At 48.3% G+C, this 72,089-nt stretch overlaps 2 protein-coding genes and 1 pseudogene across 2 annotated transcripts; 2 read left to right on the forward strand and 1 right to left on the reverse strand.

The window, feature by feature from the left end:
• Positions 1–12,410: 12,410 nt before the first annotated feature.
• On the forward strand, positions 12,411–36,069 carry LOC135539288 (uncharacterized; the record flags this gene model as incomplete). The annotated part of the gene is made up of 6 exons (XM_064965115.1): positions 12,411–12,739; positions 17,525–17,662; positions 18,010–18,152; positions 30,446–30,621; positions 30,801–30,901; positions 34,186–36,069. Coding segments are annotated over 6 exons (1,979 nt in total), but the record flags the coding sequence as incomplete, so codon positions are not given.
• A 1,521-nt stretch (positions 36,070–37,590) lies between these two features.
• On the reverse strand, positions 37,591–39,573 carry LOC135539291 (transmembrane protein 60-like). Its single transcript, XM_064965118.1, has 2 exons — positions 39,429–39,573; positions 37,591–39,029 (listed from the first exon to the last, which is right to left on the reverse strand). The coding sequence occupies exon 2, from the start codon at positions 38,969–38,971 to the stop codon at positions 38,570–38,572; it is 402 nt and encodes a 133-aa protein (XP_064821190.1). The 5' UTR covers positions 38,972–39,029; positions 39,429–39,573; the 3' UTR covers positions 37,591–38,569.
• An 11,002-nt stretch (positions 39,574–50,575) lies between these two features.
• LOC135539292 (protein PHTF2-like) overlaps positions 50,576–72,089 on the forward strand; it is a 131,259-nt pseudogene continuing 109,745 nt past the window's right edge.

The following is a 72,089-nucleotide window of genomic DNA, read 5'->3' on the forward strand; positions in this document are numbered from 1 at the left end:
AGGGGTACAGTAGTGTGTTTTGATGACTCGGGGCCTCACACGGGGAGAGAGGTACAGTAGTGTGTTTAGATGACTGGGGGCCTCACAGGGGGAGAGGGGTACAGTAGTGTGTTTAGATGACTGGGGGCCTCACAGGGGGTGGGGTACAGTAGTGTGTTTAGATGACTGGGGGCCTCACAGGGGAGAGAGGTACAGTGGTGTGTTTAGATGACTGGGGGCCTCACAGGGGAGAGAGGTACAGTAGTGTGTTTAGATGACAGGGGGCCTCACACGGGGAGAGAGGTACAGTAGTGTGTTTAGATGACTGGGGGCCTCACAGGGGGAGAGGGGTACAGTAGTGTGTTTAGATGACTGGGGGCCTCACAGGGGGGTGGGGTACAGTAGTGTGTTTAGATGACTGGGGGCCTCACAGGGGAGAGAGGTACAGTAGTGTGTTTAGATGACTGGGGGCCTCACACGGGGAGAGAGGTACAGTAGTGTGTTTAGATGACTGGGGGCCTCACACGGGGGAGAGGTACAGTAGTGTGTTTAGATGACTGGGGGCCTCACAGGGGAGAGAGGTACAGTAGTGTGTTTAGATCACTGGGGGCCTCACAGGGGGAGAGGGGTACAGTAGTGTGTTTAGATGACTGGGGGCCTCACAGGGGAGAGAGGTACAGTAGTGTGTTTAGATGACTGGGGGCCTCACAGGGAGAGAGGTACAGTAGTGTGTTTAGATGACTGGGGGCCTCACACGGGGAGAGAGGTACAGTAGTGTGTTTAGATGACTGGGGGCCTCACGTGGGGAGAGAGGTACAGTAGTGTGTTTAGATGACTGGGGGCCTCACGTGGGGATAGAGGTACAGTAGTGTGTTTAGATGACTGGGGGCCTCACGTGGGGATAGAGGTACAGTAGTGTGTTTAGATGACTGGGGGCCTCACGTGGGGATTGAGGTACAGTAGTGTGTTTAGATGACTGGGGGCCTCACGTGGGGATAGAGGTACAGTAGTGTGTTTAGATGACTGGGGGCCTCACGTGGGGATAGAGGTACAGTAGTGTGTTTAGATGACTGGGGGCCTCACAGGGGGAGAGGGGTACAGTGGTGTGTTTAGATGACTGGGGGCCTCACATGGGGAGAGAGGTACAGTAGTGTGTTTAGATGACTGACTGCCTGGGGGCCTCACAGGGGGAGAGAGGTACAGTAGTGTGTTTAGATGACTGGGGGCCTCACAGGGGGATAGAGGTACAGTAGTGTGTTTAGATGACTGGGGGCCTCACAGGGGGAGAGGGGTACAGTAGTGTGTTTTAATGTCTCGGGGCCTCACATGGGGTGAGAGGTACAGTAGTGTGTTTAGATGACTGAGGGCCTCGCATGGGGATAGATGTACAGTAGTGTGTTTTGATGACTGGGGGCCTCACAGGGTGAGAGGGGTACAGTAGTGTGTTTTGATGACTGGGGGCCTCACAGGGGGAGAGGGGTACAGTAGTGTGTTTAGATGACTGGGGGCCTCACAGGGGATGAGGGGTACAGTAGTGTGTTTAGATGACTGGGGGCCTCACAGGGGATGAGGGGTACAGTAGTGTGTTTAGATGACTGGGGGCCTCACGTGGGGATACAGGTACAGTAGTGTGTTTAGATGACTGGGGGCCTCACAGGGGGAGAGGGGTACAGTAGTGTGTTTAGATGACTGGGGGCCTCACATGGGGAGAGAGGTACAGTAGTGTGTTTAGATGACTGGGGGCCTCACAGGGGGAGAGAGGTACAGTAGTGTGTTTTGATGACTCGGGGCCTCACACTGGGAGAGAGGTACAGTAGTGTGTTTAGATGACTGGGGGCCTCACGTGGGGAGAGGGGTACAGTAGTGTGTTTTGATGACTCGGGGCCTCACACGGGGAGAGAGGTACAGTAGTGTGTTTAGATGACTGGGGGCCTCACAGGGGTAGAGAAGTACAGTAGTGTGTTTAGATGACTGGGGGCCTCACAGGGGTAGAGAGGTACAGTAGTGTGTTTAGATGACAGACTGCCTGGTGGCCTCACAGGGGGAGAGGGGTGCAGTAGTGTGTTTAGATGACTGGGGGCCTCACAGGGGGAGAGGGGTACAGTAGTGTGTTTAGATGACTGGGGGCCTCACGTGGGGAGAGAGGTACAGTAGTGTGTTTTGATGACTGGGGGCCTCACACGGGGAGAGAGGTACAGTAGTGTGTTTAGATGACTGGGGGCCTCACAGGGGGAGAGGGGTACAGTAGTGTGTTTAGATGACTGGGGGCCTCACAGGGGGGTGGGGTACAGTAGTGTGTTTAGATGACTGGGGGCCTCACAGGGGAGAGAGGTACAGTGGTGTGTTTAGATGACTGGGGGCCTCACAGGGGGAGAGAGGTACAGTAGTGTGTTTAGATGACAGGGGGCCTCACACGGGGAGAGAGGTACAGTAGTGTGTTTAGATGACTGGGGGCCTCACAGGGGGAGAGGGGTACAGTAGTGTGTTTAGATGACTGGGGGCCTCACAGGGGGGTGGGGTACAGTAGTGTGTTTAGATGACTGGGGGCCTCACAGGGGAGAGAGGTACAGTAGTGTGTTTAGATGACTGGGGGCCTCACACGGGGAGAGAGGTACAGTAGTGTGTTTAGATGACTGGGGGCCTCACACGGGGAGAGAGGTACAGTAGTGTGTTTAGATGACTGGGGGCCTCACAGGGGAGAGAGGTACAGTAGTGTGTTTAGATCACTGGGGGCCTCACAGGGGGAGAGGGGTACAGTAGTGTGTTTAGATGACTGGGGGCCTCACAGGGGAGAGAGGTACAGTAGTGTGTTTAGATGACTGGGGGCCTCACAGGGAGAGAGGTACAGTAGTGTGTTTAGATGACTGGGGGCCTCACACGGGGAGAGAGGTACAGTAGTGTGTTTAGATGACTGGGGGCCTCACGTGGGGGAGAGAGGTACAGTAGTGTGTTTAGATGACTGGGGGCCTCACGTGGGGATAGAGGTACAGTAGTGTGTTTAGATGACTGGGGGCCTCACGTGGGGATAGAGGTACAGTAGTGTGTTTAGACTGGGGGCCTCACAGTAGTGTGTTTAGATGACTGGGGGCCTCACAGTGGGGATTGAGGTACAGTAGTGTGTTTAGATGACTGGGGGCCTCACGTGGGGATAGAGGTACAGTAGTGTGTTTAGATGACTGGGGGCCTCACGTGGGGATAGAGGTACAGTAGTGTGTTTAGATGACTGGGGGCCTCACAGGGGGAGAGGGGTACAGTGGTGTGTTTAGATGACTGGGGGCCTCACATGGGGAGAGAGGTACAGTAGTGTGTTTATGATGACTGCCTGGGGGCCTCACAGGGGGAGAGAGGTACAGTAGTGTGTTTAGATGACTGGGGGCCTCACAGGGGGATAGAGGTACAGTAGTGTGTTTAGATGACTGGGGGCCTCACAGGGGGAGAGGGGTACAGTAGTGTGTTTTAATGTCTCGGGGCCTCACATGGGGTGAGAGGTACAGTAGTGTGTTTAGATGACTGAGGGCCTCATGGGGATAGATGTACAGTAGTGTGTTTTGATGACTGGGGGCCTCACAGGGTGAGAGGGGTACAGTAGTGTGTTTTGATGACTGGGGGCCTCACAGGGGGAGAGGGGTACAGTAGTGTGTTTAGATGACTGGGGGCCTCACAGGGGATGAGGGGTACAGTAGTGTGTTTAGATGACTGGGGGCCTCACAGGGGATGAGGGGTACAGTAGTGTGTTTAGATGACTGGGGGCCTCACGTGGGGATACAGGTACAGTAGTGTGTTTAGATGACTGGGGGCCTCACAGGGGGAGAGGGGTACAGTAGTGTGTTTAGATGACTGGGGGCCTCACATGGGGAGAGAGGTACAGTAGTGTGTTTTGATGACTGGGGGCCTCACGTGGGGATAGAGGTACAGTAGTGTGTTTAGATGACTGGGGGCCTCACAGGGGGATAGAGGTACAGTAGTGTGTTTAGATGACTGGGGGCCTCACAGGGGGAGAGGTACAGTAGTGTGTTTAGATGACTGAGGGCCTCACGTGGGGATAGAGGTACAGTAGTGTGTTTTGATGACTGGGGGCCTCACGTGGGGAGACGGGTACATTAGTGTGTTTAGATGACTGGGGGCCTCACAGGGGGAGACGGGTACATTAGTGTGTTTAGATGACTGGGGGCCTCACAGGGGGAGAGAGGTACAGTAGTGTGTTTAGATGACTGGGGGCCTCACAGGGGGAGACGGGTACATTAGTGTGTTTAGATGACTGGGGCCTCACAGGGGGAGAGAGGTACAGTAGTGTGTTTAGATGACTGAGGGCCTCACGTGGGGATAGAGGTACAGTAGTGTGTTTTGATGACTGGGGGCCTCACGTGGGGATAGAGGTACAGTAGTGTGTTTAGATGACTGGGGGCCTCACAGGGGGAGACGGGTACATTAGTGTGTTTAGATGACTGGGGGCCTCACAGGGGGAGAGAGGTACAGTAGTGTGTTTAGATGACTGGGGGCCTCACAGGGGGAGAGAGGTACAGTAGTGTGTTTAGATGACTGGGGGCCTCACGTGGGGATAGAGGTACAGTAGTGTGTTTAGATGACTGGGGGCCTCACGTGGGGATAGAGGTACAGTAGTGTGTTTAGATGACTGGGGGCCTCACAGGGGGAGAGGGGTACAGTGGTGTGTTTAGATGACTGGGGGCCTCACATGGGGAGAGAGGTACAGTAGTGTGTTTAGATGACTGACTGCCTGGGGGCCTCACAGGGGGAGAGAGGTACAGTAGTGTGTTTAGATGACTGGGGGCCTCACAGGGGGAGAGAGGTACAGTAGTGTGTTTAGATTACTGGGGGCCTCACAGGGGGAGAGGGGTACAGTAGTGTGTTTTAATGTCTCGGGGCCTCGCATGGGGATAGATGTACAGTAGTGTGTTTTGATGACTGGGGGCCTCACAGGGTGAGAGGGGTACAGTAGTGTGTTTTGATGACTGGGGGCCTCACAGGGGGAGAGGGGTACAGTAGTGTGTTTAGATGACTGGGGGCCTCACAGGGGATGAGGGGTACAGTAGTGTGTTTAGATGACTGGGGGCCTCACGTGGGGATACAGGTACAGTAGTGTGTTTAGATGACTGGGGGCCTCACAGGGGGAGAGGGGTACAGTAGTGTGTTTAGATGACTGGGGGCCTCACGTGGGGAGAGAGGTACAGTAGTGTGTTTTGATGACTGGGGGCCTCACGTGGGGATAGAGGTACAGTAGTGTGTTTAGATGACTGGGGGCCTCACAGGGGGATAGAGGTACAGTAGTGTGTTTAGATGACTGGGGGCCTCACAGGGGGAGAGGTGTACAGTAGTGTGTTTAGATGACTGAGGGCCTCACGTGGGGATAGAGGTACAGTAGTGTGTTTTGATGACTGGGGGCCTCACGAGGGGATAGAGGTACAGTAGTGTGTTTAGATGACTGGGGGCCTCACAGGGGGAGACGGGTACATTAGTGTGTTTAGATGACTGGGGGCCTCACGTGGGGAGAGGGGTACAGTAGTGTGTTTAGATGACAGGGGACCTCACAGGGGGAGAGAAGTACAGTAGTGTGTTTAGATGACAGGGGGCCTCACGTGGGGAGAGGGGTACAGTAGTGTGTTTAGATGACTGGGGGCCTCACAGGGGGAGAGGGGTACAGTAGTGTGTTTAGATGACTGGGGGCCTCACAGTGGGAGAGAGGTACAGTAGTGTGTTTAGATGACTGGGGGCCTCACGTACAGGGGAGAGAGGTACAGTAGTGTGTTTAGATGACTGGGGGCCTCACTGGGGGAGAGAGGTACAGTAGTGTGTTTAGATGACTGGGGGCCTCACAGGGGGAGAGAGGTACAGTAGTGTGTTTAGATGACTGCCTGGGGGCCTCACAGGGGGAGAGAGGTACAGTAGTGTGTTTAGATGACTGGGGGCCTCACAGGGGGAGAGAGGTACAGTAGTGTGTTTAGATGACTGGGGGCCTCACAGGGGGAGAGAGGTATAGTAGTGTGTTTAGATGACTGGGGGCCTCACAGGGGGAGAGGGGTACAGTAGTGTGTTTAGATGACTGGGGGCCTCACAGGGGGAGAGGGGTACAGTAGAAGGTACAGTAGTGTGTTTAGATGACTGGGGGCCTCACAGGGGGAGAGAGGTACAGTAGTGTGTTTAGATGACTGGGGGCCTCACAGGGGAGAGGGGTACAGTAGTGTGTTTAGATGACTGGGGGCCTCACAGGGGAGAGAGGTACAGTAGTGTGTTTAGATGACTGGGGGCCTCACAGGGGGAGAGGTACAGTAGTGTGTTTAGATGACTGGGGGCCTCACAGGGGGAGAGAGGTACAGTAGTGTGTTTAGATGACTGGGGGCCTCACAGGGGGAGAGAGGTACAGTAGTGTGTTTAGATGACTGGGGGCCTCACAGGGGGAGAGGGGTACAGTAGTGTGTTTAGATGACTGGGGGCCTCACAGGGGAGAGGGTACAGTAGTGTGTTTAGATGACTGGGGCCTCACATTAGTGTGTTTAGATGACTGGGGGGGGAGAGAGGTACAGTAGTGTGTTTAGATGACTGGGGGCCTCACAGGGGGAGAGGTACAGGTACAGTAGTGTGTTTAGATGACTGGGGGCCTCACAGGGGGTACAGTAGGGGATGACTGGGGGCCTCACAGAGGGGTACAGTAGTGTGTTTAGATGACTGGGGGCCTCACAGGGGGAGAGGGGTACAGTAGTGTGTTTAGATGACTGGGGGCCTCACAGGGGGAGAGGGGTACAGTAGTGTGTTTAGATGACTGGGGGCCTCACAGGGGGAGAGGGGTACAGTAGTGTGTTTAGATGACTGGGGGCCTCACAGGGGGAGAGAGGTACAGTAGTGTGTTTAGATGACTGGGGGCCTCACAGGGGGAGAGGGGTACAGTAGTGTGTTTAGATGACTGGGGGCCTCACAGGGGAGAGAGGTACAGTAGTGTGTTTAGATGACTGGGGGCCTCACAGGGGAGAGAGGTACAGTAGTGTGTTTAGATGACTGGGGGCCTCACAGGGGATGAGGGGTACAGTAGTGTGTTTAGATGACTGGGGGCCTCACAGGGGAGAGGGGTACAGTAGTGTGTTTAGATGACTGGGGGCCTCACAGGGGGAGAGGTACAGTAGTGTGTTTAGATGACTGGGGGCCTCACAGGGGAGAGAGGTACAGTAGTGTGTTTAGATGACTGGGGGCCTCACAGGGGGAGAGGGTACAGTAGTGTGTTTAGATGACTGGGGGCCTCACGTGGGGATAGAGGTACAGTAGTGTGTTTAGATGACTGGGGGCCTCACGTGGGGATAGAGGTACAGTAGTGTGTTTAGATGACTGGGGGCCTCACAGGGGGATAGAGGTACAGTAGTGTGTTTAGATGACTGGGGGCCTCACAGGGGGAGAGGTACAGTAGTGTGTTTAGATGACTGAGGGCCTCACGTGGGGATAGAGGTACAGTAGTGTGTTTTGATGACTGGGGGCCTCACGTGGGGAGGGGTACATTAGTGTGTTTAGATGACTGGGGGCCTCACAGGGGAGAGGGTACAGTAGTGTGTTTAGATGACTGGGGGCCTCACAGGGGGGAGAGAGGTACAGTAGTGTGTTTAGATGACTGGGGGCCTCACAGGGGAGAGAGGTACAGTAGTGTGTTTAGATGACTGGGGGCCTCACAGGGGGAGAGGTACAGTAGTGTGTTTAGATGACTGGGGGCCTCACGTGGGGAGAGGTACAGTAGTGTGTTTAGATGACTGGGGGCCTCACAGGGGAGAGAGGTACAGTAGTGTGTTTAGATGACTGGGGGCCTCACAGGGGAGAGGGGTACAGTAGTGTGTTTAGATGACTGGGGGCCTCACAGGGGTTTAGATGACTGGGGACCTCACAGGGGGAGAGGTACAGTAGTGTGTTTAGATGACTGGGGGCCTCACAGGGGGAGGGAGAGGGGTACAGTAGTGTGTTTAGAGTGTGTTTAGATGACTGGGGGCCTCACAGGGGGAGAGGGTACAGTAGTGTGTTTAGATGACTGGGGGCCTCACAGTGTGGGACTGGGGGCCTCACAGGGGAGAGAGGTACAGTAGTGTGTTTAGATGACTGGGGGCCTCACAGTAGGGTTTAGATGACTGGGGGTACAGTAGTGTGTTTAGATGACTGGGGGCCTCACAGTAGGGGATGAGGGGCCTACAGTAGTGTGTTTAGATGACTGGGGGCCTCACAGGGGGAGAGGGGTACAGTAGTGTGTTTAGATGACTGGGGGCCTCACACAGGTACAGTAGGTGTTTAGATGACTGGGGGCCTACAGTACAGTAGTGTGTTTAGATGACTGGGGGCCTCACAGGGGGAGAGGGGTACAGTAGTGTGTTTAGATGACATGGGGTTTAGAGTAGTACAGTGTGTTTAGATGACTGGGGGCCTCACAGGGGGAGAGGGGTACAGTAGTGTGTTTAGATGACTGGGGGCCTCACAGGGGGAGAGGGGTACAGTAGTGTGTTTAGATGACTGGGGGCCTCACAGGGGATGACTGGGGGTACAGTAGTGTGTTTAGATGACTGGGGGCCTCACAGGGGGAGAGAGGTACAGTAGTGTGTTTAGATGACTGGGGGCCTCAGGGGGGGGGAGAGTGTGGTACAGTAGTGTGTTTAGATGACTGGGGGCCTCACAGTAGTGTGGATGAGCCTCACAGGGGGAGAGAGGTACAGTAGTGTGTTTAGATGACTGGGGGCCTCACAGGGGAGAGGTACAGTAGTGTGTTTAGATGACTGGGGGCCTCACAGGGGGAGAGAGGTACAGTAGTGTGTTTAGATGACTGGGGGCCTCACAGGGGGAGAGGGGTACAGTAGTGTGTTTAGATGACTGGGGGCCTCACAGGGAGAGGGGTGGGGAGACTGGGGGTACAGTAGTGGTTTAGATGACTGGGGGCCTCACAGGGGAGAGAGGTACAGTAGTGTGTTTAGATGACTGGGGGCCTCACAGGGGGATAGAGGTACATTAGTGTGTTTAGATGACTGGGGGCCTCACATGGGGAGAAGGGTACAGTAGTGTGTTTTGATGACTGGGGGCCTCACAGGGGGAGAGGGGTACAGTAGTGTGTTTAGATGACTGGGGGCCTCACAGGGGGAGAGGGGTACAGTAGTGTTTGTTTAGAGGTACAGTAGTGTGTTTAGATGACTGGGGGCCTCACAGGGGAGAGGGGTACAGTAGTGTGTTTAGATGACTGGGGGCCTCACAGGGGGGAGAGTTTAGATGACTGGGGGTACAGTAGTGTGTTTAGATGACTGGGGGCCTCACAGGGGGAGAGGGGTACAGTAGTGTGTTTAGATGACTGGGGGCCTCACAGGGGGAGAGAGGTACAGTAGTGTGTTTAGATGACTGGGGGCCTCACAGGGGAGAGGGTACAGTAGTGTGTTTAGATGACTGGGGGCCTCACAGGGGGAGAGAGGTACAGTAGTGTGTTTAGATGACTGGGGGCCTCACAGGGGGAGAGAGGTACAGTAGTGTGTTTAGATGACTATCAGACATTATGGGAATGTGGCTGGTTGGCTGCTCAGCTCTGCTCTCTCTCGGTGAGGAGGAAGTAGGTTGTTTTGGATGTATCCATGTATTAGACTGTGCTTGGCTGTCTTCTCACGGTGTTGACGGCTCCACGCCACTCCACGTCTTGGTGGGTTTCCTTGTCTGTCTGCAGTCTGCGGCAGGGAAGAAATCCCAGAGGAAAGACCCTTTATCGTCCATCCATTCCCTTTAACTAACACACACACACACACACACACACACACACACACACACACACACACACACACACACACACACACACACACACACACCCGCAGGGCGCAGTGGGCATCCAGATGCAATCTGTGTCTGTCTCTGCTTGCATCTCTCACCTGTGAGTGAGTCCATTACCCTAAAACAGAGTGTGCCCAGAGCAAGCCGCCCAGGAGGAGAGAACAGACAGGAGGGATGGCTACTACTCAGAGGTGTGTGTCCTCATGGATAATGAAGCTCATCTCATTCTCGTTAGGAGGAAGATCATATCTGGTCCATATTATGTGTTGTGTTCATGGAAACACGTTGAGCCTGGAAACAACAAGGGAGGCACCCATGCTTAATGTACACACAGTTTGGACTGGGCCATTCATTGGTTGGCCTTATTTAAATAGGATTAATCCTGTACAGTATTCAAGCCCTGCTCAGATACTTCTGTCCCACACACATCAATTCACTATTTGCAACCACATAATTAATTGAAATTATGTAACAATATTCATCGAATATTAAATATTATTTTCCTCCCAGGTTGACTTCCTTTCAGTCTGAGGGAATACGAGTCCAGGCCCAGTGACCCTGTGTGACCTCGTGTCTGAACACATGTTCTCCCCAGTGATAGATGATGGTGTGTGTTGTAGACAGGGAGCCTGTGGGGCCTGTGAGAGGTCAATTCCCCAAACAGTCAGTTGTTGTACAGAGTCTGGCTCTACACTGGTTTCTCTCTCTCTGACAGATTCACTCGGCTGACACCCAAGGACACTCTACTTCTCCTCATCCTCTCTCCCCGTTGTCCTTTTACTTCCTGGCCACTACAGTAAACTCCCTCACCTTACCCCTTGACTCACCCTTCGCTGGCCCCTCCATTGTGACTTGTTGCCATAAATGGAACAGAGAGGACTAGGATCCACACACACACACACACACACTGGTGGCTTGCTCCCTCAGGGCAGGAAAACAGCACCAGACACACACACACACACACACACACACACCCTCTCGTCTCGAAGACGTCCTCTGTGAAGTCTCCAAACATGATTAAACGCTGCAGCCCTCTGAGGACCTCCACCGCTGGCTTCAATTTAGGGTAACTGATCTTAACAGCCTGCAGTAAGGATAGGATAGGGAGGGGGGTTGGCACAATTACCATATAACCCACGATTACGGATGAAGAAAATAAAATAACCGTCATAACGGTCTATATGTTTATTTTGGCAGGAGGGCGGAGGGAAGGATGGAGGGAACACGTCTCACATCTGCTCAACAGACTCCTGTCAGACAGGAATTGCCCACTTCCAGCTCCACGCATCACCACCTGAAGCACAAGTGCAGCACGCATGATGTGATTGGCATATGACTGTCCCCTACTAAAAACAAAGATTTGTCGACCGAAAGTAGTCTGTTCTTTCGACCAATCGATTGGTTGAAATGGTTAAACGTGTATTTTTCCATATATAGAGACAGCCTATGCGTTTTAATAAATCATTGAGCTTGTCTGATGCTTTAAGCTTACGGTTTGATGCCTCAAGAGGGCGCCAGAGATCTAGATAACCAGAAAGAAATAAACACTTAACCTGACATAACTCCTCCCTCTCCTGCTGGCTTTCTCAGATTCTGCCATTACTCTCCTGAAATTGCCTGTAATTGGATACATGAGGAGTTGGCACCCTTTCTCATGTTGAATGCCAATCTATCTTATCAGTTCCACCGATCTGCGTGTTCGTTATGGTTCAGATGCACTTTTTCGTAAAAGTTTCATTTAATTTATAATAACGTCTTCATATCTCAATCATTGTCATGTGGTTAATCAACCTTCTATCCAAATCTAAATGAAAATGATACAAACCTCAAAGGTTAATTATTTTGCCAACTATGTTAAAATAGCCTACATAAATCTAACAAATAAAAACATTGCAGCCTGCAGGTAGAACATCTCCTTTAAATCACACTGGCTACACATGTAGCCAATGAACTTGGAACATTGTATAAACTATTAAGTTGGGACCAGCACTAGTGAACTTGCAGCGTTGTATAAAATATTCTGGGCCCTCAGTTTCCCCAGCAGTGAGCTCAGGACAGACACAGCAGTAGGCTATTTAAACATAAGAAGCCGTGCTTGACTTGGGCAGGAGCTCATCAGAGCTGGGTACCGCCACCTCACACTGCTGTTATTACCCTTAAAGAATATTAACTCACAGGTATTGTGGAGCTCAAGCACCTAAATACAAACGGTACCAGAACCCAAAATGAGTTCCGGCACCTAATTCAGTCCAAGTCCAGCACTGATAAGAAGTAATCAGGTTGGCCTATTTTATTACATTTCCACTGGATCAGAGCATGACATTTTTCACTTTCACGCTGAGTGGTTATCGAAAGGGAGAGGGCTTGAAATATTTTTCAGGTAGCCTATAGGCCTAGTCATATTTCTGTGTCCTTACTCAACAGTGACAGGAGCGCTCGAAACAAAAGACAATGACTAAATTGACAACTTTGTAAATGGAATGAAATTAACCAAAACTTGTTTCTCACAAGTGTAGAATAGGTTGTGCACCTCTGTAAACAGGGTGTCCACTCCTACAATGAGAACGGGAAGAATGGAACAATATTAAATGCATTAAAATAATTACCATAAAATACATTTGATATTTTTACCCCTTTTTCTCCCCAATTTTGAGGTATCAAATTGGTAGTAACAGTCTTGTCTCAACGCTGCAACTCCCGTAAGCCCTCTGGAGAGGCGACGGTCGAGAGCCAAGCATCCTCCGAAACACGACCCTGCCAAGACACTCTGCTTCTTGACAGACAGGAAGCCAGCCGCACCAACGTGTCAGACGAAGCCCCGTATAACTGGCGCCCGGCCCTCCACCAGGAACCGCTAGGGCGCGGTGAGACACGGACATCCCGGCCGGCCAAACCCTCCTCCAAACCGGACGACGCTGGGCCAATTGTGCGTCGCCTCATGAGTCTCCTGGTTGCAACACAGCCCGGGATCAAACCCGGATCTGTAGTGACTTAGACCACTGGACCACTCAGGAGGCAGTAGATAGAAATGATATGAGTGAAGGGTAAATGTACTGCTGGTGATACACTGTATGTCATGGAGAAGTGATTTACACAACAATCAAATGCCAACATGTCACACAGTGAAGTTGGGAGAGAGGTGCATGGTCCATCAGACGTCTGTATGGGCCAAGCAGCATTTACGGGGATCTGGCCTCCGCATCCGTCAGACCTGTCATACTTCTTGTGCATCACAGAGCTGTTGTCAAGGAAGTGAGTTAGTTTGTGTTTATACAGGATGTACCGCCCCCAACTACTGTCAATGTGGAGCTCTACGTATTGTTCTAATGTTTGGGAGGGGCATGGCGATGTGGGACGGTGCTGGATTTAGCCTCTGCATGTATCGCCCCCAACTACTGTCAATGTGGAGCTCTACGTATTGTTCTAATGTTTGGGAGGGGCATGGCGATGTGGGACGGTGCTGGATTTAGCCTCTGCATGTATCGCCCCCAACTACTGTCAATGTGGAGCTCACACCCTGCATATGCAGACTCCCACCACATTTTCGGATCAAGCATAAATGGGCTTTTAGTCCAGGCCTCCTGCAATGGATTAGTTCACTTTTTATTTTACCTTTATTTAACTATGCAAGTCAGTTAAGAACAAATTCTTATTTTCAATGACGGCCTAGGAACAGTGGGTTAACTGCCTGTTCAGGGGCAGAACGACAGATTTTGTACCTTGTCAGCTCGGGGATTTCAACTTGCAACCTTTCGGTTACTAGTCCAATGCTCTAACCACTAGGCTACACTGCCGCCTCACTGAAATGGGCGCATATGTATATGTTTTATATATAAAACAATCTTGGTCGACCAAACAATTGACCAGTCGGCTAATTGGGGCCCTAGTTTGGTAATATGATTGGCTGTTGTAATATGTCCCTGTACACTTTGTTAACACTGCTGCTGACCCTGTGAAAAGACACAGACCTCTAGTAGAGGATCATGTTTAGAAACAGATCGTCTATTAACTGTCTGAAGGAGAAGATGTTCCTCTGACACCATGTAACGTTCAGACAGATGGACTCTGCTCCAGGAGAACCTGACCTTATGATGAACTCTCTCTCTCTCTCTAGCCTGAGGATATTCTGTGGTGATAAGAATGGCTGGGCTGTAGTAGCTGTATTAGACAGGGGTGTAAGTGAATAGGGAGGACGTCTGGGACATTGAGACGAGCAGCGATCTGCTCCTCCTCATGTGTAGTCTTATTACCATGTTAGAGAGGGAGGACTGTGACCCTCGGGCCTACGGTCCGGAGACAGACAGGAGGGGGGTTTGAGGTTCTCTGTGGCTCTGAAGCTGCTATAAAACCTTCGTTCTTTCTTTCCTTCCTTTCAGCAGATGTACTCAGATCTGTAGGAACAAAGTGAGACAGTGAAGGAGACCGGGATGCACTTCTAGCTATTCAACAGGGCTTTTTACTACTGGGTGACAGCTGTACTGTGTAAAACAGGTTAGCTAGCACTACCATATTATATTATTATTATTATTATTATTATTATTATTATTATTATTATTATATTACTACCAGCTCTTTGAATGGTTGCTCTCTGTGTCTCAGAATAGGAATAGCTACAACTGTCGGATCTAGAAGCACAAGCATTTCACTACACTCGCAATAACATCTGCTAACCATGTGTATGTGACCAAAAATTTAGATTTTATTTGAATGGGAACTACTCTGATGTTATTGCACTAGCAGGTCATGTGCAGTTGTGGAATCTCATTCTCCTGACAGTCAGCCCCTCACTGGGTCTGTTGTGACTGTCTCTCTCAATCCTGACAGTCAGCCCCTCACTGGGTCTATTGTGACTGTCTCTCTCTGTCCTGACAGTCTGCCCCTCACTGGGTCTATTGTGACTGTCTCTCTCTGTCCTGACTGTCAGCCCCTCACTGGGTCTGTTGTGACTGTCTCTCTCAATCCTGACAGTCAGCCCCTCACTGGGTCTGTTGTGACTGTCTCTCTCAATCTTGACAGTCAGCCCCTCACTGGGTCTATTGTGACTGTCTCTCTCAATCCTGACAGTCAGCCCCTCACTGGGTCTGTTGTGACTGTCTCTCTCTGTCCTGACAGTCAGCCCCTCACTGGGTCTATTGTGACTGTCTCTCTCAATCCTGACAGTCAGCCCTCACTGGGTCTGTTGTGACTGTCTCTCTCAATCCTGACAGTCAGCCCCTCACTGGGTCTATTGTGACTGTCTCTCTCTGTCCTGACAGTCGGCCCCTCACTGGGGCTATTGTGACTGTCTCTCTCAATCCTGACAGTCAGCCCCTCACTGGGTCTATTGTGACTGTCTCTCTCAATCCTGACAGTCAGCCCCTCACTGGGTCTGTTGTGACTGTCTCTCTCTGTCCTGACAGTCAGCCCCTCACTGGGTCTATTGTGACTGTCTCTCTCAATCCTGACAGTCAGCCCCTCACTGGGTCTGTTGTGACTGTCTCTCTCAATCCTGACAGTCAGCCCCTCACTGGGTCTATTGTGACTGTCTCTCTCTGTCCTGACAGTCGGCCCCTCACTGGGGCTATTGTGACTGTCTCTCTCAATCCTGACAGTCAGCCCCTCACTGGGTCTATTGTGACTGTCTCTCTCAATCCTGACCGTCAGCCCCTCACTGGGTCTATTGTGACTGTCTCTCTCTGTCCTGACAGTCAGCCACTCACTGGGTCTATTGTGACTGTCTCTCTCAATCCTGACAGTCAGCCCCTCACTGGGTCTGTTGTGACTGTCTCTCTCAATCCTGACAGTCAGCCCCTCACTGGGTCTGTTGTGACTGTCTCTCTCAATCCTGACAGTCAGCCACTCACTGGGTCTGTTGTGACTGTCTCTCTCAATCCTGACAGTCAGCCCCTCACTGGGTCTATTGTGACTGTCTCTCTCAATCCTGACAGTCAGCCCCTCACTGGGTCTGTTGTGACTGTCTCTCTCTGTCCTGACAGTCAGCCCCTCACTGGGTCTATTGTGACTGTCTCTCTCAATCCTGACAGTCAGCCCCTCACTGGGTCTGTTGTGACTGTCTCTCTCTGTCCTGACTGTCAGCCCCTCACTGGGTCTATTGTGACTGTCTCTCTCAATCCTGACAGTCAGCCCCTCACTGGGTCTATTGTGACTGTCTCTCTCTGTCCTGACAGTCAGCCCCTCACTGGGTCTGTTGTGACTGTCTCTCTCTGTCCTGACAGTCAGCCCCTCACTGGGTCTATTGTGACTGTCTCTCAACCCTGACAGTCAGCCCCTCACTGGGTCTGTTGTGACTGTCTCTCTCTGTCCTGACAGTCAGCCCCTCACTGGGTCTGTTGTGACTGTCTCTCTCAATCCTGACAGTCAGCCCCTCACTGGGTCTATTGTGACTGTCTCTCTCAATCCTGACAGTCAGTCCCTCACTGGGTCTGTTGTGACTGTCTCTCTCAATCCTGACAGTCAGCCCCTCACTGGGTCTATTGTGACTGTCTCTCTCTGTCCTGACAGTCAGCCCCTCACTGGGTCTATTGTGACTGTCTCTCTCAATCCTGACAGTCAGCCCCTCACTGGGTCTATTGTGACTGTCTCTCTCAATCCTGACAGTCAGCCCCTCACTGGGTCTATTGTGACTGTCTCTCTCTGTCCTGACAGTCAGCCCTCACTGGGTCTGTTGTGACTGTCTCTCTCTGTCCTGACAGTCAGCCCCTCACTGGGTCTATTGTGACTGTCTCTCAACCCTGACAGTCAGCCCTCACTGGGTCTATTGTGACTGTCTCTCTGTCCTGACAGTCAGCCCCTCACTGGGTCTATTGTGACTGTCTCTCTCAATCCTGACAGTCAGCCCCTCACTGGGTCTATTGTGACTGTCTCTCTCTGTCCTGACAGTCAGCCCCTCACTGGGTCTATTGTGACTGTCTCTCTCTGTCCTGACAGTCAGCCCCTCACTGGGTCTATTGTGACTGTCTCTCTCAATCCTGACAGTCAGCCCCTCACTGGGTCTATTGTGACTGTCTCTCTCAAACCTGACAGTCAGCCCCTGTCAGGGGAAGGAGAGGCTGTTGAAGAGGAGAGCTGCAGTATTACTTGGCCCCAGTGGGGGGGGGGGGTTACAAGCAGCAGGTAGTCTGTAATCTCCCCCCCCCCCCAGTACCAGAGCAGTGTCTGATCTCCCAGTATCATTACTGTACAGCATCAGCTTTCACACTACTGATACTGCTGTAACATCAGATGTCCTCATGAAGTAGTGCTCTGTACATGGCTCAGCCTTCACACCAACACACACTGCATCTCTCTGGTTTGGGTTAGTGGTTGGACATCAGTCCTCAGGGGAACGAGTACTGTACATATTCAGTTCAACTGACTTGAACGTTTTTGTCTAGACCTCAACACTCCAGTGAACTGGTCTTACTGACTGGTTTACTGACTGGTCTTCTGTCTGTTTACTGACTGGTCTTACTGACTGGTTTACTGACTGGTCTTACTGACGGGTCTTACTGACGGGTCTTACTGACGGGTCTTACTGACGGGTCTTACTGACGGGTCTTACTGACGGGTCTTACTGACTGCTCTTACTGACTGCTCTTACTGACTGGTCTTACTGACTGGTCTTTCTGACGGGTCTTACTGACGGGTCTTACTGACGGGTCTTACTGACTGGTCTTACTGACGGGTCTTACTGACGGGTCTTACTGACGGGTCTTACTGACTGCTCTTACTGACTGGTCTTACTGACTGTTTTACTGACTGTTTTACTGTGCTCTACTATGTGTTCTAGGTAAAGAGAACGTACAGCCACGGGACGTACCGGGCAGGTGCCATGCGTCAGATCAGTCTGGTGGGGGCAGTGGACGAGGAGGTGGGGGATTACTTCCCAGAGTTCATCTCTATGCTGGAGGAGTCGCCCTTCCTAGAGGTGAGTAGCCCTGACACAGAATAATGATATAGATCCATCATTTTATAGATAATATCGATCTATAGGTAATATGTTGGATTTAGTCATTTAGGTTTCAAAATACGTTAGTTTGGGCCACATTGTTTAGGGAGAATTCAACTCATTGGATCTATAAACAAAGGAAAGTTGCCCTCTAGTGGTTGAGAAGGGTAATTATGGTTTTTCAACAACAACAAAAAAGCATTGGTTTTGATGGATGTCTGAAAGATTAGAGTTCCTCTTTCCTGTTCCAGTTTGTTTTCTCACACACCTCTATCTATCACTCTACTCCTCCTCATTGTAACTCTGGCGTACCCTTCTCCCTCCAGCGGACGCTACCGTGGGGTACGTTCTCCAGTCTGAAGCTGAAGAGTCCAACAGAGAGTGATGACGGGCCCATCATGTGGGTACGACCTGGGGAACAGATGATCCCTGTGGCTGACGTACCGAAGTCTCCCTACATAAGGAGAAGGTGAGGGCTCACTGTGCTCACAGGTAGTAGGTCCTACTTTCACACCCTGTGGCTGACGTACATCAAGTCTCCCTACATAAGGAGAAGGTGAGGGCTCACTGTGCTCACAGGTAGTAGGTCCTACTTTCACACCCTGTGGCTGACGTACCGAAGTCTCCCTACATAAGGAGAAGGTGAGGGCTCACTGTGCTCACAGGTAGTAGGTCCTACTTTCACACCCTGTGGCTGACGTACCAAAGTCTCCTACATAAGGAGAAGGTGAGGGCTCACTGTGCTCACAGGTAGTAGGTCCTACTTTCACACCCTGTGGCTGACGTACCAAAGTCTCCCTACATAAGGAGAAGGTGAGGGCTCACTGTGCTCACAGGTAGTAGGTCCTACTTTCACACCCTGTGGCTGACGTACCAAAGTCTCCCTACATAAGGAGAAGGTGAGGGCTCACTGTGCTCACAGGTAGTAGGTCCTACTTTCACACCCTGTGGCTGACGTATCGAAGTCTCCCTACATAAGGAGAAGGTGAGGGCTCACTGTGCTCACAGGTAGTAGGTCCTACTTTCACACCCTGTGGCTGACGTACCAAAGTCTCCCTACATAAGGAGAAGGTGAGGGCTCACTGTGCTCACAGGTAGTAGGTCCTACTTTCACACCCTGTGGCTGACGTACCAAAGTCTCCCTACATAAGGAGAAGGTGAGGGCTCACTGTGCTCACAGGTAGTAGGTCCTACTTTCACACCCTGTGGCTGACGTACCAAAGTCTCCCTACATAAGGAGAAGGTGAGGGCTCACTGTGCTCACAGGTAGTAGGTCCTACTTTCACACACAGATGCAAATGTCTGTTTTTTTTTTACGGGATCCTGCTTCAAAAGGAACTACTCAGGGTCTTAAATGGGAACATTATGTTCTATTCTCCTCATGGGGACCTGAAATGCATTTCCATTCAACATCCTATTTTCCTTAACCACTAATTGTAACTCTAACTAACCCCTACATTTAAAATAGCCTTTAAAAAATATATATATATACATTTAACCAGGTAGGCTAGTTGAGAACAAGTTCTCATTTACAACTGTGACCAAGATAAAGCAAAGCAGTGCGACACAAACAACAACACAGAGTTACACATGGAATAAACATACAGTCAATAATACAGTAGAGAAAAAGTCTATATACAGTGTGTGCAAAAGAGGTAAGATAAGGGAGGTAAGGCAATAAATAGACCATAGAAATGGAATAATTACAATATAGCAATTAAACACTGGAGTGATAGATGTGCAGAAGATGAATGTGCAAGTAGAGATACTGGGGTGCAAAGGAGCAAAATAAATAACAGTATGGGGATGAGGTAGTTGGATGGGCTATTTACAGATGGAAACCAGACTCGGAAACCAGATTTCATAGCGGAGAAGGTACGGTGGGATTCAAAATGGTCGGTGATCTGTTTGTTAACTTGGCTTTCGAAGACCTTAGAAAGGCAGGGTAGGATAGATAAAGGTCTGTAGCAGTTTGGGTCTAGAGTGTCACCCCCTTTGAAGAGGGGGATAACCGCGGCAGCTTTCCAACCTTTGTGGATCTCAAACGATACGACAGAGAGGTTGAACAGGCTGGTAATGGGGGGTTGCAACAATTTCGGCTGATGATTTTAGAAAGAGAGGGTCGATGCTGTGTTGATATTGGCTTCGGCTTCAGTGTCTGTTCTTCTTAAAAGAGAAGCTGATTTTCCACACGACACACGTGCAGAATGTACTTCACTCTGTCCAGCATTTAGCTATCTCTGTTCATCCTCCTCTCCTTTTCCTTCTGAATGTCCTGACTGTCATGTTGCTTTCCATAAACATGAGGTCTGCATCCCAAATCATACCCTATTCCCTATATAGTGCACTACTTTCAACCGGGCCAGGGCCCTGTAGGGCACTATGGAGAATTTTGTTGTCATTTGGGACGCAGCAGAAAGGAGTCTTGCTATCATCTCTGAACCTCTCAGCATCTCAGGATGAGGCCATGAGCTCATCTCTGAACCTCTCAGCATCTCAGGATGAGGCCATGAGCTCATCTCTGAACCTCTCAGCATCTCAGGATGAGGCCATGAGCTCATCTCTGAACCTCTCAGCATCTCAGGATGAGGCCATGAGCTCATCTCTGAACCTCTCAGCATCTCAGGATGAGGCCATGAGCTCATCTCTGAACCTCTCGGCATTTCAGGATGAGGCCATGAGCTCATCTCTGAACCTCTCAGCATCTCAGGATGAGGCCATGAGCTCATCTCTGAACCTCTCAGCATCTCAGGATGAGATGATGTCATTGTAGGCTACCGCCGTAGCAAATAGATTCTGCTTAGAAAGAGGGGAGGGAGACGAAAAGAGGAGATCGTCATGTTAAACAATGCTACAGCAGACAGGCTAGTCGACAAGCCCCCGCTGTGAGACGCTTCTCATTGTAACACTACACACACACACACACACACACACACACACACACACACACACTGGAGGAGCAGAAGGAGGAGCAGAAGGATAAGGGAGACCCATAGGTAATACATCTTATCCTCCACCGTATACTCCCCTTTACACAGACACACACACACACTGTGTTTTGGCTGCATGACGGCATCCTGTAAAATGGATGATTTATTTATAGGATGAGTCTTCACGCTCGGGGAATCCTCAGGGATCTTTTATAGGACACAGTAACACATGGTTTAGGGATCATACTGTACACAGGCATGGGAACTGTGAAAGACAGAGACAGACATGGTTTATGGATCATACTGTACACAGGCATGGGAACTGTGAAAGACAGAGACAGACATGGTTTATGGATCATACTGTACACAGGCATGGGAACTGTGAAAGACAGAGACAGACATGGTTTAGGGATCATACTGTACACAGGCATGGGAACTGTGAAAGACCGAGACAGACATGGTTTATGGATCATACTGTACACAGACATGGGAACTGTGAAAGACAGAGACAGACATGGTTTATGGATCATACTGTACACAGGCATGGGAACTGTGAAAGACAGAGACAGACATGGTTTATGGATCATACTGTACACAGGCATGGGAACTGTGAAAGACCGAGACAGACATGGTTTATGGATCATACTGTACACAGACATGGGAACTGTGAAAGACAGAGACAGACATGGTTTATGGATCATACTGTACACAGGCATGGGAACTGTGAAAGACAGAGACAGACATGGTTTATGGATCATACTGTACACAGGCATGGGAACTGTGAAAGACAGAGACAGACATGGTTTATGGATCATACTGTACACAGGCATGGGAACTGTGAAAGACAGAGACAGACATGGTTTATGGATCATACTGTACACAGACATGGGAACTGTGAAAGACAGAGACATACGTGGTTTATGGATCATACTGTACACAGGCATGGGAACTGTGAAAGACAGAGACAGACATGGTTTATGGATCATACTGTACACAGGCATGGGAACTGTGAAAGACAGAGACAGACATGGTTTAGGGATCATACTGTACACAGGCATGGGAACTGTGAAAGACAGACAGACATGGTTTATGGATCATAATGTACACAGGCATGGGAACTGTGAAAGACCGAGACACTCACTGTCTGTCCTCATAGATACTGTAGTATAGTGACTAGTACCTCACTGTCTGTCCTCATAGATACTGTAGTACAGTGACTAGTACCTCACTGTCTGTCCTCATAGATACTGTAGTATAGTGACTAGTACCTCACTGTCTGTCCTCATAGATACTGTAGTATAGTGACTAGTACCTCACTGTCTGTCCTCATAGATACTGTAGTACAGTGACTAGTACCTCACTGTCTGTCCTCATAGATACTGTAGTACAGTGACTAGTACCTCACTGTCTGTCCTCATAGATACTGTAGTATAGTGACTAGTACCTCACTGTCTGTCCTCATAGATACTGTAGTATAGTGACTAGTACCTCACTGTCTGTCCTCATAGATACTGTAGTACAGTGACTAGTACCTCACTGTCTGTCCTCATAGATACTGTAGTATAGTGACTAGTACCTCACTGTCTGTCCTCATAGATGGGGCGGCAGGTAGCATAGTGTTAGAGCGTTGGACTAGTTAGTAACCGAAAGGATCTAAATCTCAGAGCGGACAAGGTAAAAGTCTGTTGTTCTGCCCCTGAACAAGGCAGTCAACCCACTGTTCCCCAGTAGGCCATCATTGTAAATAAGATTTGTTCTTAACTGACTTGCCTGGTTAAATAAAATAAATAGATACTGTCGTACAGTGACTACTCTCCTGACTCGAACAGTATGACCAAATAGCCGTGGCCAATCGCTTCAGGCACAGGAGCCCAAAAATGCTGGGCTCTCTCCCTCCCCCTCCCTCTCCTTCCCTCCCCTTCCCTCGCCCTCCCTCTCCTTCCCTCCCTCTCCTTCCCTCCCCCTCCCTCTCCTTCCCTCCCTCTCCTTCCCTCCCCCTCCCTCTCCTTCCCTCCCCTCTCCTTCCCTCCCCTCTCCTTCCCTCCCCTCTCCTCCCTCCCCCTCTCCTCCCTCCCTCCCCCTCTTCTCCCTCCCCCTCCCTCTCCTTCCCTCTTCTCCCTCCCCTCTATCTCCTTCCCTCCCCTCCTCCCCCTCTTCTCCCTCCCCCTCTTCTCCCTCCCCCTCTCCTCCCTCCCTCCCCCTCTTCTCCCTCTTCTCCCTCCCTCCTCCCCTCTCCTTCCCTCCCCTCCCTCTCCTTCCCTCCCCCTCCCTCTCCTTCCCCTCCCTCTCCTTCCCTCTCCCTCTCCTTCCCTCCCCCTCTCCTTCCCCCTCCCTCTCCTTCCCCCTCCCCCTCTCCTTCCCTCCCCCTCTCCTTCCCTCCCCCTCTCCTTCCCTCCCCCTCTCCTTCCCTCCCCCTCTCCTCCCTCCCCCTCTCCTCCCCTCCCTCCCCCTCTTCTCCCTCCCCCTCCCTCTCCTTCCCTCTTCTCCCTCCCCCTCCCTCTCCTTCCCTCCCCTCCTCCCCCTCTTCTCCCTCCCCCTCTTCTCCCTCCCCTCTCCTCCCTCCCTCCCCCTCTTCTCCCTCCCCCTCCCTCTCCTTCCCTCCCCCCTCCTCCCCCTCTTCTCCCTCCCCCCTCCCTCTCCTTCCCTCTTCTCCCTCCCCCTCCCTCTCCTTCCCTCCCCCTCCTCCCCCTCTTCTCCCTCTCCTTCCCTCTTCTCCCTCCCCCTCCCTCTCCTTCCCTCCCCCCTCCTCCCCCTCTTCTCCCTCCCCCTCTTCTCCCTCCCCCTCTTCTCCCTCCCCCTCTCCTCCCTCCCTCCCCCTCTTCTCCCTCCCCCTCCCTCTCCTTCCCTCTTCTCCCTCCCCTCCCTCTCCTTCCATCCCCTCCTCCCCCCCTCTTCTCCCTCCCCTCCTCCCCCCTTCTCCCTCCCCCTTCCTCTCCTTCCCTCTCCTCTCCTTCCCTCCCCCTCTCCTTCCCCCTCCCTCTCCTTCCCCCTCCCTCTCCTTCCCTCCCCTCTCTCCTTCCCTCCCCCCTCCTTCCCTCCCCTCCCCCTCTCCTTCCCTCCCCCCTCTCCTCCCTCCCTCCCCTCTTCTCCCTCCCCCTCCCTCTCCTTCCCTCTTCTCCCTCCCCCTCCCTCTCCTTCCCTCCTTCCCTCCCCCTCCTCCCCCTCTTCTCCCTCCCCCTCTTCTCCCTCCCCCTCTCCTTCCCTCCCCCTCTCCTTCCCCCTCCCTCTCCTTCCCCCTCCCTCTCCTTCCCTCCCCCCTCTCCTCTCCTCCCTCCCCCCTCTTCTCCCTCCCCCTCCCTCTCCTTCCCTCTTCTCCCTCCCCCTCCCTCTCCTTCCCTCCCCCTCCTCCCCCTCTTCTCCCTCCCCCTCTTCTCCCTCCCCCTCTCCTTCCCTCCCCCTCTTCTCCCTCCCCAGAGTGCTGTCTGTTTCTTCTGTTGAAACGTTTTCTCTGGGTCTCAGCTTTACATGTATTACTTCATCCAGGCAGAAGTCCTGTCCTACTCCTGCATACTAAACAGTGCTCGGGTTACATCACAAATGGCACACTAACCCCTATATAGTACACTACTGTAGGACACGATATAGGGAATATGGTGTGATTTGTGACACAGGCACTATCTCCTCGTTGGTTGTTTCACCCTGTGATGTTCTCTAGTGTAATGAATGTTAAATGTTAGGATGTACTCACACTGCCTTTACACTGGCTGTGTTACCCCTCTCTCTGACTAAACACTGGCTGTGTTACCCCTCTCTCTGACTAAACACTGGCCATGTTACCCCTCTCTCTGACTAAACACTGGCGGTGTTACCCCTCCCTCTGACTAAACACTGGCGGTGTTACCCCTCTCTCTGACTAAACACTGGCTGTGTTACCCCTCTCTCTGATTAAACACTGGCTGTGTTACCCCTCTCTCTGACTAAACACTGGCTGTGTTACCCCTCTCTGATTAAACACTGGCTGTGTTACCCCTCTCTCTGACTAAACACTGGCTGTGTTACCCCTCTCTCTGACTAAACACTGGCTGTGTTACCCCTCTCTCTGACTAAACACTGGCGTTACCCCTCTCTCTGACTAAACACTGGCGGCGGTACCCCCTCTCTCTGACTAAACACTGGCTGTTACCCCTCTCTCTGACTAAACACTGGCTGTGTTACCCCTCTCTCTGACTAAACACTGGCTGTGTTACACCTCTCTCTGACTAAACACTGGCTGTGTTACCCCTCTCTCTGACTAAACACTGGCTGTGTTACCCCTCTCTCTGACTAAACACTGGCTGTGTTACCCTCTCTCTGACTAAACACTGGCTGTGTTACCCCTCTCTCTGACTAAACACTGGCTGTGTTACCCCTCTCTGACTAAACACTGGCGGTTTTACCCCTCTCTCTGACTAAACACTGGCTGTGTTACCCCTCTCTCTGACTAAACACTGGCTGTGTTACCCCTCTCTCTGACTAAACACTGGCGGTGTTACCCCTCTCTCTGATTAAACACTGGCGGTGTTACCCCTCTCTCTGACTAAACACTGGCGGTGTTACCCCTCTCTCTGATTAAACACTGGCGGTGTTACCCCTCTCTCTGACTAAACACTGGCGGTGTTACCCCTCTCTCTGACTAAACACTGGCTGTGTTACCCCTCTCTCTGACTAAACACTGGCTGTGTTACCCCTCTCTCTGATTAAACACTGGCTGTGTTACCCCTCTCTCTGACTAAACACTGGCGGCGGTACCCCTCTCTGACTAAACACTGGCTGTGTTACCCCTCTCTCTGACTAAACACTGGCTGTGTTACCCTCTCTCTGACTAAACACTGGCGGCGTTACCCCTCTCTCTGACTAAACACTGGCGGTGTTACCTCTCTCTGACTAAACACTGGCTGTTACCCCTCTCTCTGACTAAACACTGGCTGTGTTACCCCTCTCTCTGACTAAACACTGGCTGTGTTACCCCTCTCTCTGACTAAACACTGGCTGTGTTACCCCTCTCTCTGACTAAACACTGGCTGTGTTACCCCTCTCTGACTAAACACTGGCGGTTTTACCCCTCTCTCTGACTAAACACTGGCTGTGTTACCCCTCTCTCTGACTAAACACTGGCTGTGTTACCCCTCTCTCTGACTAAACACTGGCGGTGTTACCCCTCTCTCTGATTAAACACTGGCGGTGTTACCCCTCCATCTGACTAAACACTGGCGGTGTTACCCCTCTCTCTGACTAAACACTGGCGGTGTTACCCCTCTCTCTGACTAAACACTGGCGGTGTTACCCCTCTCTGACTAAACACTGGCGGTGTTACCCCTCTCTCTGACTAAACACTGGCTGTGTTACCCCTCTCTCTGACTAAACACTGGCGGTGTTACCCCTCCCTCTGACTAAACACTGGCGGTGTTACCCCTCTCTCTGACTAAACACTGGCTGTGTTACCCCTCTCTCTGACTAAACACTGGCTGTGTTACCCCTCTCTCTGATTAAACACTGGCTGTGTTACCCCTCTCTCTGACTAAACACTGGCGGCGGTACCCCTCTCTGACTAAACACTGGCTGTTACCCCTCTCTCTGACTAAACACTGGCTGTGTTACCCCTCTCTCTGACTAAACACTGGCTGTGTTACCCCTCTCTCTGACTAAACACTGGCTGTGTTACCCCTCTCTCTGACTAAACACTGGCTGTGTTACCCCTCTCTCTGACTAAACACTGGCTGTGTTACCCCTCTCTCTGACTAAACACTGGCTGTGTTACCCCTCTCTCTGACTAAACACTGGCTGTGTTACCCCTCTCTCTGACTAAACACTGGCTGTGTTTACCCCTCTCTGACTAAACACTGGCGGTTTTACCCCTCTCTCTGACTAAACACTGGCTGTGTTACCCCTCTCTCTGACTAAACACTGGCTGTGTTACCCCTCTCTCTGACTAAACACTGGCAGTGTTACCCCTCTCTCTGATTAAACACTGGCGGTGTTACCCCTCTCTCTGACTAAACACTGGCGGTGTTACCCCTCTCTCTGATTAAACACTGGCGGTGTTACCCCTCTCTCTGACTAAACACTGGCGGTGTTACCCCTCTCTCTGACTAAACACTGGCGGTGTTACCCCTCTCTCTGACTAAACACTGGCGGTGTTACCCCTCTCTCTGACTAAACACTGGCGGTGTTACCCCTCTCTCTGACTAAACACTGGCGGTGTTACCCCTCCCTCTGACTAAACACTGGCGGTGTTACCCCTCCCTCTGACTAAACACTGGCGGTGTTACCCCTCTCTCTGACTAAACACTGGCGGTGTTACCCCTCTCTCTGACTAAACACTGGCGGTGTTACCCCTCTCTCTGATTAAACACTGGCGGTGTTACCCCTCTCTCTGACTAAACACTGGCTGTGTTACCCCTCTCTCTGACTAAACACTGGCGGCGTTACCCCTCTCTCTGACTAAACACTGGCGGCGGTACCCCTCTCTCTGACTAAACACTGGCTGTTACCCCTCTCTCTGACTAAACACTGGCTGTGTTACCCCTCTCTCTGACTAAACACTGGCTGTGTTACACCTCTCTCTGACTAAACACTGGCTGTGTTACCCCTCTCTCTGACTAAACACTGGCTGTGTTACCCCTCTCTCTGACTAAACACTGGCTGTGTTACCCCTCTCTCTGACTAAACACTGGCTGTGTTACCCCTCTCTCTGACTAAACACTGGCTGTGTTACCCCTCTCTGACTAAACACTGGCGGTTTTACCCCTCTCTCTGACTAAACACTGGCTGTGTTACCCTCTCTCTGACTAAACACTGGCTGTGTTACCCCTCTCTCTGACTAAACACTGGCGGTGTTACCCCTCTCTCTGATTAAACACTGGCGGTGTTACCCCTCTCTCTGACTAAACACTGGCGGTGTTACCCCTCTCTCTGATTAAACACTGGCGGTGTTACCCCTCTCTCTGACTAAACACTGGCGGTGTTACCCCTCTCTCTGACTAAACACTGGCTGTGTTACCCCTCTCTCTGACTAAACACTGGCTGTGTTACCCCTCTCTCTGATTAAACACTGGCTGTGTTACCCCTCTCTCTGACTAAACACTGGCGGCGGTACCCCTCTCTGACTAAACACTGGCTGTGTTACCCCTCTCTCTGACTAAACACTGGCTGTGTTACCCCCTCTCTCTGACTAAACACTGGCGGCGTTACCCTCTCTCTGACTAAACACTGGCGGTGTTACCCCTCTCTCTGACTAAACACTGGCTGTTACCCCCTCTCTGACTAAACACTGGCTTTGTTACCCCTCTCTCTGACTAAACACTGGCTGTGTTACCCCTCTCTCTGACTAAACACTGGCTGTGTTACCCCTCTCTCTGACTAAACACTGGCTGTGTTACCCCTCTCTGACTAAACACTGGCGGTTTTACCCCTCTCTCTGACTAAACACTGGCTGTGTTACCCCTCTCTCTGACTAAACACTGGCTGTGTTACCCCTCTCTCTGACTAAACACTGGCGGTGTTACCCCTCTCTCTGATTAAACACTGGCGGTGTTACCCCTCCATCTGACTAAACACTGGCGGTGTTACCCCTCTCTCTGACTAAACACTGGCGGTGTTACCTCTCTCTGACTAAACACTGGCGGCGTTACCCCTCTCTGACTAAACACTGGCGGTGTTACCCCTCTCTCTGACTAAACACTGGCTGTGTTACCCCTCTCTCTGACTAAACACTGGCGGTGTTACCCCTCCCTCTGACTAAACACTGGCGGTGTTACCCCTCTCTCTGACTAAACACTGGCTGTGTTACCCCTCTCTCTGACTAAACACTGGCTGTGTTACCCCCCTCTCTCTGATTAAACACTGGCTGTGTTACCCCTCTCTCTGTCTAAACACTGGCGGCGGTACCCCTCTCTCTGACTAAACACTGGCTGTTACCCCTCTCTCTGACTAAACACTGGCTGTGTTACCCCTCTCTCTGACTAAACACTGGCTGTGTTACCCCTCTCTCTGACTAAACACTGGCTGTGTTACCCCTCTCTCTGACTAAACACTGGCTGTGTTACCTCTCTCTGACTAAACACTGGCTGTGTTACCCCTCTCTCTGACTAAACACTGGCTGTGTTACCCCTCTCTCTGACTAAACACTGGCTGTGTTTACCCCTCTCTGACTAAACACTGGCGGTTTTACCCCTCTCTCTGACTAAACACTGGCTGTGTTACCCCTCTCTCTGACTAAACACTGGCTGTGTTACCCCTCTCTCTGACTAAACACTGGCAGTGTTACCCCTCTCTCTGATTAAACACTGGCGGTGTTACCCCCTCTCTGACTAAACACTGGCGGTGTTACCCCCTCTCTGATTAAACACTGGCGGTGTTACCCCTCTCTCTGACTAAACACTGGCGGTGTTACCCCTCTCTCTGACTAAACACTGGCGGTGTTACCCCTCTCTCTGACTAAACACTGGCGGTGTTACTCTCTCTCTGACTAAACACTGGCGGTGTTACCCCCTCTCTGACTAAACACTGGCGGTGTTACCCTCCTCTGACTAAACACTGGCGGTGTTACCCCTCCCTCTGACTAAACACTGGCGGTGTTACCCCTCTCTCTGACTAAACACTGGCGGTGTTACCCCTCTCTCTGACTAAACACTGGCGGTGTTACCCCTCTCTCTGATTAAACACTGGCGGTGTTACCCCTCTCTCTGACTAAACACTGGCGGTGTTACCCCTCCCTCTGACTAAACACTGGCGGTGTTACCCCTCCCTCTGACTAAACACTGGCGGTGTTACCCCTCTCTCTGACTAAACACTGGCGGTGTTACCCCTCCCTCTGACTAAACACTGGCGGTGTTACCCCTCTCTCTGATTAAACACTGGCGGTGTTACCCCTCCATCTGACTAAACACTGGCGGTGTTACCCCTCTCTCTGACTAAACACTGGCGGTGTTACCCCTCTCTCTGATTAAACACTGGCGGTGTTACCCCTCTCTGACTAAACACTGGCGGTGTTACCCCTCTCTCTGACTAAACACTGGCTGTGTTACCCCTCTCTCTGACTAAACACTGGCGGTGTTATCCCTCTCTCTGACTAAACACTGGCTGTGTTACCCCTCTCTCTGACTAAACACTGGCTGTGTTACCCCTCTCTCTGACTAAACACTGGCTGTGTTACCCCTCTCTCTGACTAAACACTGGCTGTGTTACCCCTCTCTCTGACTAAACACTGGCTGTGTTACCCCTCTCTCTGACTAAACACTGGCGGTGTTACCCCTCTCTCTGACTAAACACTGGCGGTGTTACCCCTCTCTCTGACTAAACACTGGCGGTGTTACCCCTCTCTCTGACTAAACACTGGCCGTGTTACCCCTCTCTCTGACTAAACACTGGCGGTGTTACCTCTCTCTGACTAAACACTGGCTCTGTGGGGTCGCTCATGAATGTGGTGTTATAGGACATTGCGGTATATTCCTAGTTCTGGAACGCTGCAGTGTGTGTGGGCTTCAGAGGAGACTGGTGGGAGGAGCAATAGGACAGCAGGCTCATTGTAATGGTCTCTAGAACCAGACGGCTTACTTCCGGCTCTCCGGTGGTCTCTGGGACCAGACAGCTTACTTCCGGCTCTCCGGTGGTCTCTGGGACCAGACAGCTTACTTCCGGCTCTCCGGTGGTCTCTGGAACCAGACAGCTTACTAAGCTACAAGGTCAGGGATATCCGAGACTAGCTCTCCAGAGGCAGGATGCTGGATCAGGATTTTAAAAAATCTGTTATATAGTATCATATGGTAATTGATGATTGATTGATTATTTTGGTCTTATTATGGCCGCCTGCTATAGAAGTTTGTGTTAATCTCAATGTCCTCTCCTCCTCCAGGTCAACCAATGAGATCAAGAACCTGCAGTACCTACCTCGGGCCAGCGAGCCTCGTGAGATGCTGTTCGATGACCGGACACGTGCCCACGCTGACCACATCGGACAGGGATTCGAGAGGCAGACCACCGCCGCTGTAGGGGTGCTCAAGGCCGTGCGCTGTGGAGAGAGGTGGGTGCTTTTAACACCCGGATATATGATAATGTATTGTCTTTAGTAGATGACTTTAAACTGTAGGCCTATTGAGGCTGTATTTAGTATCCAACAATCGTCCAACTAATCCGTTACAAGACCGCTGCATAATCTGATTGGAAATCAATGGTTATAATCGATCTTCTCTCTGTCTCTGTAGCCGGAGCCCCTCGCGTTACCAAAGACGTGATCTGTTTCCATGCTGGAGACTTCCCTAATGTAGTCCAGAGGTTACAACTGGACCTGCACGAACCACCTCTGTCCCAGGTGAGCTGCACCTGTCCTCTACCTCGTTTCTATTAGTTAAGATGGCAGCGGAGACAATGGCTGCTGTTTCATGGGCTCTTAAACAACTCTGCTATTTTGTTTTGTTTTTTTTTTCTTGCATTTTTTTGTAACTTATTTTGTAACTTATTCTGTCTCTTATGACTGAAAGCTTCTGGAAAACAGAACAGCGATTTACTCACTTCGAACTTGATGAAGAACATTTCTTTAATGAGTTGGATGACTTGTGGAGATGCCTGGTGGAGATTAGAGGTCGACCAATTATATGATTTGTCAACACGAATACCAGTTATTGGAGGACCAAAAAAGCCGGTACCGATTAATCGGACGATTTATATATATTTATTTTATTTATGTATTATTTATTTGTAATAATTCAATAAAATCAATTTAGTCTCAAATAAATTAAACATGTTCAATTTGGTTTAAATAATGCAAAAACAAAGTGTTGGTGTTTGCCAAGTGCAATATTTGCCATATTTGTCAAGATTGATTGTTTTTTTAAAGTTTAATGCTCGCTAGCAACTTACCTTGGCTCCTTGCTGCACTCGCGTAACAGGTAGTCAGCCTGCCACGCAGTCTCCTCGTGGATTCCAATGTAACCGGCCATAATCTGTCATCTGTCATCATTAAGTTTGCTGATGACACATCAGTGGTAGACCTGATCACCAACAACCATGAGACAGCACATAGGGAGGAGGTAAGAGACCTGGCCATGTGGTGCCAGGACTAAAACCTCTCCCTCAACGTGATCAAGACTAAAGAGATGATTGTGGACTACAGGAAAAGGAGGATTGGGAGCATTCTGACTGGTTGCATCGCTGCCTGGTGCGGCTACTGCTCGGCCTCCAATCGCAAGGCATCACAGAGGGTAGTGCGTACGGCCCAGTAAATCACTGAGGCCAAGCTTTCTGCCATCCAGGACCACTATACCAGGTGGTGTCAGAGGAAGGCCCTAAAAAATGTCAGACTCCGGGCTCCCAAGTCATAGACTGTTCTCTGTGCGACTGCACGGCAAGCGGTACCGGAGTGCCAACTCTAGGTCCAAGAGGCTTCTAAACAGCTTTAACCCCCAAGCCATAAGACTCCTGAACAGCTAATCAAATGACCACCCAGACTACTTGCATTGCCCCCCCCCCCCTCTTTTACGCTGCTGCTACTCTGTGGTCTATGCACTTTAATAACTCTACCCTAATGTACATATTACCTCAATTACCTCGACTAACCGGTGCCCCCGTATATTAACTCTGTACCGGTACCCCTTGTATATTACCTCACAACTGTTATTTTACTGCTGCTCTTTAATTATTAGTCACTTTTATTTCTTATTTTTCTTAACTGCATTGTTGGTTAAGGGCTTGTAAGTAAGCATTTCACTGTAAGATCTACACCTGTTGTATTTAGCTCGTGACAAAACATTTGATTTGATATTGCATGAAACAAGGTAGCTTATCCACAGCCCTATGCACTGTACTGCCACCCTCTGGCTAGATGTGGCACTACACTGTGCTATCTCTAACAGAGACCCTCCAGGAGGACTCAGTGCCTGTCCTACATTAAAGTAATCCTCCAGGAGGACTCAGTGCCTGTCCTACATTCAAGTAATCCTCCAGGAGGGCTCAGGCCTACATTAAAGTGATCCTCCAGGAGGGCTCAGGGCCTGTCTTACATTAACCAGTTAAACGTAATCCCCAAAATGAATGATTTATCATGACAGGGCCAGAAACAATAACTAGTAATGCTGCATACTCCAAGAACGGTTCATATCTCACCTTTACGGTAAAAATAGTTTTAAATGGCTGAGGTGGCGTCACTTTTGATGACACAAGTTCAAGTACACAGTACAAATATAACGTATTTATATAACAAATATAACATCTTTCCTATTCAACAAACTATGAAGGCTTGTTATATAGTATATATATAGTATAATCAAATGATAAAAATGACTTTCACCTTCCTTCTAACTGTGAAAAACATATTTGTATGATTTAGTGTTGGAGAAAATGAGCAAGTTTTCTCTCTTGATCAAACCTTCTGCCTCCATCCATGTGAACGTCTCAGAGCTCCTAGCTTGGCTTCCTGAACTCGCTAGGAACTCTCCTTTCAACTCATTAATATTGTCATTCAATGACAAAGTTAGGGTTAGGGTTTTTTTCAAATCTACGAATTATTTTAGATTACTGGCTATAAATCGACAACTACTATTTTCTGCTGCGCTACGATGTAAGGATTGCAGGCATATGTGGTGTTAGTGGCTGTGATGTAGTCAGCCTGGAGTTGATGGACAGTCGGAAGGGTGAATGACAGGTTTGGAGGGACATCCCAGCTCCAAATGGTGTCAGATTTCACACCCTCCTTCACACAGGTGTCTGTGAGAATCAGGGCTACCGCTCAATGCAAGCTATTTCCATCTACGGTGTCCACAGATCGATTTATAAGCCAAAATGTCAGTTGTAACCGGTACCAGAACCATGCAGCTCCCCAAAACAGGGGACTTGACATCTGAGAGGTTTTTAAAGAGACCCTCCAGGAGGGCTCAGGGCCTGTCCGCCATTAAAGAGACACTCCAGGAGGGCTCAGGGCCTGTCCTCCATTAAAGAGACCCTCCAGGAGGGCTCAGGGCCTGTCCGCCATTAAAGAGACCCTCCAGGAGGGCTCAGGGCCTGTCCGCCATTAAAGAGACCCTCCAGGAGGGCTCAGGGCCTGTCCTCCATTAAAGAGACCCTCCAGGAGGGCTCAGGGCCTGTCCGCCATTAAAGAGACCCTCCAGGAAGGCTCAGGGCCTGTCCTCTATTAAAGAGACCCTCCAGGAGGGCTCAGGGCCTGTCCGCCATTAAAGAGACCCTCCAGGAGGGCTCAGGGCCTGTCCGCCATTAAAGAGACCCTCCAGGAAGGCTCAGGGCCTGTCCGCCATTAAAGAGACCCTCCAGGAGGGCTCAGGGCCTGTCCTCCATTAAAGAGACCCTCCAGGAGGGCTCAGGGCCTGTCCTCCATTAGTGTCTCTAAAGCTGCAGTTTTGTTTTAATTAGGAGCAGCTGAGAGGTGATTTCACAGCATCCGTCTGCGTTTGCTTTACAAATGTTCAACCCAGAGCTGGATCCTTCAGCACTAGTGATTTGAATTACTCCCCTGGTTTAGAACAATATGGGAACAGCTCAGTGGATCTTCTCCTCCAGTGTGTTTTGAGGTGAAAAAGATGCACATTGAGAAAATCCCCAGTGTCTATGGTGAGTACACTGTGTAACTCTCTCTCTCTCCCTCAGTGTGTGCAGTGGGTGGACGACGCTAAGCTGAACCAGCTGAGACGCGAGGGGATCCGCTACGCCCGTATCCAGCTGTACGACAACGACATCTACTACATCCCTCGTAGTGTGGTTCATCAGTTCAAGACTGTCTCTGCTGTCTGCAGCCTGGCATGGCACATCCGCTTAAAACAATATCACCAAGAGCCTCCGGCCGAGGAGGAGAGGAAGGTGGACGTGTCGACGCTACAAGTCAAACAGGAGCAGTTTGGGGATGCCTTGATGGGAGGGACCACAGCTCCTCTCACGGACCCCAAACCCCCCACAGACAGAGACACTGCCCACCCGGAGGTCAAAGTGGAACCTCAACCTGCAGATATAAGGCTGCCCAAGCCCTCTGTCACCTCACCCAGCGCCCCCCTAACTCCCTCCAAATCGTCTTTCCAGGACACCAAGCCCAAATCACATCACCATCATCCCCACTACTACCACCACCACCATCACTCAGAATTACATCAAACCACTACCACACACTCTTCCTTGTCTTCCTCACTCAAACCCTCCCCCACCTCCACCCCCCCATCCTCTCCCAAACCCAGTCCGTCATCCTCTTGTACCCCCTCTCCCAAATCTAGTCCCACTTCTACACACTCTCCTCTCTTCAAACCCAGCCCGGCTTCCACTCGAACCCCCAGTCCCTCTCCCTCACGTAAACCCTGCCACACCCCTACTCACAACCCTATCCTTACCCATATTCCTACCCTTACCCACACCCCTATCCTTACCCACACCTCCATCCTTACCCATACCCACACCCCTATCCTTACCCACACCCCTACCCTTACCCCTATCCCCTTTTTGACACCCTCCGCTGCACCCCTTCTATCTTCTTCAAGCCTGGCCTCCAGCCACACAGAGAGCAGGACCCCTACACCCCAGTTCCGGGCCCAACCCCAGCCCAGACCGGACAAACCCCAGGACAAAGACACTTCTCTTTACACCAAGGCCCCAGTCACCCCCCCGGAAACACGGCCTCCTGGCCCCCCGCACCGCTCCTCCCTCTCCTTTAAACACCACCAGCAAGAGCAGCAGCAGAAAGACTGTTTCTACTGATCTTTGTACACAGTGTTTTAAAATGGCTCTTCGGGGTTCTGTTTTGATCCCATCTAAAGGAAGGAGAAGACAGAAATTAAACCATGATATCAACACGGTGTGTGATGTATTCTAAGGAACACGTAAAGCTCTGTTGGGTCTGCATCCTAAATGGAGCCCTGTTCCCTATATAGGGATCTACTTTGTGACCAGGGCCCATAGGAGAGAGATCTGTTCAAAAGTAGTGCACTATATTGGAAATAGGGTGCTCTTTAGGATGCACACTTCTCTGTTCTGTTACCGAATGAATACATTGCAAATGTAACATTCCTCAGTGCCTGTCCATAACTGTGTAGCCTGGTCCCAGATCAGTTTGTATTGTCTTGTCTCCATTGTTGACCGTACAGTAGGAGTTGGCTTGGCAAGAACACATAAACTGATCTGGGACTCAGGCTAATATCTGTGAACTGTCAAAGCACTTAGGGCCAGAAGCACTGGTACTCTGCAGGTCTGACAAACATACAGGTCCTTAAATAATATATTTGACTTTTAGGTTGTAGATGGATTATTATTAGAGCTGACATTAACATATATATATTTTTTGTAAGATGATGAGACATTATTTTAAAGGATCCAGGCTTTTTTTTGTTCCCCTCAGAGGCTTATTTATATCAAGGAAGCTTTTAGTTTTCATTTTTGTTCGATTTTAATTGTCAGCACTGTAGTGTAAATAACTTTTTGTAAGGAGAAAAACTTGTAGTGTGATTTCTACATAAATATGGACCTCTTAATAAAGGTTAACGTTACGAGTGATGTTGTTTGATCATGGGGCTACAGTGGACACCAGATGGACCTCTTGAATGTGTCAATTGAGCAATTCGACACATTTGGGCAGACTTGATAAAAAATATTGTCCAGTATTGCAATGCTTCACTGGATCAATCTGAAACTTTGCGCACACTGCTGCCATCGGGTGGCCGACATCTAAATTGCAACATGTGATGGCCTTTCTCTTGCATTTCAAAGATAAGGGAACAAAGAAAAAATAGAGAACAAATGTTTTTCTCTTTGTATTATCTTGTATAAGATCTGTGTTATTCTCCTACATTAATTTGACTTTTCCACAAACTTCCGTGTTTCAAATGGTACCAAGAATGTGCATTTCCTTGCTTCAGGTCCTGTTCTACAGGCAGTTAGATTGGGTTCATTTTAGGTGAAAATTGAAAAAAAGGTTAATGTGATGTTTGATCAAGGGGCTCCAACGGACATACAGTAGATCAATGGTTCATATCTGATATCATGGCCTTTTAGGTTCTAACTTAAACTGGTAAGACCATTCCTTTTATATTTAACAGGTATTGTTTTGCAATAGAGACTTGTTGGGCTCAGTCAAGAAGTGTGTATATTTGGGATTCAACTTGCCACTCATCTGAAACAGGCAATTTATTTCTGCACAACAATCTCCAGTAAGATGTCTGCGTGGAGAGAGTACAGTGTGTGATCTGCAGAAGCATGGATCCCCTGTAGCAGGATCACCTTTCTAGGCTCTGCTACTTCTGGCCGTGTGTTATGCAAGCCGCCCACACACTGCACTCAGCGGCAATGAGCTCAGCAGTTCTGGTATGTGAGATTATAGCCGTGGCGTGCTGGGAAATGAAATACAGAAGAGCTGCTGATCAGAACGTGCAGTAGCAGTACACGCCCAACAGCTTCTAGCGAGGTCTCTATGACCGACTGCCCTGGCCCCTACCACATGGTTTGAATGTCAGATTAGTGTGATGGGCGAGCCTCAAACGGCACCCTGTTCTCTACAGTGCACTACTGCTGACCAGAGCCCTATGGGGCTATCCAAAGAGGGTGTGGCATACAGAAGGATCTGAGGAGAGGGGTTGGGAGGCAGCCCTGACACACAGACCGGCGAGGAAGATGTTTATGCATCCTCCGTGTGTGAATGTCAGGACAAATGTGTCCTTTAAAAGGGCAGGCACAAAGAGCAGTCTCCTTTCAGAGTGAGGGATTAAATAAACCCCCCACACACCAAATGCATCATGGTTGAGAGACATTTTGTTAGTACACATTTACTGAACTGAGAGTACATGGAATGAGGCTGTTCAGTCTGTGCAAGTTGTAAACTTCTTTGATACAGCCCAGTATGACAACTGATTATTGATCTGTCGAGGATTGCATTGAACAAGTCGACCAACAGTCTACCGTGCTGCTACTGCCATCTATCCAATATGGCTGGTAGTGCATTGAGACTTGCCTGCTCATCTATTCTGATGCTGGAGTCAACAGCTCACAAGGCACCATAAACAAAGTCAGAGCATGTTTTAGTTTGGAACAATAGTGACATCCATTTATTCACACAATACTGAAAGAAAAATAAATAATATGCAGATTGATGTGAAAATTAAAAGGAGACAGTAACACTACAGGTAGATCACATTTAAACTGAATGGCTTTACATCGGAAGAGCCCCGTCTTCCAAACACTACAGGTAGATCACATTTAAACTGAATGGCTTTACATCGGAAGAGGCCCGTCTTCCAAACACTACAGGTAGATCACATTTAAACTGAATGGCTTTACATCGGAAGAGCCCCGTCTTCCAAACACTACAGGTAGATCACATTTAAACTGAATGGCTTTACATCGGAAGAGCCCCGTCTTCCAAACACTACAGGTAGATCACATTTAAACTGAATGGCTTTACATAGGATGAGCCCCGTCTTCCAAACACTACAGGTAGATCACATTTAAACTGAATGGCTTTACATCGGAAGAGGCCCGTCTTCCAAACACTACAGGTAGATCACATTTAAACTGAATGGCTTTACATCGGAAGAGGCCCGTCTTCCAAACACTACAGGTAGATCACATTTAAACTGAATGGCTTTACATCGGAAGAGGCCCGTCTTCCAAACACTACGACAATCATGTCGTCCCACAAAGTATGAAAGAGTTTACAACACAGAAGATGCTGACGTCAAGGAAAATGTCTGGAAATCCTTAGTGAGCAATGTGACATGTCTTTGCTACATTGTATTAGTTTATCTGACATCTACATGCCCTGTAATTACATCTGTTTTATAACCTCCTGAAGACACAGTCTCTGATCTGTTCTCTGATAAGCAGTACTGTTGGCACGAGAGCAAAGCTTGGTCAACGGGATAACACTTCATGTCATAACAAATGAAGGAGAGTTTGTGATTTTGCAAACAGCTGAAATAACCACACGACAGAATCAGGTTTGTGTGTTCCTTCCAGCCTTCTCTGAAGAGCCTCCTCCTTTCCATTCTCCTCAATCCATCTCTCATGCCTCTCTCCTGTCGGGGAAGATGTTATAGCCCAGCTCCACCATGGCTCCCAGCAACATGCACCACAGAGGAATACACACAAAGGTGAGCTTGATATGGGTAAGCTTCTCCAGCCGGGCGCACAGCGTCAGACAGAAGCCCAGCTTCAGCAGCATGGACGCCAGGTACCAGGCCTCCTTCTTCAGGTCCTGGGAGCCGTTACGAGGGTCGTGTCCCGCTTTACACCTGGCGACCATCTTCACGAGTAACATGAGGAGGAGGATGCCGTCGAAGACCCATACGGGTAGAAAGGTGAGGAACCAGTTCCAGTGGACTTTGCCATCGAGTTTGAGGACGAGCATGATGAGGAAGGCCAGGGTGAAGATCCAGGTGAGGAGGACTCTCTGAGCGAGAGACATGGTGGCCCCACAGGTACACTGGTCGTACACCTACAGTGGAAATAGAGGTTGCCGGCCCCTGGGAAGAAAGGGTCAGAGAGAATACAGCCATGATGCACCTTTATTATGCATTCAAACGGTACACACGAGTTAGCTAGCTGTCTAGATACAGTCAGACCCATACATTTACAATGTCACTAATGACAAGTTCTTCTGCGAGGCCGAAGAATACCGTCACAACTGGAACGTTATTTTAACACAGCTGCAGACAGTTGCACCTAACGTTACTTAGAAATGTCATATAGCAAACTAACTAGCGTGACATTTTTTTTAATAGAAATGTTTAGCTAATAAGCTAACATTATTTGCAAGACAGATAAACACATTTACATTTTCAGAATGGCTAGTTAGCTCGCTAAAGTTAAATAGCTAACGTTAGTTATTCTAGCAAACATCACAACGCGTTGCAGCAACCTACCTGATGTTGTGTTTAGTGATGATCAGAGTTTCTGTCTCCGTATCCACCGTTAAATAATTTTCGATAATCCATCATCAATATTAGCTACATGACCGTTCGTAAATATTAGCTAGTTTGAACGGCTGATTTCTGATTTATTCCCTTTGCTTGCACACAAGGTAAGATCCCGCCCAACATAAATACCTATTGGTTATTGATACAATTATCGTTCTAACTATTGGACCAATGTGATGTCAATCACAATATCCCGTATTTGAGGATACAGGGCCTTTACCGTAAAGTTCCTAAAGAATATCCCCAACCGATTTAAAAAATAAATGACAGCAACACAACGCAGAGCTGCGGTTAGTTTCAGACTGTGTACCTTTATTTGTGAGAGGTATTGTGACATGTTGAATGCACCGAGCTGTCTGTTTGAACTACTGGCACATAGCTCGGACATGCCACCAGAGGTCTTTTCACAATCCCTAAATCCAAAACAGACTATGGGAGGCGCACAGTACTACATAGAACAATAACTAAATGGAACTCTATTCCACATCAAGTAACTCATGCCAGGAGTAAAATTAGATAAAAAATAAAATTCCTTATGGAACAGCAGGTACTGTGAAGCAACACATTTACATTTAAGTCATTTAGCAGACGCTCTTATCCAGAGCGACTTACAAATTGGTGAATTCACCTTCTGACATCCAGTGGAACAGCCACTTTACAATAGTGCATCTAAATCATTAAGGGGGGGTGGTGAGAAGGATTACTTATCCTATCCTAGGTATTCCTTGAAGAAGTGGGGTTTCAGGTGTCTCCGGAAGGTGGTGATTGACTCCGCTGTCCTAGCGTCGTGAGGGAGTTTGTTCCACCATTGGGGGGCCAGAGCAGCGAACAGTTTTGACTGGGCTGAGCGGGAACTGTACTTCCTCAATGGTAGGGAGGCGAGCAGGCCAGAGGTGGATGAACGCAGTGCCCTTGCTTGGGTGTAGGGCCTGATCAGAGCCTGGAGGTACTGCGGTGCCGTTCCCCTCACAGCTCCGTAGGCAAGCACCATGGTCTTGTAGCGGATGCGAGCTTCAACTGGAAGCCAGTGGAGAGAGCGGAGGAGCGGGGTGACGTGAGAGAACTTGGGAAGGTTGAACACCAGACGGGCTGCGGCGTTCTGGATGAGTTGTAGGGTTTTAATGGCACAGGCAGGGAGCCCAGCCAACAGCGAGTTGCAGTAATCCAGACGGGAGATGACAAGTGCCTGGATTAGGACCTGCGCCGCTTCCTGTGTGAGGCAGGGTCGTACTCTGCGGATGTTGTAGAGCATGAACCTACAGGAACGGGCCACCGCCATGATGTTGGTTGAGAACGACAGGGTGTTGTCCAGGATCACGCCAAGGTTCTTAGCGCTCTGGGAGGAGGACACAATGGAGTTGTCAACCGTGATGGCGAGATCATGGAACGGGCAGTCCTTCCCCGGGAGGAAGAGCAGCTCCGTCTTGCCGAGGTTCAGCTTGAGGTGGTGATCCGTCATCCACACTGATATGTCTGCCAGACATGCAGAGATGCGATTCGCCACCTGGTCATCAGAAGGGGAAAGGAGAAGATTAATTGTGTGTCGTCTGCATAGCAATGATAGGAGAGACCATGTGAGGTTATTACAGAGCCAAGTGACTTGGTGTATAGCGAGAATAGGAGAGGGCCTAGAACAGAGCCCTGGGGGACACCAGTGGTGAGAGCGCGTGGCGAGGAGACAGATTCTCGCCACGCCACCTGGTAGGAGCGACCTGTCAGGTAGGACGCAATCAAGCGTGGGCCGCGCCGGGAGATGCCCAACTCGGAGAGGGTGGAGAGGAGGATCTGATGGTTCACAGTATCGAAGGCAGCCGATAGGTCTAGAAGGATGAGAGCAGAGGAGAGAGAGTTAGCTTTAGCAGTGCGGAGCGCCTCCGTGATACAGAGAAGAGCAGTCTCAGTTGAATGACTAGTCTTGAAACCTGACTGATTTGGATCAAGAAGGTCATTCTGAGAGAGATAGCGGGAGAGCTGGCCAAGGACGGCACGTTCAAGAGTTTTGGAGAGAAAGAAAGAAGGGATACTGGTCTGTAGTTGTTGACATCGGAGGGATCGAGTGTAGGTTTTTCAGAAGGGGTGCAACTCTCGCTCTCTTGAAGACGGAAGGGACGTAGCCAGCGGTCAGGGATGAGTTGATGAGCGAGGTGAGGTAAGGGAGAAGGTCTCCGGAAATGGTCTGGAGAAGAGAGGAGGGGATAGGGTCAAGCGGGCAGGTTGTTGGGCGGCCGGCCGTCACAAGAAGCGAGATTTCATCTGGAGAGAGAGGGGGTCAGAGCACAGGGTAGGGCAGTGTGAGCAGAACCAGCGGTGTCGTTTGACTTAGCAAACGAGGATCGGATGTCGTCGACCTTCTTTTCAAAATGGTTGACGAAGTCATCTGCAGAGAGGGAGGAGGGGGGAGGAGGATTCAGGAGGGAGGAGAAGGTGGCAAAGAGCTTCCTAGGGTTAGAGGCAGATGCTTGGAATTTAGAGTGGTAGAAAGTGGCTTTAGCAGCAGAGACAGAGGAGGAAAATGTAGAGAGGAGGGAGTGAAAGGATGCCAGGTCCGCAGGGAGGCGAGTTTTCCTCCATTTCCGCTCGGCTGCCCGGAGCTCTGTTCTGTGAGCTCGCAATGAGTCATCGAGCCACGGAGCGGGAGGAGGACCGAGCCGGCCTGGAGGATAGGGGACATAGAGAGTCAAAGGATGCAGAAAGGGAAGAGAGGAGGGTTGAGGAGGCAGAATCAGGAGAAAGGTTGGAGAAGGTATGAGCAGAGGGAAGAGATGATAGGATGGAAGAGGAGAGAGTAGCGGGGAGAGAGAGCGAAGGTTGGGACGGCGCGATACCATCCGAGTAGGGGCAGTGTGGGAAGTGTTGGATGAGAGCGAGAGGGAAAAGGATACAAGGTAGTGGTCGGAGACTTGGAGGAGTTGCAATGAGGTTAGTGGAAGAACAGCATCTAGTAAAGATGAGATCGAGCGTATTGCCTGCCTTGTGAGTAGGGGGAAGGTGAGAGGGTGAGGTCAAAGAGGAGAGGAGTGGAAAGAAGGAGGCAGAGAGGAATGAGTCAAAGGTAGACGTGGGAAGGTTAAAGTCGCCCAGGACTGTGAGAGGTGAGCCGTCCTCAGGAAAGGAGCTTATCAAGGCATCAAGCTCATTGATGAACTCTCCGAGGGAACCTGGAGGGCGATAAATGATAAGGATGTTAAGCTTGAAAGGGCTGGTAACTGTGACAGCATGGAATTCAAAGGAGGCGATAGATAGATGGGTAAGGGGAGAGAGAGAGAACACAAACATAGACACAAACATAGACACATGCATGCAAACACACGATAACATACGCAGATGATACAATCTCTATTGCGCTCCACATTGTCCTTTCCCACCTGGACAAAAGGAACCCCTATGTGAGAATGCTATTCATTGACTGCAGCTCAGCATTCAACACTATAGTCCCCTCAAAACTCATCACTAAGCCAAGGACCCTGGGACTAAACACCTCCCTCTGCAACTGGATCCTGGACTTCCTGACGGGCTGCCCCCAGGTGGTGAGGGTAGGCAACAACACTTCCGCCACGCTAATCCTCAACATGGGGGCCCCTCAGGGGTTCGTGCTCAGTCCGCTCCTGTACTCCCTGTTCACTCATGACTGCACGGTCAGGCATGACTCCAATAACATCAGTACGTTTGCTGCTGACACAACAGTGCCTGATCACCAACAACCATGAGACAGCACATAGGGAGGAGGTCAGAGACCTGTCCGTGTGGTGCCAGGACAACAATCTCTCCCTCAATGTGATCAAGACAAAGGAGATGATTGTGGACTACAGGAAAAGGAGGTCCGAGCACACCCCCTGTCATGTCTTGTTATGTCTGTTCCTGTCCTTTCTCTTCATTCTCTCTCTCTGCTGGTCTTTTTAGGTTACCTTCTCTGTCTCTCATTCCTCAGCTGTTCTACATCTGCCCTAACTAGCTCATTCTCTCTTTCCCCACCTGTTCTCTCTTCCCCCTCTGATTAGGTCTCTATTTCTTTCTCTGTTCCTGCTACTTTCAGTGTCTGATTCTTGTTTGTGTTTTTTGATGCCAGAAGCAAGCTGTCGTCTCGTTTGCTTCCACCTTGTCCTGTCCTGTCGGAGTCTGCATGCATGGCAGGTGCAACCTGCATTATACTACGTTCTTTTGTTCCATTGACTACGTTGGAAGAGGATTTATGCCATTCCTGTTTTTTATTAAAGAACTCTGTTTTCTGTTAAAGCCGCGTTTGGGTCTTCACTCAAGTTCATAACAGAAGAATCAGACCAAGAATGGACCCAGCGGCTCCGGACCCTTTTCACTCCGCCGTCGAGATCCAGGGAGCGATGCTAGGCAGACACGAGGAGGAATTGTCTGCTGCTCAACATGCCGTTGAGACCCTGGCCGTCCAAGTCTCCGACCTCACAAGACGGGTTCACCAACTCCACCTCGATCCACCGCCCACTTCCAGGGTTTCCGAGTCTCCGGGCCCAGGATCAACAACCCGCCGTGTTACTCTGGGAGCCCACTGAGTGCCGCTCATTCCTCACTCAGTGTGATGTGGTGTTCTCTCTCCAGCCCAACACTTACTCCAGGAGCGCAGCCCGCATCGCCTACGTCATTTCTCTCCTTACCGGACGGGCGCGTGAGTGGGGCACGGCAGTCTGGGAGGCGAGGGCTGAGTGTATTAACCAGTATCAGGACTTTAAGGAGGAGATGATATGGGTTTTTGACCGTTCTGTTTTTGGCGAGGAGGCATCCAGGGCCCTGTCTTCCCTATGTCAGGGGAATAGATCCATAACGGATTATTCTATTGAGTTTCGCACTCTCGCTGCCTCTAGTGACTGGAACGAGCCGGCTTTGCTCGCTCGTTTTCTGGAGGGTCTCCACGTCGAGGTTAAGGATGAGATCCTCTCCCGGGAGGTTCCTTCCAGTCTGGACTCCTTAATAGCTCTCGCTATTCGCATAGAGCGACGGTTTGATCTTCGTCGCCGAGCTCGTGGAAAGGAGCTCACGTTCTCCGTTGCTCCCCTCTCCACATCACTGCCACCTGCCGCATCACTGCCACCCTCCCCGCCGGCTCGGATGCTGAGCCTATGCAGCTGGGGGGTATTCGCATCTCGGCCAAGGAGAGGGAACGGAGAATCACCAATCGCCTCTGTCTCTACTGCGGCTCCGCTGGTCATTTTGTCACCTCATGTCCAGTAAAGGCCAGAGCTCATCAGTAAGAGGAGGGCTACTGGTGAGCGCAACTACTCAGGCCTCTCCTTCTGGATCACGCACTACCTTTCCGGTCCATCTCCGCTGGCCCGGTTCATCTGCTTCCTGCAGTGCCTTGATAGACTCTGGGGCGGAGGGCTGTTTTATGGACGAGACCTGGGCTCGGGAACATGACATTCCTCTCAGACAGTTAGGGGAGCCCAGGGCCTTGTTCGCTTTAGATGGTAGTTCTCTCCCCAAGATTCAGCGTGAGACGCTGCCTTTAACCCTCACTGTCTCTGGTAATCATAGCGAAACCATTTCTTTTTTAATTTTTCGTTCACCTTTTACACCTGTTGTTTTGGGTCATCCCTGGCTAGTGCGCCATAACCCTTCTATTAATTGGTCTAGTAATACTATCCTATCCTGGAATGTTTCTTGTCATGTAACCTGTTTAATGTCTGCTATCCCTCCTGTTTCCTCTGTCTCTTCTTCACAGGAGGAGCCTGGCGATTTGACAGGGGTGCCGGAGGAGTATCACGATCTGCGCACGGTGTTCAGTCGTTCCAAGGCCACTTCTCTCCCTCCACACCGGTCGTATGACTGTAGTATTGATCTCCTTCCGGGAACTACTCCCCCGGGGTAGATTATACTCTCTGTCGGCTCCCGAACGTAAGGCTCTCGAGGATTATTTGTCGGTTTCGCTCGACGCCGGTACCATAGTCTCCTCCTCCTCCCCCGCCGGCGCGGGGTTCTTTTTTGTTCAGAAGAAGGACGGGTCCCTGCGCCCATGCGTGGATTATCGAGGGCTGAATGACATAACAGTTAAGAATCGTTATCCGCTTCCTCTTATGTCTTCAGCCTTCGAGATCCTGCAGGGAGCCAAGTTTTTCACCAAATTGGACCTTCGTAACGCCTACCATCTCGTGCGCATCAGGGAGGGGACGAGTGGAAGACGGCGTTTAACACTCCGTTAGGGCACTTTGAATACCGGGTTCTTCCTTTCGGCCTCGTTAACGCTCCAGCTGTCTTTCAGGCACTAGTTAACGACGTCCTGAGAGACATGCTGAACATTTTTGTTTTCGTTTACATGGATGATATCCTGATTTTTTCACCGTCTCTCTCGATTCATGTTCAGCACGTGCGGCGCGTCCTCCAGCGCCTTTTGGAGAACTGTCTTTATGTGAAGGCTGAGAAGTGCACTTTTCATGCCGCCTCTGTCCCTTTTCTCGGTTCCGTTATTTCCGCTGAGGGCATTAAGATGGATCCCGCTAAGGTCCAGGCTGTCATTGATTGGCCCGTTCCTAAGTCACGCGTCGAGCTGCAGCGCTTTCTGGGCTTCGCTAATTTCTACCGTCGTTTCATCCGTAATTTCGGTCAGGTGGCAGCTCCTCTCACAGCCCTTACTTCTGTTAAGACGTGCTTTAAGTGGTCCGTTTCCGCCCAGGGAGCTTTTGATCTTCTTAAGAATCGTTTTACATCCGCACCTATTCTTGTTACACCTGACATCTCTAGACAGTTTGTTGTTGAGGTTGACGCGTCAGAGGTGGGCGTGGGAGCCATTCTTTCTCAGCGCTCTCTCTCTGACGGCAAGGTCCATCCTTGCGCGTTTTTCTCTCATCGCTTATCGCCGTCAGAACGTAACTATGATGTTGGTAATCGCGAACTGCTCGCCATCCGCTTAGCCCTAGGCGAATGGCGACAGTGGTTGGAGGGCGACCGTTCCTTTTGTCGTTTGGACTGACCATAGGAACCTTGAGTACATCCGTTCAGCCAAACGACTTAATGCGCGTCAGGCTCGTTGGGCTCTGTTTTTCGCTCGTTTCGAGTTTGTTATTTCTTATCGTCCGGGCTCAAAGAACACCAAACCTGATGCTTTATCTCGTCTCTTCAGTTCTTCTGAGGTCTCCACCGACCCCGATGGGATTCTCCCTGAGGGGCGTGTTGTCGGGTTGACTGTCTGGGAATTGAGAGGCAGGTAAAGCAAGCACTCGCTCACACTCCGTCGCCGCGAGCTTGTCCTAGGAACCTTCTGTTCGTTCCCGTTCCTACTCGTCCGGCCGTTCTTCAGTGGGCCCACTCTGCCAAGTTAGCCGGCCACCCCGGCCTTCGGGGTACGCTCGCTTCCATTCGCCAGCGTTTCTGGTGGCCCACTCGGGAACGTGACGCGCGTCGATTTGTCGCCGCTTGTTCGGTCTGCGCGCAGACTAAATCTGGGAACTCTCCTCCTGCCGGCCGTCTCAGACCGCTTCCCATTCCCTCTCGACCGTGGTCTCACATCGCTTTAGATTTCATCACCGGACTGCCTTCATCAGCGGGAAGACAGTTATTCTTACGGTTGTCGATAGATTCTCTAAGGCGGCTCATTTCATTCCTCTCGATAAGCTCCCTTCTGCTAAGGAGACGGCTCAGATCATTATCGAGAATGTTTTCCGAATTCATGGCCTTCCGTCTGACGTCGTTTCCGACAGAGGCCCGCAGTTCACGTCTCAATTTTGGAGGGAGTTTTGCCCTTTGATTGGGGCTTCCGTCAGTCTCTCGTCCGGCTTTCATCCCCAGTCTAACGGTCAAGCCGAACGGGCCAATCAGACTGTTGGTCGCATTTTACGCAGTCTTTCTTTTCGTAACCCTGCGTCTTGGTCAGAACAGCTCCCTGGGCAGAGTACGCCCACAACTCGCTTCCCTCGTCTGCTACCGGTCTATCCCCTTTTCAGTGTAGCCTCGGGTACCAGCCTCCGCTGTTCTCATCTCAGCTCGCCGAGTCCTGCGTCCCCTCCACTCAGGCTTTTGTCCAGCGTTGCGAGCGCACCTGGAAGGGGTCAGGTCGGCACTTTGCCGTAATAGGGCGCAGACTGTGAGGGCCGCTAATAAGCGTAGGACCAAGAGTCCTAGATATTGTTGCGGTCAGAGAGTATGGCTCTCCACTCTGAACCTTCCCCTTAAGACAGCTTCTCGCAAGTTGGCCCCGCGGTTCATTGGTCCGTTCCGTATTTCCCAGGTCATTAATCCTGTCGCAGTGCGACTTCTTCTCCCGCTATCTTCGTCGCATTCACCCGGTCTTCCATGTCTCCTGTGTTAAGCCCGTTCTTCGCGCCCCGCTCGTCCCTCCCCCCATCCTTGTCGAGGGCGCACCCATCTACAGGGTTCGTAAGATTTTGGACATGCGCCCTCGGGGCCGTGGTCATCAGTACCTAGTGGATTGGGAGGTACGGTCCTGAGGAGAGGAGTTGGGTTCCCTCTCGGGACGTGCTGGACCGTTCGCTGATCGATGATTTCCTCCGTTGCCGCCAGGTTTCCTCCTCGAGTGCGCCAGGAGGCGCTCGGTGAGTGGGGGTACTGTCATGTCTTGTTATGTCTGTTCCTGTCCTTTCTCTTCATTCTCTCTCTCTGCTGGTCTTTTTAGGTTACCTTCTCTGTCTCTCATTCCTCAGCTGTTCTACATCTGCCCTAACTAGCTCATTCTCTCTTTCCCCACCTGTTCTCTCTTCCCCCTCTGATTAGGTCTCTATTTCTTTCTCTGTTCCTGCTACTTTCAGTGTCTGATTCTTGTTTGTGTTTTTTGATGCCAGAAGCAAGCTGTCGTCTCGTTTGCTTCCACCTTGTCCTGTCCTGTCGGAGTCTGCATGCATGGCAGGTGCAACCTGCATTATACTACGTTCTTTTGTTCCATTGACTACGTTGGAAGAGGATTTATGCCATTCCTGTTTTTTATTAAAGAACTCTGTTTTCTGTTAAAGCCGCGTTTGGGTCTTCACTCAAGTTCATAACACCCCCATTCTCATCGATGGGGCTGTAGTGGAGCAGGTTGAGAGCTTCAAGTTCGTGGGGACCACATCACCATCAAACTAACATGGTCCAAGCACACAAAGACAGTCGTGAAGAGGGCACGTCAAAACCTATTCCCCCTCAGGAGACTGAAAAGATTTGGCATGGGTCCTCAGATCCTCAAAAGGTTCTACAGCTGCATCACTGCCTGGTACGGCAACTGCTCGGCCTCCGACCGCAAGGCATCAGAGGGTAGTGCAAACGGTCCAGTACATCACTGGGGCCAAGCTTCTTGCCATCCAGGACCTATATATCAGGTGTTGTCAGAGGAAGGCCCTAAAAATTGTCAAAGACTCCAGCCACCCTAGCCATAGACTGTTCTCTGTGCTACTGCACGGCAAGCGGTACCGGAGCGCCAAGTCCTAGGTCCAAGAGGCTTCTAAACAGCTTCTACCCCCAAGCCATAAGACTCCCTTCGCTGCTGCTACTCTCTGTTATTATCTATGCATAGACACTTTAATAACTCTACCCATCTCTACATAATTACCTCAATTACCTCGACACCGGTGCCGGTACCTCCTGTATATAGCCCCACTATTGATATGTACTGGTACCTCCTGTATATAGCCCCACTATTGATATGTACTGGTGCCTCCTGTATATAGCCCCACTATTGATATGTACTGGTACCTCCTGTATATAGCCCCACTATTGATATGTACTGGTGCCTCCTGTATATAGCCCCACTATTGATATGTACTGGTACCTCCTGTATATAGCCCCACTATTGATATGTACTGGTGCCTCCTGTATATAACCCCACTATTGATATGTACTGGTACCTCCTGTATATAGCCCCACTATTGATATGTACTGGTGCCTCCTGTATATAGCCCCACTATTGATATGTACTGGTACCTCCTGTATATAGCCCCACTATTGATATGTACTGGTACCTCCTGTATATAGCCCCACTATTGATATGTACTGGTACCTCCTGTATATAGCCCCGCTAATGTTATTTACTGCTGATTTTTAGTTATTTGTTATTCTTATCTCTTACTTTTTTAGGGATTTTCTTAAAACTGCATTGTTGGTTAAGGGCTTGTAAGTAAGCATTTCACTGTAAGGTCTACTACACCTGTTGTAAGTAGGCATATCACTGTAAGGTCTACTACACCTGTTGTATTCAGCATATCACTGTAAGGTCTACTACACCTGTTGTATTCAGCATATCACTGTGAGGTCTACTACACCTGTTGTATTCGGTGCATGTGACAAATACAATTTGATTTGATACGCACTATATACACACATGTACACATGGATTTTGTGTTATAGATATGTGGTAGTAGAGTAGAGGCCTGAAAGCACAAACTTAATATGTTGTGAAATCTGTTATGAATGTATTGTAATTGTTGCCTTCATTTTGTTGCACCCCAGGTAGAGCAGCTGCTGCCTTGGCTTAATAAATACATAAATACAAAAATATAAATACCGACATTTCAGCTATACCACCACTAGAGGTCAGTAAAGCTCTATGAAGTTGTTTTTGTGTGGTAGTAACTATAACTTAGACTGGTTGCCAGTCGCTGACATTCCACTCCTTTGGAGGTTCTTCGGTACATGGCCTCATTACTGATTCATGTGTTGGTTGTTTATGACCATGTTTTTCTTTCTGATTGCATTTTGTATTTATATTTTGAGGTGTGTATTCTTTGTGACGTATGTAATTTAGAGCTCATCTGTAAACGAGACCTTGGTCTTGGTATGACTCCCTGATAAAATAAAGGTTAAATAAATCAAATAAATGACATGGTGTTTGTTCTACAAGGCGTGGAATGTTAGCTAAAAAAGACTGGCAACCAGGTAACTAGAACTCACCACCAGAGGAGACGCAGGAAAGTCTCATCATGTCAAATAATGAGGCACTATAGGAAATGACACTGTATACACTCACATCTTTATCTTTATTGTTGTTATCTTAAGTAAAATGAACGTATTGTGCGTTTAAATGGGCAATGCGTGTCGACCATGATGTGTAACATTAGCTGAGAATGATGCTTGACTGATAGGATACATGGTTGGCCATAAACTAGGTTGCGCACATACACCGTTCACGTCGGCTTGATGCAAGACAAGCTGGATGTATTTATACAGTAAACGGATTGGAGGTCAGGGAGAGAAAGGGAAAATAGATCACATCAAAATCAGCGAAACTGTGAATCGAAGACTATCATATAGATAACGTCCTAATATTCATAATATCCCGGGCTGCAGCAACCGGAGTCAACGAGGTAAGAAACGAGACGTGCATTATTTTCATTTGATTGCATTTCACCAGCCAGCTATTTTGAGTCATCAATGCTAAACGTGAGCTAGCGGATTTGAGCATTGTTTGAAAACACTAAATCATCCGGCGAGCTAGCTAATTATTGTGTCGATTGACAGATTACAAAAGTATGTAATGATTTACAAACGCACGCCAGGATCCGTAACGTTTAGAATGTGATCCACTTGAGCTCAAAGAGTGGAGACTGGAGAGAAAGAGTTTGAGTGAGAGAATTGACACAGATTTGGAAAGTCTAGTAACACATGTTTAGCTAACCAGACAGACCCATGGATGTCTCGCCTCAATGAACAACTGGCTGCATCTGAGATTGGGCCCAGCTGAGATCAGATGTTGACCCCCTCCAGGGCCTTCAATATGCATGACTGTCTCCCCTCCTCTACCGTCCGACCTCCCCCCTACACAGCTCAATACAGCCAGCTAGTCATCAATCCCACTGCAGTAATGCCCATGGCACGATACACACACACAGCTAGCTCATAATACAGTAATAGAATTGTGTTACTAAGATGTTTATCATCACTTCATCTAGTTTGCTCTGTGCCTTTTCAAGTATTGGGGACAAAGTCACTGACCAGGTCACACATTATTTGGATAGTCCGGATAGTCCATCTGTAGATGGTTTACAGATGGTCATTACAATCAACAAACTATCTGTTGATAAGCATCTGCTTGAGAAGGTTTAGAATAAGGGTTAGGTTTAGGATCAGGTTAGGATCAGGGTTATGGTTAGGTTTAGAATAATGGTTAAGTTCAGGTTTAGTAGATAGTTTAAATGTTACTGATAGCCGTTACAGCATATACAGATGGACTATCCAAAGACGGGGTTAACGAAGACCAATTAGTGGGGAAAATATCAGAATTGGTTTGCCTGTGTGAACGCTGCCATATAGATACAGTCAATCAAGTGGAAGGAGCTAGTTGAGGAACAGGATGTGCCACTGGCTATTTGCATAGCCAACACCAACTCTTTATCATGTTGACAAATGCAGATCTGTAGTAGAGACAAATCACCACAGACACTGTAGACTAACAATACACATTCTGTGTACATCACATGTACATCCACACTGGTGGATCCTTGTTAGGTGATGATGACTAACGTTATAGTGATGTATTTGGGGTAGCCTAGTAGTACATTGGTAGGTTCCAGATCTGTTGTCTCTTCTATAGCCTGGTCCCAGACCTGTTGTCTCCTTCTATAGCCTGGTCCCAGACCTGTTGTCTCCTTCTATAGCCTGGTCCCAGACCTGTCGTCTCCTTCTATAGCCTGGTCCCAGACCTGTTGTCTCCTTCTATAGCCTGGTCCCAGACCTGTTGTCTCCTTCTATAGCCTGGTCCCAGACCTGTTGTCTCCTTCTATAGCCTGGTCCCAGACCTGTTGTCTCCTTCTATAGCCTGGTCCCAGACCTGTTGTCTCCTTCTATAGCCTGGTCCCAGACCTGTTGTCTCCTTCTATAGCCTGGTCCCAGACCTGTTGTCTCCTTCTATAGCCTGGTCCCAGACCTGTTGTCTCCTTCTATAGCCTGGTCCCAGACCTGTTGTCTCCTTCTATAGCCTGGTCCCAGATCTGTTGTCTCCTTCTATAGCCTGGTCCCAGATCTGTTTGTGCTCTTGTCAACTTCATTATTCGTGTTTGGCATAAATGAGTGACAAGGAGCACATTGTTAAGATAGTTCAACTTGAAATGTAATGCAGTCTTCAATGTCATCTATTCATTAAAAAGGACATTCACTTTTTTTCATATTCTTTTGGGTGTAGGCTAGTGAGTCTATCCAGCTGCTCATAACTATATAATAATATATATATATGTAGAGCAGGCCTGACGTAGAGCAGGCCTGACGTGGAGCAGGCCTGACGTAGGGGAGGCCTGACGTAGGGGAGGCCTGACGTAGGGGAGGCCTGACGTAGGGGAGGCCTGACGTAGGGGAGGCCTGACGTAGGGGAGGCCTGACGTAGGGGATACTTTTATCTAAAGTGACTTACAGTTGTACGTGCATACATTTTACGTATGGGCGGTCCTGGGAATCGAATTCACTACTCGACTGATTAATTAGAGCCGATTTCAGGTTTTCATATCAATTGGTAATTGGCATTTTTGGATGCCGATTATGGCCAATGATATTGCACACCACGAGGAGACTGCGTGGCAGGTTGATGATAATGACTAAAGTATTCCACCCTGAAACCATATAATTGTATGAAATGTGTTATAATCCAATAATGTGTGTGACTAGACTTTGTGTGACTAGACTTTTTTAAGACTAGGCCATTGTGTTACTATTTCGCAGTATGAGCAGGGTATAGTTGAGACATTCAAGGACAACTGAACTGTCGACTTGTGATAACGGTGAAACTAATAACTGGAAAGAGGCCTCCCCACCCTAGGGAGGAGAGCAACTGTTAGAAACGGCTTGCAGAAGATGATGAAACATGTTGCAGAAGGGTGATAAACAATGTATGAGAACTTTGGAAAAATACAGCCCACCTAAAGAGAGGTGGAGTTTCTACTGATGTGAGTTCATTTGTGTGTGTGTGTGCTATAAAAAGATTGTGTTCTCATTTTGAAGTCAGAGCGCTCTCTGAATAAAGTATTGATCTATTGCAGACTGGGACTTTGTCTAATTCTTCATTAACCAGAGCCTTACAACCTCTGGGAATTGGTCAAAGCTATAAAATAGTTCAATTAGAACATTGGGATAGAAATTCTCGTGACAGTTGACCACCTGTTCCGCGAGTGCAGCAAGGAGCCAAGTTAAGTTGCTAGCTAGCATTAAACTTACCTTGTAAAAAAACAATCAGTCTTAACATAATCACTAGTTAACCGCTAGCGGAACCCCTCGCCAACAGCCAATGAAATTGCAGGGTGCCAAATTCAAACAACAATCTCATCAATCAAATTTCTCAAACATACAAGTATTAGGCACCATTTTAAAGATACAATTTTCGTTAATCCAGCCACAGTGTCTGATTTCAAAAAGGCTAAACAGCGAAAGCTCCACAAACGATTGTATGGTCACCACCAAGTCACAGAAAAACACAGCCATTTTTCCAGCCAAAGAGAGGAGTCACAAAAAGCTGAGATATAGATCAAATCCATCACTAACCTTTGATGATCTTCCTCAGATGACACTCATAGGACTTCATGTTACACAATACATGTATGTTTTGTTCGATAAAGTGCATATTTATATCCAAAAATCTCATTTTACATTGGCGTGTTATGTTCAGTAGTTCCAAAACATGCAGTGATTTTGCAGAAAGCCACATCAATTTACAGAAATACTCATAATAAACATTGATAAGAGATACAACTATTATACATGGAACTTTAGATAAACTTCTCCTTAATGCAACCTCTCTGTCAGATTTCAAAAAGCATACCATGCAATTATCTGAGTATGGCGCTCAGACACAAAACAGCCAAAGAGATATTCACCATGTTGTGGAGTCAACATTAATCAGAAATTGCATTATAAATATTCATATTCACTTACCTTTGATGATCTTCATCAGAATGCACTCCCAGGAATCCCAGTTACACAATAAATGTTTGATTTGTTCGATAAAGTTAATCATTTATGTCCATATACCTCCTTTTGTTAGGGTGTTTTGTAAACAAGTCCAAAAAGTCATATTACAGGTCGCAGAAACATGTCAAACGAAGTATAGAATCAATCTTTAGGATGTTTTTATCATAACTCTTCAATAATGTTCCAAATGGAGAATTCCTTTGTCTGTAGAAAAGCAATGGAACGCGAGGTAACTTTCACATGAACGCGTGTCACGAGCCCGTGGCTCTCTGCCAGACACCTGACTCATTCCCCTCTCATTCGGCCCCACTTCACAGTAGAAGCCTCAAACAAGGTTCTAAAGACTGTTGACATCTAGTGGAAGCATTAGGAAGTGAAAAATGACCCCACAGACACTGAATATTTGAATGGGAATGAGTTGAAAAACTACAGACCTCAGATTTCCCACTTCCTGGTTGGATTTTCCTCAGGTTTTCGCCTGCCATATGAGTTATGTTATACTCACTGACATTATTCAAACAGTTTTAGAAACTTCAGAGTGTTTTCTATCCGTTACTACTAACACTATGCATATATTAGCATCTGGTACTGAGTAGCAGGCAGTTTCTCTGGGCACGCTTTTCATCCAAAAGTGAAAATGCTGCCCCCTAGCCCAAACAGGTTAACGACACATGGTTGATGATATTACTAGTTTAACTAGCTTGTCCTGCTTTGCATATAATCAATGTGGTGCCTGAAATTGTGTCACTTCTCTTGCGTTCTGTGTCAGCAGAGTCAGGGTACATGCAGCAGTTTGGGCTGCCTGGCTCGTTGCAAACTGTGTGAAGACCATTTCTTCCTAACAAAGACTAATTAATTTGCCAGAATTGTACATAATTATGTCATAACATTGAAGGTTGTGTAATGTAACAGCAATATTTAGACTTATGGATGCCTCCCATTAGATAAAATATGGAACGGTTCCGTATTTCACTGAAAGAATAAACGTTTTGTTTTCGAAATCATAGTTTCTGGATTTGACCATATTAATGACCTAAGGCTCGTATTTCTGTGTGTTTATTATAATTAAGTGTATGATGTGATAGAGCTGTCTGACTGAGCGGTGGTAGGCAGCAGCAGGCTCGTAAGCATTCATTGAAACCACACTTTCCTCCATTTGCCAGCAGCTTTTCGCAGTGCTTGAAGCACAGCGCTGTTTATGACTTCGAGCCGATCAACTCCCGAGATTACACTGGCAATACTAAAGTGCCTAGAAGAACATCCAATAGTCAAAGGTTAATGAAATACAAATGGTATAGAGAGAAATAGTCCTATAAGTCCTATAATAACTACAACCTAAAACTTCTTACCTGGGAATATTGAAGACTCCTGTTAAAAGGAACCACCAGCTTTCATATGTTCTCGTGTTCTGAGCAAGGAACTGAAACGTTAGCTTTCTTACATGGCACATATTGCACTTTTACTTTCTTCTCCAGCACTTTGTTTTTGCATTATTTAAACCAAATCGAACATGTTTCATTATTTATTTGAGGCTAAATTGATTTTATTGCTGTATTATATTAAGTTAAAATAAAAATGTTCATTGTTAATTCAGTATTGTAATAGTCATTATTAAAAATATATTTATAAAAATCGGCAGATTAATCGGCATCGGCTATTTCTTTTGGTCCTCCAATAATCGTCCGACCTCTATTCACTACCCTGATGTTACAAGCTCCATGCTGTTCTCCGTGAGTGACTACACTACATTTAATTGATTGAATCTAGAGCATGTAGGGCCTGTCTAGTATCTTCAGCCCCATGCCAGACCTCTCCCTTCAGTCCTTTGTGCTTCCTCTCTCAACCGTGTCTGTCTCTGCTCCTGCATGATAAGGGTTTTTCATATGATGGCACTAGCTTCCTGTAACCTCCTTCCCACTATTTGTGTGTGTGTGTGTGTGTGTGTGTGTGTGAGATCGTCACGATAGGCCTGCCCCTATGATGTGTACATTATACGTACAGTGTCTCTACAACGTCTCCTCTACACTGTGTTCTCCTGGTCTACAGACCTCTCTGCCCAGTGTACCAGTGTCTCCTCTAGGTCTACAGACCTCTCTGCCCAGTGTACCAGTGTCTCCGCTAGGTCTACAGACCTCTCTGCCCAGTGTACCAGCAGTATGGCTTAACTTCATCTGAATTACATGTTCATTTGAGTCTGTCAGACCTTGTGTGTGGATTTGCATGTGCATTCGTCCATTGTACTTGGACTGGACGCTCCTTCCTGTCAGGGTTTGGGCTGCACCACACAGCTGTGTTGGTTTGGGCTGCACCACACAGCTGTGTTGGTTTGGGCTGCTGTAAATGCCACAGCATCGAAAGGTCACAGTCTCTTCTCCCACAGAGTGGTGGCCCTAGTCTAAACTACTAATGTAGTGGAACTGTGATGGTGTGAGGAGACGGGTGACTTCACTCACATCCCTCAGTTCAATGTGTATGACTGTGTCTGATGAAAATCGGTTGGATGAGTGAAGGCTATTCTGAGTGTGACTGACTGTTTTACCCATGTCTGGCTAGCTGTCTGTCTTTCTGGCTAGATGTCTGTCTTTCTGGCTAGCTGTCTGTCTTTCTGGCTAGCTGTCTGTCTTTCTGGCTAGTTGTCTGTCTTTCTGGCTAGTTGTCTGTCTTTCTGGCTAGCTGTCTGTCTTTCTGGCTAGCTGTCTGTCTTTATGGCTAGCTGTCTGTCTTTATGGCTAGCTGTCTGTCTTTATGGCTAGCTGTCTGTCTTCCTGGCTAGCTGTCTGTCTTCCTGGCTAGCTGTCTGTCTTCCTGGCTAGCTGTCTGTCTTCCTGGCTAGCTGTCTGTATTTCTGGCTAGCTGTCTGTATTTCTGGCTAGCTGTTTGTCTTTCTGGCTAGCTGTCTTTCTGACCGGCTGTCTTTCTGGCTGGATTGATGTCTTTCTGGCTGTCTTTCTTTCTGGCTGGTTGGATTGATGTCTTTCTGGCTGTCTGTCCAGCTCTCACAGCCAATAGTGTTTGATAATTCTGTCTGTCTTTTAGTAGCTAGAGAAGCCAAGGCACTCGTACTAGACTGTTGACAGTGGTCTACTGTATTCTGGCCAACCCATTGACGGACTCTCAGCAGACTCTATCAATGACCAGCGAATTGCTGTCTTGTTAGTCTATAATACATCTATTATCATCCACATTGACCAAACTAAGGCTGTTGGTCATGTTGCTGTAGACCATGTTGTGTGTGTTGTCTTGAAGAGACCAGTAACTATAGAGGGGATGGCTGACAACGTCATGAAAACGATGTGCGTTGCGTCGAGGGGGCAGCAGTCTGTGTTATGTTATGATCCTGGACGGTCAGATAGCAACAATGACAAGAATCTGCCATGTAGGGAATCCTAGGCTGCTCCTTTAGTCTCATTGTGTCTTGTTCTTGACACCATGTCTTGTTTTGAGGGGTTTTGACTCATGTCATGTCAATGCTAATGGGGCTAAAATTCGCTAGCTAGCTAATCAACAACTGTAACGATGCATTTAAGAGACAACAAGTGCTCATTGTGCAAAATGTATTTATGTTTTAATAAACAATTGAAGAGGATATATAGTTTCCATGTTGTGAACAATCCTTTGTTCCTCAGCCAACCCTGCTGGGTTTGTTCCACGGTTGAGCTCGCGTCGTTTTTGTTCCTCAGCCAACCTTGCTGGAGGGGTTGGCTGGCAGCCTGGTGGTTAGAGGGGCGGCAGGCAGCCTGGTGGTTAGAGGGGCGGCAGGCGGCCTGGTGGTTAGGGGGGCGGCAGGCAGCCTGGTGGTTAGGGGGGCGGCAGGCAGCCTGGTGGTTAGGGGGCGGCAGGCAGCCTGGTGGTTAGGGGGCGGCAGGCAGCCTGGTGGTTAGGGGGGCGGCAGGCAGCCTGGTGGTTAGGGGGGCGGCAGGCAGCCTGGTGGTTAGGGGGGCGGCAGGCAGCCTGGTGGTTAGGGGGGCGGCAGGCAGCCTGGTGGTTATAGCCAGGAACCAAAAGGTTGCTAGATCGAGCTGACAAGGTAAAAATCTGTTGTTCTGCCCCTGAACAAGGCAGTTAACCCACTGTTCCCCAGTAGGCTGTCATTGTAAATAAAAATGTGTTCTTAACTGACTTTCCTAGTTAAATAAAATAAATAAAACTAAGGAGTGGAATTACATTCACATGTTAAGGGAACATTTTGGCTGTGTAGAGCACATTTTTAAAGAGTCTGAATAAGAATACAATGTGGATAAAGCCACAGAAACAAACAGAAGTGCGATATGTCAGGAACTCTGACCAGACACCTTCATACTGTCTATGTTGCAAGATTGATGTAATTCTCTCCATGTCAGCAAGTCTGGTTGAGTAATAATACCTAGAAGGAGATGATATGGGTCTGGTTGAGTAATAATACCTTGGAGGAGATGATATGGGTCTGGTTGAGTAATAATACCTAGGAGGAGATGGGTCTGGTTGAGTAATAATACCTAGGAGGAGATGATATGGGTCTGGTTGAGTAATAATACCTAGGAGGAGATGATATGGGTCTGGTTGAGTAATAATACCTAGGAGGAGATGAGATGGGTCTGGTTGAGTAATAATACCTAGGAGGAGATGGGTCTGGTTGAGTAATAATACCTAGGAGGATATGGGTCTGGCTGAGTAATAATACCTAGGAGGAGATGGGTCTGGTTGAGTAATAATACCTAGGAGGAGATGATATGGGTCTGGTTGAGTAATAATACCTAGGAGGAGATGATATGGGTCTGGTTGAGTAATAATACCTAGGAGGAGATGATATGGGTCTGGTTGAATAATAATACCTTGGAGGAGATGATATGGGTCTGGTTGAGTAATAATACCTAGAAGGAGATGATATGGGTCTGGTTGAGTAATAATACCTAGGAGGAGATGGGTCTGGTTGAGTAATAATACCTAGGAGGAGATGATATGGGTCTGGTTGAGTAATAATACCTAGGAGGAGATGAGATGGGTTTGGTTGAATAATAATACCTTGGAGGAGATGATATGGGTCTGGTTGAGTAATAATACCTAGAAGGAGATGATATGGGTCTGGTTGAGTAATAATACCTAGGAGGAGATGATATGGGTCTGGTTGAATAATAATACCTTGGAGGAGATGATATGGGTCTGGTTGAGTAATAATACCTAGAAGGAGATGATATGGGTCTGGTTGAGTAATAATACCTAGAAGGAGATGGGTCTGGTTGAGTAATAATACCTAGGAGGAGATGAGATGGGTTTGGTTGAGTAATAATACCTAGGAGGAGATGGGTCTGGTTGAGTAATAATACCTAGAAGGAGATGGGTCTGGTTGAGTAATAATACCTAGGAGGAGATGGGTCTGGTTGAGTAATAATACCTAGGAGGAGATATGGGTCTGGTTGAGTAATAATACCTAGGAGGAGATATGGGTCTGGTTGAGTAATAATACCTAGGAGGAGATGATATGGGTCTGGTTGAGTAATAATACCTAGGAGGAGATGATATGGGTCTGGTTGAGTAATAATACCTAGGAGGAGATGATATGGGTCTGGTTGAGTAATAATACCTAGAAGGAGATGATATGGGTCTGGTTGAGTAATAATACCTAGGAGGAGATGATATGGGTCTGGTTGAGTAATAATACCTAGAAGGAGATGATATGGGTCTGGTTGAGTAATAATACCTTGGAGGAGATGATATGGGTCTGGTTGAGTAATAATACCTAGGAGGAGATGGGTCTGGTTGAGTAATAATACCTAGAAGGATATGGGTCTGGCTGAGTAATAATACCTAGAAGGATATGGGTTTGGTTGAGTAATAATACCTAGAAGGAGATGGGTCTGGCTGAGTAATAATACCTAGGAGGAGATGATATGGGTCTGGTTGAGTAATAATACCTAGGAGGAGATGGGTTTGGTTGAGTAATAATACCTAGGAGGAGATGATATGGGTCTGGTTGAGTAATAATACCTAGAAGGAGATGGGTCTGGCTGAGTAATAATACCTAGGAGGAGATGATATGGGTCTGGCTGAGTAATAATACCTAGGAGGAGATGATATGGGTCTGGTTGAGTAATAATACCTAGGAGGAGATGATATGGGTCTGGTTGAGTAATAATACCTAGGAGGAGATGATATGGGTCTGGCTGAGTAATAATACCTAGAAGGAGATGATATGTGTCTGGTTGAGTAATAATACCTAGAAGGAGATGATATGGGTCTGGTTGAATAATAATCTCTGAAAGAGGGAGATTGGATGTGTAGCGCGAAGCTGAAGGAGGGAGATTGGATGTGTAGCTCGACACTGAAGGAGGGAGATTGGATGTGTAGCGCGAAGCTGAAGGAGGGAGATTGGATGTGTAGCGCGAAGCTGAAGGAGGGAGATTGGATGTGTAGCGCGACGCTGAAGGAGGGAGATTGGATGTGTACGCTGAAGGAGGGAGATTGGATGTGTAGCGCGAAGCTGAAGGAGGGAGATTGGATGTGTAGCGCGATGCTGAAGGAGGGAGATTGGATGTGTAGCGCGATGCTGAAGGAGGGAGATTGGATGTGTAGCGCGATGCTGAAGGAGGGAGATTGGATGTGTAGCGCGACGCTGAAAGAGGGAGAATGGATGTGGGCTGACAAAGAGGAGGAGAAACAGGAGTTGGCTTCTGTTTGACACCAGTCAGTTTCTGAGGTGTGAACCAGTAAATCATCTTTAGTATATTTGCTGCCCAGTAATAATGTAGATAGTTAGGTTAGTCCTCCGTGTGTTCTATCTCTCTGTAGGAATGCTTTACGTATTCTTGGATTCACACCTCCACATAGGAAAAAAGATATCAGCTCATCCATTGAAGTGAAAAAAGACAAAAAAAGAGAGACATTGGAACAAGTACAGAAATCTGGGCAATACATTCATCTTGATACAATTCACTTTACCAGCTGAAGTAAAATGGAAAATACTCCATCTCTGAAAGTGCAGTTTAAATTTGTTAATCAGGGGAGTAAAGTTCTCATCATATTGGGATGACAAGGTACGGGTGATATTGATCCCTAAATATTTAAAAGCCAGTCTTGGACATACGAAATGGAATAGTATCCCGTGGAATTTGTAATGCTAATTCATTAATAGGAAAGCATTCACTTTTTGAGAAATTCAATTTATAGCCCGAAAACACACCAAACCTACGCAGCACGTCCACTACCTCTGGGACACACGCTTCGGGGTCGGAGATGTATAAAAACAAGTCATCTGCATACAAGGAAACGTTGTGTTCCAGTCTGTAGATGCCATGTATTGAGGGTATGGGCTTTAGCTTAATCACTGGCGTGGGGCCCATGATAATGGCAAATACTGTGAACAAAGTTTGTTTGTAAGTACTGATGCCTGAGTACAACAGTCAGACACAGGAAATGAAGTTTGCACCAAAGCCAAATTTTCCCAGTACAGAGAATAAATATTCCCATTCTACCCTGTCAAATGCCTTCTCCACATCTAAAGAGAGAACCACTTCAGGAAAGTCCGACGGCGCAGGAGAGTGTTAAGCAGACGTGGATGACGTTAAGCAGACGTGGATGACGTTAAGCGTGGATGACGTTAAGCAGACGTGGATGACGTTAAGCAGACGTTAAGCAGGCGTGGGTGACGTTAAGCAGGCGTGGCAGACGCATGACGTTAAAGGCGTGGGTGACGTTAAGCAGGCGTGGGTGATGGGTGGCGTTAAGCAGGCGTGGCATGACGTTAAGCAGACGTGGGTGACGTTAAGCAGACGTGCGTGACGTTAAGCAGACGTGCGTGACGTTAAGCAGACGTGCGTGACGTTAAGCAGACGTGCATGACGTTAAGCAGACGTGGATGACGTTAAGCAGGCGTGCATGCGTTAAGCAGACGTGGATGACGTTAAGCAGACGTGCATGACGTTAAGCAGACGTGCATGCGTTAAGCAGACGTGCATGACGTTAGCAGACGAGCAGGCGTGGATGACGTTAAGCAGGCGTGGATGACGTTAAGCAGCACGTTAAGCAGATGTTGAATATTAGAAAAGGAGTGATGGCCCTTTATAAACCCAGTCTGGTCCGTCGATATGATGTCTGTTATAGTGGATTCTTTTCGAGAGGCAAGTAATTTCACTAATATTTTTACATCTGCATTTAAAAGTGAGATTGATCTGTATGAGCCACACTCCGATGCATCTTAGCCGAGTTTTAACGTAAGTGTGATCGACGCCTATGTCAGGGTTTGGGGTAAAACACCCTGGTCCAGGGAGTTTTCAAGCAGGAGGGGGGCCAATTTGGCAGAAAACTTCTTGTAGAGTTGGATTGGGTAGCCATCTGAGCCAGGGGAATTCCCACGTTGCTGTAATTGAATGAATAATCTCCTCTAACTGCAAAGGGTGGTCCGTTTCTTCTCTGTACTAGTGGTAGGAGTTTCCACATGGTCAAGAAAACCATTCAGAATTTAATTGTCTTCAGGTGATTCTGACGTGTAAAGATCTGAATACAATGTTTTGAAGGTATTATTGATTTCAGTAGGATTAACTGTTAAGACATTACAATCCATTTTTAACAACAGATTTCCTTACTTGAAGGTACCTTTTGTTTGGGATATAATGAATTCCTTGAAATGATGTTTTTTGCCTTGGAATAGTTGAGAGACAATCCCCAGCAGCAGGAAGAAAGGTCTTCTCCATTCCCATTCCCTCAATCCCCAGCAGCAGGAAGAAAGGCTGGGTTGTGGAATATACACCTTCTCTATTCCCATTCCCTCAATCCCCAGTAGCAGGAAGAAAGGCTGGGTTGTGGAATATAGACCTTCTCTATTCCCATTCCCTCAATCCCCAGTAGCAGGAAGAAAGGCTGGGTTGTGGAATATACACCTTCTCTATTCCCATTCCCTCAATCCCCAGTAGCAGGAAGAAAGGCTGGGTTGTGGAATATACACCTTCTCTATTCCCATTCCCTCAATCCCCAGTAGCAGGAAGAAAGGCTGGGTTGTGGAATATAGACTATTCCCTTCCCTCAATCTAGCAGGAAGAAAGGCTGGGTTGTGGAATTCCCATTATTCCCCCTCAATCCCCAGTAGCAGGAAGAAAGGCTGGGAATATACACCTTCTCTATTCCCATTTCAATCCCCAGTGGAAATATGGAATATAGACCTTCTCTATTCCCATTCCCTCAATCCCCAGCCGCAGGAAGAAAGGCTGGGTTGTGGAATATACACCTTCTCTATTCCCATTCCCTCAATCCCCAGTAGCAGGAAGAAAGGCTGGGTTGTGGAATATACACCTTCTCTATTCCCATTCCCTCAATCCCCAGTAGCAGGAAGAAAGGCTGGGTTGTGGAATATAGACCTTCTCTATTCCCATTCCCTCAATTCCCTGGGTTGTGGAATATTCCTTCAATCCCCAGTAGCAGGAAGAAAGGCTGGGTTGTGAATATACACCTTCTCTATTCCCATTCCCTCAATCCCCAGCAGCAGGAATATAGACCTTCTCTATTCCCATTCCCTCAATCCCCAGCAGCAGAATATACACCTTCTCTATTCCCATTCCCTCAATCCCCAGTAGCAGGAAGAAAGGCTGGGTTGTGGAATATAGACCTTCTCTATTCCCATTCCCTCAATCCCCAGTAGCAGGAAGAAAGGCTGGGTTGTGGAATATACACCTTCTCTATTCCCATTCCCTCAATCCCCAGTAGCAGGAAGAAGGCTGGGTTGTGGAATATACACCTTCTCTATTCCCATTCCCTCAATCCCCAGTAGCAGGAAGAAAGGCTGGGTTGTGGAATATACACCTTCTCTATTCCCATTCCCTCAATCCCCAGTAGCAGGAAGAAGGCTGGGTTGTGGAATATACACCTTCTCTATTCCCATTCCCTCAATCCCCAGCAGCAGGAAGAAAGGCTGGGTTGTGGAATATAGGCCCGTGTCTACACATGTTATTACTCAGTTTATGTTGCTGTTGAACCTCCCTCCATGTCTTCAATGTCAGAGTAATAATTGAGTTTAGTTTAGTCCCGTGAATAGAAATATGATCTACTAAATAAAGAAAAGACAATGTAAAGGGATATATCACAATATTGACTCTCAGTTTCAAGCCATTGACAAATGCTTTGGTTGTTGAATCCGTGATGCTGTGTGATGAAGCTGCTCATTAATCTGATTTAAGGTCAGGGAGGCCAAGCCAACCCAATTCTTTCAACAGCTGTAGGGTTTTTATAGCCTTCTTATTTTGCCATAAAAGTGTGTCTGTTGCTGCATTTAGGCCGAGTGAAGGGTGTCGCGGGAATTTTAACAGGAAGTATTGAAAACAAATAAAGCAGTCTTGGTAAGATATTGATCTTCACTGAAGCGACCCGACCTGCTAGCGATAAAGGGAGGGGCATCCAGCGGTCTTGATCGTCAGTGATTTTACTCATCGGGGGGGGTAGATCAGAGCATGTCGTTTCCTGTAGTCTGACGTCATTTTAACATCTTGTTTTATTCTTTTGGAACTAAGACACAAGAAGAAACTGATCTTTGTTTTCAAATCAGACCAAAGTGGATGTCAACCAAACCCAATTCTCCGGTCTGAACTGGGACAGCATGTGACTGGTGAATGAGAATAAGGAGTTCTTTGTTGATAACAGAGACTGACCTACTCCTTAAAGAGGGATCTTTGGGATGATGGGAATTTTCTACAAATGTCAAGGGCTTTCAAATGTAGGCCACTCACATGATTTAGGCGTGTGTGTGTCTCTGTGTGTGTCTCTGTGTGTGTCTGTGTGTGTGTGTGTGTGCATCACAATACTCCTTCCTTGTTAGTTTTCCATATCTCTTCAATTATATCTCCCATTTCTTTTAGTTGTTTTCATAATCCATAGGCTAATCCTTTTGTCCATTTTCATAGTTCTAAAACAATATTAAACTAACACAACATTTCCTGTGTGTGTGTGCATCACAATACTCCTTCCTCGTTAGTTTTCCATATCTCTTCAATTATATCTTCTCTATTCACATTTGTGAGGAAGTCCTGTACCATCTCCCTATTGAGCTCCCGTCCCTACCATGACAAAAACCACAAGTTGTTAGCCTGCTACACCGTCTCCAAGGTCACCGTCTCCAAGGTCACCGTCTCCAAGGTCACCTTCTCCAAGGTCACCTTACTACACTGTCTCCAAGGTCACCTTACTACACTGTCTCCAAGGTCACCTTCTCCAAGGTCACCTTACAACACTGTCTCCAAGGTCACTGTCTCCAAGGTCACTTTACTACACTGTCTCCAAGGTCACTTTGGATCAACGTGTTATTTTCACCATGTGGTCTACGATGGCAACCAGAGAGCCATTTAAAACAGCAGAGCCTAGTTCCAGACAGACACCAGGAATAGTCTTGGCCTATATCTGAGGTCACCTTACTAGCACCTTATTCCCTATACAGTGCACCACTTTGACCAGGTCACTTTGTACAGGCCCAAGGTCACTTTGCTCTGCTCCAGGAAACAGCCACTTTGAATAACCTGCAACTCAAGACCTTTTATTGTTGCAGAGTTGCACTTTGAACTATTGAGACTTCTTCCATTTAATCCAAGAGATCTTCACCAGATGTACTACACTGTCTCCAAGGTCACTTTGATCACGGTTATTTTCACCATGTGGTTACGATGCAACCAGGTGCTGTGGTTAAAACAGCAGAACCTGGTTAACAGACACCAGGAATGTCTTGGTTATATCTGTAGCTGAGGTTATTCCCTATACAGTGCACCACTTTGGGGTTAATGCCTACGGTGCTGTGGTTAATGCACGGTGCTGTGGTTAATGCAACTCAAGTGCTGTGGTTAATGCAGTGTTGTGGTTAATGAACTATTGTGCTCTTCCATTTAATCCACAGAGTCTTGGTTACTCAGATGTGCTGTGGTTAATGCACGGTGCTGTGGTTAATGTACGGTGCTGTGGTTAATGCACGGTGCTGTGGCTGGTTAATGCACGGTGCTGTGGTTAATGCACGGTGCTGTGGTTAATGCACGGTGCTGTGGTTAATGCACGGTGCTGTGGTTAATGCACGGTGCTGTGGTTAATGCACGGTGCTGTGGTTAATGCACGGTGCTGTGGTTAATGCACGGTGCTGTGGCTGAGGTTAATGCACGGTGCTGTGGTTAATGCACGGTGCTGTGGTTAATGCACGGTGCTGTGGTTAATGCACGGTGCTGAGGTTAATGCACGGTGCTGTGCTGCTCCAACCCTGTGTGTTACAGAGGGCAGCATCAATGTAGCGCTCCAACCCTGTGTGTTACAGAGGGCAGCATTAATGTAGCGGTCCAACCCTGTGTGTTACAGAGGGCAGCATCAATGTCGCGCTCCAACCCTGTGTGTTACAGAGGGCAGCATCAATGTAGCGCTCCAACCCTGTGTGTTACAGAGGGCAGCATCAATGTAGCGTGATGTCTCCTATGTGTTACAGAGGGCAGCATCAATGTAGCGTGATGTCTCCTATGTTTTAGAGGGCAGCATCAATGTAGCGTGATGTCTCCTATGTGTTACAGAGGGCAGCATCAATGTAGCGTAATGTCTCCTATGTGTTACAGAGGGCAGCATTAATGTAGCGTGATGTCTCCTGTGGTTAGAGGGCAGCATCTGTGGTTAATCCAACGGTGCTGTGGTTACAGAGGGCAGCATCAATGTAGTGTGATGTCTCCTGTGTTAAGAGGGCAGCATCAATGCTGCTCTCCAACCCTGTGTGTTACAGAGGGCAGCATCAATGTAGTGTGATGTCTCCCATGTGTTACAGAGGGCAGCATCAATGTAGCGTGATGTCTCCTGTGTGTTACAGAGGGCAGCATCAATGTAGCGTGATGTCTCCTATGTGTTAGAGGGCAGCATCAATGTAGCGTGATGTCTCCTGTGTGTTACAGAGGGCAGCATCAATGTAGCGTGATGTCTCCTGTGTGTTACAGAGGGCAGCATCAATGTAGCGTGGTGTCTCCTGTGTGTTACAGAGGGCAGCATCAATGTAGCGCTCCAACCCTGTGTGTTACAGAGGGCAGCATCAATGTAGTGTGATGTCTCCTATGTGTTACAGAGGGCAGCATCAATGTAGCGTGATGTCTCCTGTGTGTTACAGAGGGCAGCATCAATGTAGCGTGATGTCTCCTATGTGTTACAGAGGGCAGCATCAATGTAGCGTGATGTCTCCTGTGTGTTACAGAGGGCATCATCAATGTAGCGTGATGTCTCCTGTGTGTTACAGAGGGCAGCATCAATGTAGCGTGATGTCTCCTGTGTGTTACAGAGGGCATCATCAATGTAGCGTGATGTCTCCTGTGTGTTAGAGGGCAGCATCAATGTAGTGTGATGTCTCCTGTGTGTTACAGAGGGCAGCATCAATGTAGCGTGATGTCTCCTGATGCAGGCTAGCAGAGGGAGAGAGCTGCCATTGGCAAGGACCTTCACTGTTAAGGCGAGGCTGCAAGTTCTACCAACAAAATGTCCTCTAGCACTCTGGTACCCTGCAAACCATGACCCGTTCTGTATTCTAATGTGATGGAGTCCATTGCCCATGTTGTGAATGGCTGCTGTAAGGATGTGTACATTGCTAGACATGCTGGACATGACCGCCTTGTTGACCTGATAGCCAGCGAGGTGAGACAAGTGGTCTCACCAACAGCAAACATGCAGAAACATGTATCAGTTATGGAACCCCATTGCCCTTCATGGTTGTGAGGTCTGCAGTCCACTCACCAACCAAGAATTCACAAAATGGGACAAAGAACCAATTGACACTGCATGCAGAGTTCTGCAAAAATATACTTTGTGTACAACGCAAAACCCCAAACAATGCAGAGAAATTAGGACGATACCCGCTAGTTATCAACATCCAGAAAGGAGACGTTCAATTCTACAGCCACCTAAACGGAAGCGATTCCCAAACCTTCCATAAAGCCATCACCTATAGAGAGTTGAACCTGGAGAAGAGTCCCCTAAGCATGCTGGTCCTGGGGCTCTGTTCACAAACAGACCCCACAGAGCCCCAGGACAGCGACACAATTAGACCCAACCAAATCATGAGAAAACAAAGATAATTACTTGACACATTGGAAAAAAATACAAAAAAAACGAGCAAATTAGAATGCTATTTGGCCCTACACAGAGAGTACACAGTGGCAGAATACCTTACCGCTGTGACTGACTCAAACTTAAGGAAAGCTTTGACTATGTACAGACTCAGTGAGCATAGCCTTGCTAATGAGAAAGGCCGCCGTAGGCAGACATGGCTCTCAAGAGAAGACAGGCTATGTGCTCACTGCCCACAAAATGAGGTGGAAACTGAGCTGCACTTCCTAACCTCCTGCCAAATGTATGACCACATTAGAGAGACATATTTCCCTCAGATTACACAGATCCACAAAGAATTTGAAAACAAATCGAGCATTGATAAACTCCCGTATCTGTTAGGCGAAATACTGCAGTGTGCAAAAAATATTTGTGGCCCGTTGTCATGCGAAAAGGGAAACCAGTGAAGAACAAACACCATTGTAAATACAACCTATATTTGTCTGTAAATGTATTTTCCCTTTTATACTTTAACTATTTGCACATTGTTACAACGCTGTACATAATATAACATTTGAAATGTCTATATTCGTTTAACTTTAGTGAGTGTAATGTTCACTAATGTTTTTCACTTGTTTGTTTAACTTTTTGTTTATTATCTACTTCACTTGCTTTGGCAATGCAAACGTATGTTTCCCATGTCAATAACGCCCTTTGCATTGACAAGTAGAGAGAAAGAGCAACAGAGAGAGACTATAAGATTGAGAGACTGACAGAGAGAGACAGGCCATGTTCCCAACTAGAGGAGAGATAGATACAGGAAGTGACACCACAACTAGCTGGTCTTTTATTTAGCCTGCGACAACCATGTGTGCAGGGGGGTGTGGTGTGTATTCGTGCATAGAGGAAACGAGCAGTAACCACACACTGCTGACTATGCAGGGCACTGCAGGGCTCTACTTCCAGACAGCCTTCTCATAGCAGCTCATCACATTCTTCAGTCAGTCTGTTGGTCTGCAGTCTACTTCAGCTTTCGTCAATACATTTCTGTTTGGTGTGCTCTCTACTCAAAACATTACCCTAGTAATAAACCCTCTCTGCTGGACTATGCTACAGAGATAGGGAAACATCCTAGATGAATAGGGAAACATCCTAGATGACTAGGGAAACATCCTAGATGAATAGGGAAACATCCTAGATGAATAGGGAAACATCCTAGATGAATAGGGAAACATCCTAGATGACTAGGGAAACATCCTAGATGAATAGGGAAACATCCTAGATGACTAGGGAAACATCCTAGATGAATAGGGAAACATCCTAGATGAATAGGGAAACATCCTAGATGACTAGGGAAACATCCTAGATGAATAGGGAAACATCCTAGATGAATAGGGAAACATCCTAGATGAATAGGGAAACATCCTAGATGAATAGGGAAACATCCTAGATGAATAGGGAAACATCCTAGATGAATAGGGAAACATCCTAGGTGAATAGGGAAACATCCTAGATGAATAGGGAAACATCCTAGATGAACAGGGAAACATCCTAGATGACTAGGGAAACATCCTAGATGACTAGGGGAAACATCCTAGATGACTAGGGGAAACATCCTAGATGACTAGGGAAACATCCTAGATGACTAGGGGAAACATCCTAGATGAACAGGGGAACATCCTAGATGAATAGGGAAACATCCTAGGTGAATAGGGGAAACATCCTAGGTGAATAGGGGAACATCCTAGATGAATAGGGGAACATCCTAGATGAATAGGGAAACATCCTAGGTGAATAGGGAAACATCCTAGATGAATAGGGAAACATCCTAGGTGAATAGGGAAACATCCTAGGTGAATAGGGAAACATCCTAGATGACTAGGGAAACATCCTAGATGACTAGGGAAACATCCTAGATGAATAGGGAAACATCCTAGATGACTAGGGAAACATCCTAGATGAATAGGGAAACATCCTAGATGAACAGGGGAAACACCCTAGATGACTAGGGAAACATCCTAGATGACTAGGGAAACATCCTAGATGACTAGGGAAACATCCTAGATGACTAGGGAAACATCCTAGATGAATAGGGAAACATCCTAGATGAACAGGGGAAACATCCTAGATGAATAGGGAAACATCCTAGGTGAACAGGGGAAACATCCTAGATGAATAGGGAAACATCCTAGATGACTAGGGAAACATCCTAGATGAACAGGGGAAACATCCTAGATGAACAGGGGAAACACCCTAGGTGAACAGGGGAAACACCCTAGGTGAATTGGGGAAACATCCCCGGCCCAGATGAGGAACTGTCATGAGTTACATCTAATAGCTTGTTTTTGCAGATTTTCAGATTGCTGAAACCCATATTATTGGTGTCACTTGTGGTGTTGTTTGTCCTCGGGTCATTGTAAAAAGCCCTTACCCTGCCCTGTAACCAGTGTTGGTAACCTGTGTAAACAGTGTGGTTCAGTGCTTGTGGTGTTGTCTGTCCTCGGGTCATTGTAAAAAGCCCTTACCCTGCCCTGTAACCAGTGTTGGTAACCTGTGTAAACAGTGTGGTTAAGGGCTTGTGGTGGCATGTAGTGCTATGTAAAGTAGCCGGGAGAAATGGCTTTAAACCTGGGGAGGAGAGAGGAGAAGACAAGCCTGGCCACAGAGGGAAAGAGGGGACTTTCGTAGTAACCTTAACCTAATTCTCCTAACCTGTTACATTCTTCTAACCCGTCTGCGTAATTCTCTGAACTTGCTACAAAACAAGTACTTCTGGTGGTAGCTGTGTGGAAGTGGCGTGTTTTTAGGCTGTCCCAGGGAAAGAGATGGGTTAAGGTACAAAGAGAGGGAGGGAAGGTGAGCAGTACGATTCAATCTTAGTCCTGTATTGACTCTTTGCCTGTTTGATGGTTCGTCGGAGGGCATAGCGGGATTTCTTATAAGCGTCCGGGTTAGTGTCCCTCTCCTTGAAAGCAGCAACTCTACCCTTTAGCTCAGTGCGGATGTTGCCTGTAATCCATGGCTTCTGGTTGGGGTATGTACGTACGGTCACTGTGGGGACGACGCCATCAATGCACTTACTGATGAAGCCGGTGACTTGGTATCCTCCTCAACGCCATCGGATGAATCCAGGAGCATATTCCAGTCTGTGCTGCTAAACAGTCCTGTAGCAGCATCTGCGTCATCTGACCACTTCCGTATTGAGTGAGTCACTGGTACTTCCTGCTTTAGTTTTTGCTTGTAAGCAGGAATCTGGAGGATAGAATTATGGTCAGATTTTCCAAATGGAGGGCGAGGGAGAGTGTTGTACATGTCTCTGTGTGTGGTGTGAAGGTGGTCTAGAGTTTGTTTTTCTCCTGCTTGCACATTTAACATGCTGATAGAAATGAGTCAAAATGGATTTAAGTTTTACCTAGGTTTAAGTTGTTGGTTTGAAAACATCCTCTAACAGTGGCTAGACTGTACTAAATGTATGGTGATGCAATACTGAGATTTGATTGGGATTCCATGTTCCGAACATGTTGCTCGCTATACAGGGCATTCAAAAAGTATTCAGACCCCTTGACTTTTTCCACATTTTGTTACGTTACAGCCCTATTCTTAAGTGGATTATTATTATTTTTAAATATCATCAATCGACATACAATACCGCATAATAACAAAGAAAAATCAGGTTGAGAAAATGTGCCAATTTTAATAAAAATACAAAAACAGAAATACCTACACGTTTTCCTCCATAATTCTTAAATGGAAGAAGTTGGGAATCAC

Source organism: Oncorhynchus masou, unplaced genomic scaffold (genome assembly GCF_036934945.1).
Source record: "Oncorhynchus masou masou isolate Uvic2021 unplaced genomic scaffold, UVic_Omas_1.1 unplaced_scaffold_850, whole genome shotgun sequence".
NCBI lineage: Eukaryota > Metazoa > Chordata > Actinopteri > Salmoniformes > Salmonidae > Oncorhynchus > Oncorhynchus masou.

Bases quoted from the DNA above. Each gene is read 5' to 3' on its own strand.
- LOC135539291 (XM_064965118.1), bottom strand. From the start codon at position 38,971: ATGTCTCTCGCTCAGAGAGTCCTCCTCACCTGGATCTTCACCCTGGCC.